The 69,312-nt window shown below is 54.3% G+C and overlaps 2 protein-coding genes across 2 annotated transcripts in view; both read left to right on the forward strand.

Annotated features, from left to right (window-relative positions):
• Positions 1-17,351: 17,351 nt before the first annotated feature.
• COL1A2 (collagen type I alpha 2 chain) lies at positions 17,352-49,553 on the forward strand. The gene is made up of 52 exons (XM_051963420.1): positions 17,352-17,551; positions 19,461-19,471; positions 19,978-19,995; positions 20,582-20,617; positions 21,688-21,771; positions 22,889-22,945; positions 24,094-24,138; positions 24,275-24,328; positions 24,421-24,474; positions 24,759-24,812; positions 25,024-25,077; positions 25,421-25,474; positions 28,015-28,059; positions 28,262-28,315; positions 28,396-28,440; positions 29,498-29,551; positions 29,848-29,946; positions 30,045-30,089; positions 30,187-30,285; positions 30,534-30,587; positions 30,690-30,797; positions 30,983-31,036; positions 31,131-31,229; positions 31,763-31,816; positions 31,988-32,086; positions 32,963-33,016; positions 33,226-33,279; positions 33,380-33,433; positions 33,523-33,576; positions 34,479-34,523; positions 35,033-35,131; positions 35,659-35,766; positions 38,718-38,771; positions 39,904-39,957; positions 40,436-40,489; positions 40,578-40,631; positions 40,724-40,831; positions 41,312-41,365; positions 41,788-41,841; positions 42,386-42,547; positions 42,639-42,746; positions 43,036-43,143; positions 43,902-43,955; positions 44,051-44,158; positions 44,290-44,343; positions 44,722-44,829; positions 45,092-45,145; positions 45,626-45,733; positions 46,187-46,445; positions 47,405-47,595; positions 47,884-48,126; positions 48,543-49,553. The coding sequence occupies exons 1-52, from the start codon at positions 17,482-17,484 to the stop codon at positions 48,687-48,689; spliced, it is 4,104 nt and encodes a 1,367-aa protein (XP_051819380.1). The 5' UTR covers positions 17,352-17,481; the 3' UTR covers positions 48,690-49,553.
• A 15,624-nt stretch (positions 49,554-65,177) lies between these two features.
• Positions 65,178-69,312, forward strand: part of CASD1 (CAS1 domain containing 1) — a 12,036-nt gene continuing 7,901 nt past the window's right edge. The window contains exons 1-9 of the mRNA XM_052000137.1: positions 65,178-65,491; positions 66,375-66,471; positions 67,443-67,563; positions 67,748-67,792; positions 67,950-68,012; positions 68,247-68,291; positions 68,492-68,615; positions 68,735-68,949; positions 69,024-69,312. The exon at positions 69,024-69,312 is cut by the window's right edge and continues 134 nt beyond it. Coding sequence (XP_051856097.1) covers positions 65,359-65,491; positions 66,375-66,471; positions 67,443-67,563; positions 67,748-67,792; positions 67,950-68,012; positions 68,247-68,291; positions 68,492-68,615; positions 68,735-68,949; positions 69,024-69,312 — 1,132 coding nt within the window. The 5' untranslated portion in view covers positions 65,178-65,358. The remainder of the gene's footprint in view (positions 65,492-66,374; positions 66,472-67,442; positions 67,564-67,747; positions 67,793-67,949; positions 68,013-68,246; positions 68,292-68,491; positions 68,616-68,734; positions 68,950-69,023) is intronic.

Below are 69,312 nucleotides of genomic sequence, written 5' to 3' on the forward strand. Positions count from 1 at the left end.
CAGCAGAGAGAGCATCCCAAACTTCCCTTTAGGCCACTGAGAGAGCATCCCAAACTTCCCTTTATGCCACTGAGAGAGCATCCCAAACTTCCCTTTATGCCACTGAGAGAGCATCCCAAACTTCCCTTTAGGCCACTGAGAGAGCATCCCAAACTTCCCTTTAGGCCACTGAGAGAGCATCCTAAACTTCCCTTTAGGCCACTGAGAGAGCATCCCAAACTTCCCTTTAGGCCACTGAGAGAGCATCCCAAACTTCCCTTTAGGCCACTGAGAGAGCATCCCAAACTTCCCTTTAGGCCACTGAGAGAGCATCCCAAACTTCCCTTTAGGCCACTGAGAGAGCATCCCAAACTTCCCTTTATGCCACTGAGAGAGCATCCTAAACTTCCCTTTAGGCCACTGAGAGAGCATCCTAAACTTCCCTTTAGGCCACTGAGAGAACACCCTAAATTTCCCCTCAGTCAGCTGAGAGAGCATCCTAAACTTCCCTTCAGTCAGCAGAGAGAGCATCCCAAACTTCCCTTTAGGCCACTGAGAGAGCATCCCAAACTTCCCTTTAGGCCACTGAGAGAGCATCCCAAACTTCCCTTTAGGCCACTGAGAGAGCATCCCAAACTTCCTTTAGGCCACTGAGAGAGCATCCCAAACTTCCCTTTAGCCACTGAGAGAGCATCCCAAACTTCCCTTTAGGCCACTGAGAGAGCATCCTAAACTTCCCTTTAGGCCACTGAGAGAGCATCCTAAACTTCCCTTCCGTCAGCAGAGAGAGCATCCCAAACTTCCCTTTAGGCCACTGAGAGAGCATCCCAAACTTCCCTTTATGCCACTGAGAGAGCATCCTAAACTTCCCTTTAGGCCACTGAGAGAGCATCCCAAACTTCCCTTTATGCCACTGAGAGAGCATCCCAAACTTCCCTTTATGCCACTGAGAGAGCATCCTAAACTTCCCTTTAGGCCACTGAGAGAGCATCCTAAACTTCCCTTCCGTCAGCAGAGAGAGCATCCCAAACTTCCCTTTAGGCCACTGAGAGAGCATCCCAAACTTCCCTTTATGCCACTGAGAGAGCATCCTAAACTTCCCTTTAGGCCACTGAGAGAGCATCCCAAACTTCCCTTTATGCCACTGAGAGAGCATCCCAAACTTCCCTTTATGCCACTGAGAGAGCATCCTAAACTTCCCTTCAGTCAGCAGAGAGAGCATCCCAAACTTCCCTTTAGGCCACTGAGAGAGCATCCCAAACTTCCCTTTATGCCACTGAGAGAGCATCCTAAACTTCCCTTTAGGCCACTGAGAGAGCATCCCAAACTTCCCTTTAGGCCACTGAGAGAGCATCCCAAACTTCCCTTTAGGCCACTGAGAGAGCATCCCAAACTTCCCTTTAGGCCACTGAGAGAGCATCCTAAACTTCCCTTTAGGCCACTGAGAGAGCATCCTAAACTTCCTTTAGTCAGCCGAGAGAGCATCCTGAGGATCCGCAAATGGTCCAGACTGGCCCAGGCATGTTGCCCCCCTCCTTCCCTCCCCTCTCGTCCCCTCCAAGAAAGGAAAGATTGCGGGACCTGTGATTGGTGGGAGGGCCGGGGCGGGGCTTCTCCAAGGGAGTCCGCATTCGAGCCGCGCCCCCCCCTCCCTCCAGTGGGTGGATCCCGCCCTCCCCCGCCCGACATCTGTTTCTGCTTTATTTCTCCGACCAGGCCCCTGATGAGGGAAACAGGCTTCGGGCTCTGGCAGATATTTTCCCTCTCCCTGAGCCCCTTCCCTGCAATGTAATCTTTCCATTTGCTCATTTTTTAAATTGTAGCTGCAATGGTTGCTGTTAAGGGCGTTCTCGTTCATTGATTCTCTGCGCTCCCTTAAAAGCTCCGCTGCGAGGGGAATCTTCCTGAGAGCCGGGACTCTGTTGTTACCTTGACACGCGCCGGCATATAGCTGGTGCTTAATAAGGAAAGGTTCGTTGGAGTGAACTGAACTAAACTGAGACCTGAATGTTCAGAAGTCACTTCCCAGAAGCTGCTCCCGTTTCTCGGAGACGGGGCTTCACCCCTAGTGATGCTTGGGGTTCCAAGGCAGCCCTTTCCAGAAAGGGTTATCACATTCCCCAGGCCAAAGCGAGGCCCGTAGCTTTGGCCAGAGCTCGGCCAGGCTGTGGAAGCCCCTGAGCTGATCTGAGAGCTGCCGCGGAGGATCGTGCTCTTGAGCACTGAGCCAGGCCCACAGGGCTCCACAGACCTAACAAAGAGAGGTCCAAGAAGGCTGGCTCGAGGTAAGACCGGCATTCAAAATGCTCTAGGATCCATCCTGACCTTATCTGAGGTAGCCGGCAGCACCCGATGGCCATGTGATATCACTGGAGGCTGAGTTGTGTGGGCTCTGGTCCTCTTCCCACTGCTCTAGCACCAAGGACCCAGCCACCATCCTAGCCAAAGATCCTCTTGAAAAGCAGCAGTGGCCTTCTGCCCTTAACCTAGGAAAAGGTTCCTCCGAGAAGACATAGTAGTCTCTTCATTGCCAGCAAGTCCCCTTCAGAGTCTCCTCCACTTCTGGGGCATAAAGTTCATGCCCCTCAGACCTCCTGCCTTGAAGTCAAGGCAAATAGAGAGCCAAGACCTCAGAAACTGGGGGGAATCTTGGTAAGGCAGCAGGATCAACAATACAAGGTTTTCTTCTCGGTGTCTCGCTGAATCACCATACATGACATTAAGGGAAGGGTCACAGAGAAGAGCTTCGCTGCAGAAAACATGTCCTCCATCCCCTCCCCCCCAACCACATCCTGCCCTCCCTTGCCTTAACTCCTTCATCATTAGACAGAACTGCTCCCAATTTAACTGTAGGTACCTCAGTGGGAGAAATGCCCCCAAACTGCCCTATGCCCTCTCTTCTAAAAACCACTATTACTAAATATAAAAGTTAGCAGTAAGATCTTCATCATCCAGTTGAGCAATTGCAGGCCAGCAGAGGTCTAGGGTCACACAGCTAATAAAGATCTGGGGCAGCATTTGAACTCATCATCACTCTGCTGCCTCAGTTTTTCATTCTCTATAACATCTCTCATGGGAAATTCATCAACTCCCATGGACTTAATTGTTATCTCCACACAGATTTAAAAACTCAATCCCAAACCTCTCCCAGGTTCTAGTCCTACATTTCCAACTGCCTTTTGGACATTTCACCTAGATTCCTGTAGGCATTACTATCGAATAGCATTCATCAGATTTCCCCCACACTCTCCCTCTTCCTAAATTCTGTTTCTGTTGGGGACCCCACCATCACCCCAATCTCCCAGATTTATAAGTTCAATTTCATCCCTGACTTTTCCCTTTCCCCACAGTGTCCAATCAATGGCCAACTCTTCTCATTTCTTCCTCCCTAATACTTCTCATCCATCTCCTCTCCGCTCTCAAGCATAAACCCAGCTCATTTCTCCCTATCTCCTCCATGGACCGTTATTCTGTCCCCATTATCCAGCCCCCTGATCCATCCAGTCTCCCCTCCTCCAACCCAGTTTTCACATTACTGCTAGGGATTTTCCTAACTATATTACCATCTTCCTCAAGAAGCTCCAAAGGCTCTCTCTTGTCCTCTGGGTCAAAAAGCAACTCATCTGTTAATATCTATAGCCTTTAAGAAATAGATTATTTGATCAGTGGAATAGGTTAGGTTCAAAGGACAAAACAGTCAATAACTTTTAATACTCTAGTGTTTAATAAACCCAAAGACCCCAAGAATGGGATTATGGGAGGTGTGAATTCGTGAATCTCATACTGAATGTTGACTTGTGAATTTCCCAAAAGTGTGAACTAATGTGTGTGAGCTAATGTGTGAACTGTCAAAGGTGTAAACCCAAGCACATAAGCATTGCTTCCATCAATTCCGGTCAGTTATCACCTTGTTTCAAGTTCTGGCTCATAACAGAAAAGGAAGGAATTTATGACCAAAGAAGAACTAGAGATCATTACTGATCACAAAATAGAAAATTTTGATTATATCAAATTGAAAAGTTTTTTATACAAACAAAACTAATGCAGATAAGATTAGAAGGGAAGCAATAAACTGGGAAAACATTTTTACAATCAAAGGTTCTGATAAAGGCCTCATTTACAAAATATATAGAGAACTGACTCTAATTTATAAGAAATCAAGCCATCCTCCAATTGATAAATGGTCAAAGGATATGAACAGACAATTCTCAGACAAAGAAATTGAAACTATTTCTAGCCATATGAAAAGATGCTCCAAGACATTATTAATCAGTGAAATGCAAATTAAGACAACTCTGAGATACTACTACATACCTATCAGATTGGCTAGAATGACAGGGAAAGATAATGCGGAATGTTGGAGGGGATGTGGGAAAACTGGGACACTGATGCATTGTTGGTGGAATTGTGAACACATCCAACTATTCTGGAGAACAATTTGGAACTATGCTCAAAAACTTATCAAACTGTGCATACCTTTTGATCCAGCAGTGTTACTACTGGGCTTATATCCCAAAGAGATCTTAAAGGAGGGAAAGGGACCTGTATGTGCCAGAATGTTTGTGGCTGCCCTTTTTGTATTGGCCAGAAACTGGAAACTGAGGGGACGCCCATCAGTTGGAGAATGGCTGAATAAATTGTGGTATATGAATATTGTGGAATATTATTGTTCTGTAAGAAATGACCAACAGGATGAATACAGAATGGCCTGGAGAGAACTGATGAACTGATGCTGAGTGAAATGAGCAGGACCAGGAGATCATTATATACTTTGTCAATGGTGATATATGATGATCAATTCTGATGGACGTGGCCCTCTTCAACAAAGAGATGAACCAAATCATTTCCAATGGAGCAGTAATGAACTGAACCAGCTACACTCAGTGAAAGAACTCTGGGAGATGACTATAAACCACTACATGAATTCCTAATCCCTCTATTTTTGCCCACCTGCTTTTTTGATTTCCTTCACAGGCTAATTGTACATTATTTTAAAGTCCAATTCTTTTTGTACAGCAAAATAACTATTTGGACATGTATACTTATTTTGTATTTAACTTATACTTTAACATATTTAACATGTATTGGTCAATCTGCCAAATTACCCATGTATATATCTCGTAAATAAAAAGGTATAATAAAAAAGTATTTAATTAATTAAAATAAAATAAAATATATTCCGTTTCAATCAGCCAAAATCTGTTTTCTTTCCCTCCCATCAAGTTGAGAATTTAAAAATAAAAATAGTTCCAAAGATAAACAGTTAATTAATTCTATTGTCAGCAGTCAATTAAATTCCTGAATTGGCCATGTCCAAAAATATTATCGCTGCACTCCAAATTTTTCTCCTTAATGTCTAAGGATGGATACTACATCTCATCGTTAGTCCCCCTAATCTCCTGATTGATTATTACACTGATCAGAATTCTTAATTCTTTCCAAGCTAATTGTGTTCACAATATTTTTGTTATATAAATCTCCTGATTTTTTTTTATTTAACTCTGTATCAGCTCCTCCAGTTTTCTACTCTTGGGAAAAATGAGTTCTCCCAGGTTTCTCTAGAATCATTCCCTTCATCATTTCTTAACAGCACAATAGCATCCCATCACCCTTATATGCCATAACTTGTTCATGCAATCTTCAATTTATGAGCACGCCCTTTGATTCCAATTTTTGGCTACCTCAACAAAGGCTAAAAATAGTTTTGCACATCCTTAAAGTTTGTTTTGTCAAAGAAGTGAGCAGGGTACCCTGAAGAAAGGCCATAGGAAGCATATACCAAGCAAGTCAGACCATTGCCATCACTTTGATTCTCATCTGCCCTCAGACCCTGATGGAGGGAGCTCAGGACCTCTTAGTATATGGTAAGAACTTGACAAAATTCATTGATCCATTCAATCTACCTATCCATGTATATAAATTCATAGCACATATTTATCTAAAGCTTTAAGGATTGCAAAATGCTTTATAAATACTATCTCATGATCAATTCTGATAGACCTGGCCATCTTCAGCAAATGAGATGAACCAAATCAGTTCCAGTGGAGCAGTAATGAACTGAATCAACTACACCCAGCAAAAGAACTCTGGGAGATGACTAAGAACCATTACATTGAATTCCCAATCCCTATATTTTTGCCCGCCTGCATTTTTGATTTCCTTCACAGGCTAATTGTACAATATCACAGAGTCCTATTCTTTTTATACAGCAAAATAACTGGACATTTATACTTATTTTGTATTTAATTTATACTTTAACATATTTAACATGTATTGGTCATCCTGCCATTTAGGGGAAGGGGTGGGAGGAAGGAGGGGAAAAATTGGAACAAAAGGTTTGGCAATTGTCAGTGCTGTAAAATTACCCATATATATAACTTGTAAATAAAAAGCTATTAACATTTTTTTAAAAGAAGAAAAAACTATCTCATTATATCCTAACAGCAACCATAGGAAATAGATAGTATTATTATCCCATTTTCCAAATGCAGAAACTATATCAGAGAGAAATTTAGCATCTTGCCCAGGATCACTCAGCTGTAAAATTTGAGTCTTCTCAACTCCAGTCAAGTGATCCAGATAAATTATATCCAAGTCTATGTCTTGATTAGTTCATCCATCCATCAATCTATCCTTTCATCTATCTACCCTTCTACCCATCCACCCATCACTCATCTATCCATTTCTTCATCCACCCATCTAGCCATCCATCCATTTATTCATCTACCCATCCATTCATCTATCTATCCACCTACCCACTCATCCATCTATCCATCCATTCATCCACTCATCTAACCATCTGACCACCCACCTATCCATCCATCCATCTATCAATCTATGAATTAAAACATTTATCCATCTACCCATCCACCCATCCACTCATTCATCTATCCATCTGTCTAACCAGGCTGGCTGCTTAGTCGCCACTTCCCTTTCTAGAGGTTTATGAACTGGTCTAGAATTTCCTGGAAGTAGCAGTCCAGTTCACTGCCCTATGGCTCCCAGACTCTGCTCCCTGGCCTTCTTGCTACCCTTCATCCACAACACGTCAGTTTCTCTGTTGGCCTTTGCAGTGCCCGTTCCTTGCATCAGGGATGCCCGCCCTTCTCACTACTTTTATCCCAAGCTTAGCTCGAATGCCACCGTCTACCGGAGGCCTTTCCTGAGGCCCCACAAAGCTACTGCAATTACCCCCAAGAGATCACTGATATTTATTTTACATATAATTATATGTGGGGCATTAGAACCACAGCAGAACACATGCTCTTTGGCTGTGGGGACTGTTAGGGCTGGAGACGTGTCTCAGGACCCTTCCCCAGGAGCCAGTGTCGGTCGATGTCCTGTGGTCGGTGTGGCCCCGGTCACTTCCCTCTCTATTGGGCAAGGAGCTCCTAATTGTGTACAGTGCCCATCATCATCCTTCCCTGAGAGGGGATGACTGGGGCATTTGTCTAAGGACCTATGTGGAGATTGTTTCAAGGTCTTCGGAGGACTTTATTACCTCTTAATCCTCTTTGAAGCTTCACTTTCCCTAAGAAGGGTCACTTTGCCCTTCACAAGCACCACAGTCTCTCCGTGAAATGATATTCCTTATCACCTTTCAACAGACAACAAGACCCACTCGCATCCCCTTTCTTTGTGCCAAGGGCTCCATCCTCCCCTCACCCAGGCTTCCAATCCCATGAGGCTCTGTCTCATGCCCCATGTCCAATTAGTTACCAACAATCTCTTCAAGCTCACCTCACCTGTTCTCCATCCCTAAGGCCGCCAGCCCTTACCTAGAACGTGATTCTCTCCTCTGGTCTCTGTCCCCTCTGGTCCATCTTCCTCTCAGCTATCGGAATGATATTCTTGGAACCCCAGTGTAACCATGTCAGTTGTTCAATAAACTTCGAGTCCGTTCTTGCTGGAATAAAACACAACTCTGTTGGTACCCACAAACCCCCTCTTTGGTATTTAAAGCCCTTTACAAGCCTATTCCAACCTGGCTTCCCACCCTTATTCAATGTTACTCCCTTCCACACACCCTTTAATACGGCTTCTTCCGTGTTCTCATTCGGGACATTCAGTGCCCCGTCTTTGCACAGACAAGGAGTGCTCTGCTCCCTCCCCGCCAGCTCCTGGAATCACTAGCTTCCTGCCAAGTCCAGTGTGTGTACCACCTTCTTCAACAGATTTCATCTTATTTTCTCTCTCTCATCATAGCAGATGATATCTCTTGCATCAAGAAAATCATCTTGGCTTTTGTTCATGTTGTGAATTTACATATATATGTTGAATTTATATATATGTATATATATAAGTGCTTTATTCATTCATATGTATATATGTCATATATGAGTATATGCAAATATATCTATATATTATAAATATCCCTCCTGATAAAAATGTAAATTCAGTAAAGTCAGGGAGTATGTCCTTCGGGATTTATATCCCTAGCATTTAACCCCTTGCCTGGTATGTAGTAGGTTCTTAATAAATGCTTATTGTTTCTCTAGGAAGAATCCTTGAGCCATCCTTCCATTAAGTGACAGTTTTTGTCTTCTGGTTTCATGTTTAATCAGAATCACCATGGATCAGCTCTTCTGACAATGCATTGGCTTGTTGGTCAATGGACAAAGGTCCTGCATTCTGAGTTCTGAGGGTGAAGTTCACGTCTGTGAATGGTAGGCAGTTTTGAGCATCCTCTGCTTTCTTGGCACTCCCAGCACCACTTCCCCTTTGTTTTCCAGATTGGCACGGGCAGAGAATGCCTAAAATTCACTTTTCCTTTGGTTCATTCTGCCCTCACCCAGTGTACACCACGAAACAAAAGAAGATTTGATCTTGCCTACCCTTCTCTTCTCCAAAGAGATCAAATGGAAGAACATAAGAGAAAGACTCTGCAGACTTTCAAGAGTGGTACAGGAGACATTATCATCATTATGGGGAGTGTAGGTGCTGGGTGAACCCATTCATCTCAGGGGCCCTCCTTTCTTCCCATATCTCTTCCCCCTCCTCCCAGCTGGGAACTCCGGACATTTAAGTCCCTGAAACCTGATTTTTCTGCTAAGAAGAATTCCTTTGGCAGAGGTCAGCCCCAACCCGCTCGTTCCCCAACCAACCGTTGGGCTAGGAGGCCACCTTTTAGCACTTGAGAAGCTCAGTTTGGCCTCCAAGGACACGAGGCAGGCGAGCAATCCCAGTGGACTCTGCTGGTTTCCCTCAGAACAAAGAGAGGGGAGTCCCTGTTTGCAGGGAGCTCATCCTAGTCTCCCTGCAAAGGATAAATTCCATTTCTGCAGCTGCCGCCCAGCTCCCAACTCTCTCTGCAGAGGCACATTCCAGAGGCAGCCCAGCTGTCCCGTGCTTGCCAAGCCCCAGCAAGCATTGCTCTCTTCCTGGGCAACTTCCGAGCTGTCCGAGCAAATGGTGTTAACCACGTCTGCCCCTGATCCTAACAGAAAATGCTGACGTCCTCCAAGGAAAGCAAGAGTTTGAGCAAGAGTTTGCTGTTAGCACTAAGTGAATATTAGCAACACACCCTCATACGCTTTATATACCGAAGAAAACTCTGACAGGTAAAGAAACAGAGGCACAGAAGGAGACTAGGCCATATCAAGGCAACAGAGGGAGGTCATGAACCATCCTAAAGATGGGGGGAGGGTGCTTTGCTGGACCAGCATCTTCTATGGAGCCAGAGTCACATAAGGTTTGGACAGCATTAAATCCTAGAAGGAATTTTCCAGGTGAGTGGGGTTGTCCTGATGTGTCTACACCAGGCTCAGACCCGAGAGAACGGAAAGGAAAGCAATCAGCCCAATTTGAGGTGAACCGAATTAAAACAGGAGGAGCCCCTGAGGGACGTCAAAAGGGACACAGGACTGGGAGATAGACTGCTAAGTTTGGACAGGAGGGCAACTTCTGAGCCTCCTCTTCTTCACCTGTGAAATGGGGATGATATTTGAACAGCCAGAAATCTCTGGGGGAAAACAGCAGGTTAGCTCCTAAGTAAATACCTGGTAATCTGAGGGTGAGACAAAGTAGCCATTCTAGCAGGTGGGGGAGTCAGGAAGGAAAGTCTTCCAGGAACCAGGAAGGAAAGTCTTCTAGGAACAGAGTTTGGTCAGCCAAAGCTTTGCAGGAGGAAGGACGAGATCAGGGAGTTTGTATTAATGTAAAATGGGAGAAGGGCAGGAAGCTGACCAAAGAGAAGGCCTTTAACTACCCAGCTGAGGGATTGGATTGGAGCTTATCCTTAAAGCAGCAGTAGCCCCTGGAGCTTCTGGATCAGGAGAGGAACAAGATCAGGTGATTTGGGAATATTCTGGGGGAGGGGGAAGGGGTTGGGGGAGCTTGATCAGAGAGAAGAGACACTGACCGCAAGAGGGCCAATCAGGCTCATGCAACCTGCCAAGAGAGAAGTGATATGACCTATAGGAGGGAAGAGCTAAGAGCAAAGGTGAGGAGGCAGAAATGATAATCATTAGAAATATATATGCATGTAATGTTCTTGTTTGGTTTTCTGGGCCTCTGGAGCAGCCTTCCTTTCAACAGAGTAATCACCACAAGAACAGCCAGGTGTTAAAGTCCAAATCCTTTACTATCTCCTTGCCTGGTGCCCAGTTAGCTTTCTCGGGGCCTTCAGAGGGGACTTGGTTTCAGTGGAGAAAATGCAGGCGGGGCCACCACGGTGGCATGAGATGGAGTGAGTCTGCGTCCAAGGGTTTGTGCTTCAGCCTCCAGCCACCACAAAGGTGGACGAGGGAGTCCTGCCTCCAGTCTGCTTGGCCTCTGGGCTCTCAGTCCCTGCTTATAAGCTCCACACTGAGTATAAGCCAATCATTCTATCACTAGGGAACCATTATTTGTTGTAAGATTAAATCAATCAAACTGAACAGTTAATCACCGTGCTAAACTAGAGAACCATTGTCTTATCAGTTCCACTGACTCATAAGAATCCTGGTTTCAGAATTGTGGCCCTCAAAATGTTTGTAGCACCCCTGTTTGTAGTGGCTAGAAACTGGAAAATGAATGGATGCCCATCCATTGGAGAATGGCTGGGTAAATTGTGGTATATGAATGTTATGGAATATTATTGCTCTGTAAGGAATGACCAGCAGGATGAATACAGAGAGGACTGGCGAGACTTACATGGACTGATGCTAAGTGAGATGAGCAGAACCAGGAGATCATTATACACTTCGACAACGATATTGTATGAGGATGTATTCTGATAGAAGATGATTTCTATGACAAAGAGATCTAACTCAGTTTCAATGGATAAATGATGGACAGAAACAGCTACACCCAAAGAAGGAACACTGGGAAACGAATGTGAACTATTTGCAGTTTTGATTTTCTTCCCGGGTTATTTACACCTTCTGAATCCAATTCTCCCTGTGCAACAGGAGAACTGTTCAGTTCTGCAAATATGTATTGTATCTATATTTAACATTTTTAGGACTGCTTGCCATCTTGGGGGGTGGGGTGGAGGGAGAGAGGGGAAAAAAATCGAAACATAAGCGAGTGCAAGGGATAATGTTGTAAAAAATTACCCTGGCATGGATTCTGTCAACACAAAGTTATTATTAAATAAAAAAAATTTTAAAAAACCAGAATTGTGGCCCATAACATTCGTGTGTGTGTGTGTGTGTGTGTGTGTGTGTGTGTGTGTGTGTGTGTGTGTGTAATCATTAGAAATCAATGCAATGTGGTGCCCGAGGGAAAGAAACCATTGGAGGATTACTCCAGGCTGGAGAGGCGGCCTGACTAGGTGGATGGTGATGTTCTGAATAGAAAGAGAAAAATCTGGAGGAAAGCTGGGAGACAAAGACAGAGGGATGGAGAGAGACAGGGAGAGCAGAGAGAAAGAATTAAGACCCAGAATGAGGGAGAGAGAAAGAAACACAAAGATAGAGAGACAGAAAAGGAGAGAGTTCCATTTTAGGCATGTTGAGTTTGAGATTGCGGATAGCTCATCAGGGAATTGACCAACAGGCACAAGAGGAGCTCAAGCAAGAGACTGAAGACTTGGGATAGCAAGATCTCGCTTAGGCTTAGGGTCCAGGAGAAAAGGCTGATAAGGATGGAGACTAGAAAAAGGTCAATACAGAGCACTGAAGAGACCACGGGTGAATGGGAATCATTCAAATGAGTATTGAGAATGAATGTGTCTGTACTGGACTACCTGCCATCGAGGGGAGGGGGTGGGAAGAAGGAGGGGAAATTTGGAATAAAAGGTTGTGCAAGGGGCAATGTTGGAAAAATTACCCATGCGTATGCTTTGTAAATAAAAAGCTTTAATTAAAAAAAAAAAGAAAAGAAAAAAGAATGGATGTGTCCCATTGTGGGGGGGGGGGGGGAGGGGAGGAGAATGAAGTGAGTACCCTGGCAATGAGCTTCTTGTATTCCACCTCTCCCTCTGCCAATGTCTCCTCACTTACCATTATGTTTCTGCTACAAATCCAGCAGAATTTTATTTAGTACCAACTGTGGGCCGGGCACCATGCTTGGTGCTGGGGGGAGCTAAGACAGAAGGAAATCAGCCCCTAATTAACAACCCACCTAGGGCCACACAACAACCAAAGTCTGGGGAGTGGGAAATGTGTGATTGGGAGTGGGGGTTAAGAATGCGGGTTCTGAGGAGAGCCTTGAAGGGACCTGGCCTTCCAGAGGACCTGGCCTTCCAGAGGACCTGGCCTTCCAGAGGACCTGGCCTTCCTGAGGACCTGGGTTCTAGTTCCTCAGTTTCCCACCTCTGCTGCCCCGGAACAGCTCCCTCTGTGGAAGAGTCAGCAGGAGCATTTCTCGTCCCGCCCACCTGTCATGGAGGAGTCAGCAGATCCCGTGAAGGCTGGCGAAGACTCTCTGGGACCCTCTACCTCAGCATGCCTCGGGGCATCAGGCCTCCCTCTGCCCGCTGAAGGGCCAGTGTCCCGGCAGAAAGAAGAAGGGAGCACACACCCAGACGAGCACCTGTGAATGAAAGCGCCCAACCAGGGAAGGAAGGGCAGTGAGAAAGATGTAAGGAGCCCGGGCTCGGGCCTGACGTCCAGGCAAGCCTCCGAAGAGCCGGGGACAACGTGCATCGGGACAAAGGAAATCCCGAGGATAAGCAGTGTGGAAAGAGCCCTGGGCGAGGAGCTGGGTTTCCATCCCGTAATCTCCCCAGGCTCAGTTTCCCCCACTGTACAGCTTCCTGGTCCTTCCTCTCCACATCGTGGACTCCCCTCGCTTCCCCAGATGGACAGCGGGGGCCGAGCTTGGCGGCGAAGAGCCCACAGCGGGGCAGGACTGTCTGGGGTCCAGGAACCAATGAGCGAGAGGGGGAAGGCTCCGCGTCCGCCTCGCTGCCCATCCCCCCGCCCCCGCCCAGGCCCAGATGCTGTCTGACTGAGTGCGCTGGGGCCGCCACATCAGCAGCGAGGGGGGAGGGCCGACTGCTGGTCCTCGGGCCCCAGCCGCTTGGCGCCGAGAGCCGAGCTGCGCTTCCCCTGACGCTCCTCGAGCTTTGCCCCGGCGCTTTGGGTCCCTCCAAAGGCCCCGATCGCTGAGCTCTCGGGAGCCCCCGCGCTGCTGGGTGATCCCGCACGACTAGCGCGCATCTGTCGGCGCCGATTGTGGGCCCGGGCTGGGCTCCCCGCACATATCGTCTCCTCCGGGGCTCACATCGCCCCTGAGAGGCGGCTTATCTCTTGCCCCCATTTTCGCAGAGAGGACAACGAGGCGGCGTGAGCCCCCTGAAGTCAGGGACCCCTGAGTTCGAATCGGGCTTCAGACGTTCTGTGTGATCCTGGACAAATCACTTCCTCCACGTTGCCTCAGTTTCCCCATCTGTAAAATGAGCTGGAGAAGGAAACGGCAACCGCTCAGTATCTTCACACACACACGAAAATCCCAAGTGCAGTCCCAGAGAATCAAGACTCAACTAATTGATATAACAACAATTTTCACAAATGAGGAAACTGAGGCAAACAGAGGTGACTTGCCCCGGGTTCAAATGCTGGGAAGGGTCTGAGGCCAAATATTCTACTGGCTGCAGCATCTCAATGCCTTCAGCAAGGAAGGCGGTTCTTTCAGGAGCCTCTGGAAGGGTTTGTTCATTAGGGAATCTGTCCCTACAAATCCATGTTGAAAGCTTTTGAGACTGAGAGCTAGAAGGGACGTCACTGGCCCTCTGGCAGTCAGCAGAAATCCACTTCCTACCAATACCGACTCAATGGTAATGGCAGTGGCTGCAACCGAGGCAAACAGAAGGCATGTGACTAGCTCAGGGTCACACAGTTAGGAAGTACTGAGGGTTAGAAGGTTCATATGACCGATGAAGATCCAGCAAAGGAAACTGGGAAGGGTTTAAGCAGTTAAGAAGAAAAGAGAGAGCCGTGTTCCCCACACCTGCAGAAAAGAGTGTCTAGAAGGGGAGAGGGGCCAGCAGCATCAAAGGCTGCAGGGAGAGCAGGGAGAATGCCCACTGGATTTGCCCCTAAGAGATCATTGTTAACTTGGGAGAGGGCAGTTTCTGCGGGATAAAGAGGTTGGAAGCCACTTTGCTCCAGAGTGGGAAGAAGGAAGGTGGAGCCCTGATTGTGGATGCCTTTTCAGAGGGCTCCGCCACAAAGGCAGAAGAAAAATAGGGCCCAGTTAGAGGTGAGGAAGGATCAAGTGAGGGTCGGGGTTTGTTTTATTGTTGAGGATGAAGATGTTTCTGGTAGAGAAGAAGCAGTAGGCAAGGGGAGTGAGAGCAGGATCAAAGGGCACATTTGAACAGGTGAGGGCATTGTTATAAGGCCACCTCCTCAGGAACACAGAGGTGAAGTCCCCAAGTCTACTGGCTCTCCACCTCTCCCTCTGCCCTCCCTCACATAACCCTGCTCTTTCTCACATCAAGAGCTCCAGTCCCATGACCCCTGGATTCTCTCCCAAGCCATCTCCCCAGAAGGAGATCCTTTCTCCTCTTTGTCCCATCTTGACCTTCTGGCAAACGAATCCAGCTCCGCACTGTTCTCTTCTCTCGAGTCCCTGGCTTTATCATGTCTCTCACTGCTCTGCCCATTTCCAGCCTTGGATCACTCCTAGCACTCCCACTCTATTTCTTCTCACATGCTGCTGCACAAAGGTGGAGCAAATCCACCTAACTGTTCGGACCGGGTCCACTACAAACGGATATCATTCTCAATCGGGCCCTCACTGCCGCCAGGCAATCCTGCTTTACCTCCTTCCCTTCTCCGCTCACTGTCCCACTCTCCACAGCATCTCCTACCAACTTTCTCATCCCTCCTAAAACCTTCCGTGGTGTCTTCCTCCTACCTCAGCTGATAACTTTGTTTCAGAGTTCACAGAAAAAATTGAGGCTATTCTCTGTGAGCTCCCTTTTCCCATTTCCTATCGCGCAAGTGGGTTATGTGAGGGAGGGCAGAGGTGGGAAGCCAGTGGGGACTTCTGAGTTGCTGCCCACAGAGATAGCGCACTTGTGGGTATTGACAAGGTGGAGGGCATGACCACATAGCTGAGGCAGAGTGGAGGTCGTGGGAAATGAGCAGATTTAGAAAGTGAAGCAGTCAGAGTATCTCAAGTGCTGAAGTGCCAGGTACAGAGGCAAGGGTTGGGGAAGAGAGAAAATTGTAAACAAACACTGAACTCATTCAGGAAGGAAGGAGAGAGTCCTGGAGCTTCTATACACAGCAGGTACTGAGTGAAAGAGGCAGTAGCATTATGAATCGGCTCTAACAGGGTCCAGGGAGCTGATTGTTAAATTTTCAATATGAACATTTATACCTCAGCAGAGACTAAAAGTCAGGGCTTGATTTGTTGATTTCTGGACATAAGAAAGTGATGGAGAAAATGCTGGTGCAGATGAAATGGAAAAAGTAGGTCTGGCGCCAATTGTTTTTCAGAGCCCATCCCACTCCGGGGCACCGGGCAGAAGTGGAGGGGGTCTCCCTCTGTGAATCTGTCCTCTTTATTTGGGGTCTTTCATAGTGTGGGGAATGGAGTCTGGGACACCTCATTTCCTTGGTCTGGATGTCCAGAGAAAGAGCAAAGGGAATCGGAAAGGGGGGGCAAGAGGGAGCAGAGAGAACAGGGGGAACTAAGGAGCCCAGGACAAGTGAGGGAGGACAGGCAGGGAGGAGTGAGCAGAGCTGGGCTAGCTGTTGCTCCCTTACTTGGGGCTGTTTTCATGGGAAAGGGAGACTGGCTGGGCCTCAGGTTGCCCTAGACTACTGGCTTTGGGGATTAGCTCAGTGTCTTCTGGCCCTGGCTCTCCCCAGCTTCCCTTGGCTGTGAGGGGTGGGGGCTGTCGGCAGACGGGGCCAGGCCAGCTCATACTGCAGGAGGAAGGGGGAGCAGGGGGATTTTTTTTCCCTCCTCCACAGAGCTGCAAGATCTACTTTTCTTGGGCCCTGCCCCCAAACTAAGGGAAAGTGGGTATGGAATGAGGGAGGGGGAGCCTCCCAGGAGCTGGATCCTCAGCAATCTGCTTCTCGAGTCTGGAAGACAAAGGTTCAAAGCCTGCCTCAGTCTCTTCAGTAGTAAAACTCTCCAAAGAGCCTTCTCCAACTTCTGAGGTCACTTGAGTCTTGATCCTCAAGGGCCCGGCAACAGAGCCCCTAGGTCAGAAAGCCTGAGCCCCCTGTGAGCCTCGAAAGGCAAACAGACCAGAAGCAGGCTCCCAGTGAGGTCACCGCTCTAAAGAAGGAAGCCCATTTTCCATCCCTTTCTGGTGGGGCAGAGATTTCAGTGAGTGAGAGCGACGGGGACTCCCTCAGAGCTCAGCTTGGACCACTCCCCGGGGACAGTCCCGAGCCAGGGTGTGGTTAGGGTTGGGTGCTTTGTGGCTGGGTAAGCGGGGTGGGGAGAGTGCTGGAGGGGAGGGGGGTTCCCTGCCCCCGTGCCACGCTGTACTAACCCCCCCTCCCACCTCCTCCAGTCTCCCCATCCTCACTCCTCCCCTTCTCGGCCTTTCCCTACCCCCCAAAACCGCGACTGGCACAGGTAAAGTAGAACCTGGACAGTTCCTGCCCCGTGTCCCTCCCTCCGGCCCACCCCCTTCCTCAGTGCCCCGAGCGGGGACCTCGGGGCCACTCAGATGGGCCCAATCTGTGAGTGTCTGGGCAGGGAAGTATGGGGGGGGGGGGGAGAGCCAAGTCATAATTTCCTTCTTAAGCTTCAAAATTGTCCACGTCCTCACAAAGAATGGAACCAATTTGAGCGCCCCGCCCCGCCCCGAAGCCCCCCCTCGAGTCTCCGCCCAGCTCCCCCCTCTCGGCCCCGGGCCCCCGCCAGCCGCCTCCGATTGGCTGTTGCGCGCTTGGGGCCACCCCAGGCCCCCCGAGCCGTGGGCCGGATAAATACAGGCGGCCGGCCGACCTTATTTTAGCATCCAGCCGGCGGCCGGTGGTCTTCCTGTCGGCCGGACCCACGACTCAGCGTCCTCCGCTCCTCCGACAGCCCCCGGCCCGGCCCGCGCCCCAAGGAGTCTGCATGTCCGTCTGAGGTCCGTCCGTCCCTCGGACCGCAGACATGCTCAGCTTTGCGGACGCGCGCCTCTGGCTGCTGCTCGCGGCCACTTGGTGCCTGGCCGCAGCTCAGGGTAAGCGGGCCTCGGGCCGGGGGCTGGAGCCACGGGGCGTCCCAGGAGTGGAAAACTTAGGGGGCAGCCGGCGCGGCCCCGGGACAGCCAGGGACGGCCAGGCTGCTCTGGCTAGCAGCTGTGCAAGTAGCTCGGGGCTGGAGTTCAAATTGCGGCGTCTCTAGAGCAGCTGCCGGGTGTCGCCTCTCCCAGCCCCATCCCGCTTCCCCCCAACTTCTACCTCAGTCTCCTCGGCTGTAAACCGAGGGAGGTGCCTTCCCAAGGTGTCCCCTCCGTCCCTCCGGTTCCTCATCCTCGCATGTTCTCGGAGAGCATCCCCAACAAGCTTGTTTGCGTGCCCAGGCTGGCCGCCCGGGGGTCCTCCTGACCCTGGAGGCGTCGGTGTGCACTGGGCGCCCTCTTCTGGGCAGTCTGAGAAGGGCCCCGGGACGGCGTGGGCCGGGCTTTCCCCAATACCCCAGTTCCACTTTGGGGACGCTGAGGTTCCTCGAAGGCCGGTCGCGCTAAAGCCGCCGTTATCTTAGGAAGCCGCCCCGTCTGGGCACGCCTGTGGGCAATCCGAGACTCCCTGCCCGCCGCAGCCCAACGAGGGGAGCGAGAGCCCTCTGGAGGCGGGAGAGGGGGGCTTTCTTAGGGGCGTCTCAAGAACCAGGAAACTAGAGGAAGCTCGCCTACCTCTGTGCTTTAGAGAGATCACCCCCCCCCCAGCCGTCGAGGCCCCCGTATTGCTGGGAATGGGCAGGGAGGGGGGCTAGGGACTGACTCGAACCGAACGGACAACCCGGGCGGGGCGGGGCACAAGGCTGTGGAGGGGAGGGGGGATAAAGAAAGGGGCTGAGGGCGGGTCCGCTGCATTACGTACTCCACATCGGACCCTATTCCTCGATATCTGCACGCCCAAGTCCAAAACTCAGTTAAATCCTGCCTCTCTGCTCTGATGGAAGGAAGCAAAAAAAGAAATAAGCAAATCGCTCATTCGGGTTGCCCAGTTGCGGAAGAGGCGAGCTCGCATTATTTGCACCCCACCCCACCTCCAGTTGGTGGAGACAGCGAAAGGACGAGCCCAATTTCCTTTCTGTGGCACCCAACAGAAGGGGGGATATCTGTCACCCCAGAAATAGTTCCGGGAGCATTTTTCTAAGGATCAATTACCTACCCCAAATTGGAGCAGGACCCTTGCTTAAAGTCAGGATATGGCTCATTATACCCCACCCAGTGGGGTGAGCTACAGTTTTGGCCAGTTTTGAAACTTAGGAAGGAAATCCAACAATATTGACTTGTTTCTCTTTTTAGTCTTTGAGACATTTAAGAGTAATTGAAGCTCAGGGCCAGAGCCAGGAGTCTTGGAGAATCTGCTCTGTCCTGCCCCAGCTCCCCGCTCCTTCCTCCTAGCCACCTTAGAGGGGCTGGTACAAGGGTTCAGTTTTCTAGTTCAGTATGGCATCTGCCAGGGCCTGGAGCAAAGCCCAGGATGCCCTTTTTGCCCAAGAGAGGGCATTGGAAACCAGTTACTGTGGAGAAGTTTTAAGCTGTGGTTGTAAATCACTTGCTAATGAATATCCCCACCTGGAGAATTTCACTTATCTGCCAATGCTCTTAATTAGCAATTAATTCTCAGCTGATTCCCCTTCATGGACTGGGACTCAGTGTGCTATAAACCCCTGTCCAATTATGTGAGGGCCAGATGCTGGCCCAGACCACCTCTGATGGGATCTGATCTCCCTCCACCCACCTCCCACTTCCAGTGCTTCTCTTCAAAGCTATAGGACACGATGGGGCTTTTCCAATGATTCCGACCATTCCTCTTTTGGTTTTCATCATCTGCCTTGTGGCTGCTATTCCATGTCAGTGACTCAATGATGTCTTAATCCAAAATAATGATGTCTCTCTTTTCTCCTTTCCCCTACAGCTGTACAGGAGGTCAGTATCACTTTTCCCTATTCTTGCTTATAGTTTGGGAGCCAGGCTCAAGTTACTTGGGGGAAAGGGGTGTGCACACTGTCACTGATAGGCAGCAATCCCAAGAACTGTAGGAAGGCTCTTGGTGGCAGGTGGTAGGGACTGGCTGCCCACGCAAGGGCCCACCCTTGTGGGCTGGGCCATGGCAAGGAGAGCCTGCATAAGGAAGAGGGGGAGGCTGGGGCTTCTGAGCAGTCCCATGGGCAAGAGGACCGTGGAAAGCCAGGGACACTTTTCCCTCCTAACAATCTGGGAAGGATGAAGCCTTTATACCTGTCTGCAGGCAAGATCCTTAACTCGCCCCAAGCAGCCAGGTGTGCACAGAGCCAGTTTGTCACCAGTAAATAAATGAATGGTCTTGCTAACATCGAAATGTCCATTTCCAAATGCTAACCTGAAGTCCATCAGCTAGACATGCCTCTCTGGCTTGTTCTTCCCAATGACTTTCGATTCTTTCTTCCCACCAGCCACCCAGAGGAAGAAAGGTAAGCATGAATTCATTCTTTTAAAATTTGAAGATGCACAAACTTTTCACAGTTGAAGTTCATATGATATGTGGTAGATTTAAAAAAATATGTGGGGGGGGTTCAACTTTTTGACTGGGTCAACTGGGAGTTAATTAGGTAAATGACAAAATCCATGAAATTAGAAGAAAACAAAGGAGAATCTGGCTCTCCTCCCAAATGAGTCAGCCTTGATTGCATGCTAAAGACATGTCTGAAAGTGCCCGATGGTGTGGCTGTAATGGGTTAAGGTTAATGAGTCTAATCTGAGGAATGTTTACAAGGTTTTCATGTCTACATATGCTGTCCAATCTGTAGCAAAGATCTTTTCATACCCTACAATTTGCCCTCGATAGGAATACCAGCACAGGTATTGCCAGAAGGGCTGGCAGTTGTTGTTGGGTGCTCTTCCCTCCCCCATTTTAAAAAAGGCTATATTCAAATTCACTTTGACCACAGTGGCTTAGTTAGTCTAGTCCCAACAATGAACCAGACTTGAGAATAATTTAATTGTTCACCAGAAGTCACCTTGAGCTTTATAGCTGAGTTGTGTTTCTCTCTCTTGAAGGGACCACAAGGAGATAGAGGTCCACGAGGTCAAAGGGTAAGAAATCTTGATTTATAAAATCCAATTATATTAGAACAACTTGCAATAAAAATCCCTAGAAACTGGCAAAGTAATTTACAATAAGCAACGATTTGAACAGAGCATGTTGTAAATGGTCCAACTGGGTAGCCAATGGAGCAAATATATTCATGTTCATTGATCCATTTTTCACCACTACCACCTTGCCCCCCGCCCCCAAATCTGCATTATTGTGATGGGCTTTTTTATTGGCTGATTTATCTCTTCCTCTCAATCCCAAGGATATATTTTTGTTTGTTTCTGCTTGATTAATTCATCCTCACATAGTTTTTAATGGCATGAGAAATCTGTGCTCTGGGGTATAGGGTTGTTTGACAGCCAGTGGGAGCTCTTCCACTCCCTATTTTGTGTCCAGTATTCTTCTGTAAGGAATTACTGTGTGTGCAATATTTATTGGGTTAAAAAGAATATTTGTGGCATTCCTCTGCTGACATTTTCTATTTGATGATTCTAACTGTGTGATCATGAATTTTGACTAGATAGAAATCCCCTCTGCATGCATGCATCTTTGCTGGATTCTTTGGGCCAAGAAGTATGATCCCAATTCCACCTCTATCAAAGATAATTTGCCAAGAGGAATACAGTGATAGTATTTTAAAATATTCTAGTTTCCCAGAGTAATGATTACATTAAATTTGTTCTACCAGGGAAATATGCAATTCCAAATAACAAATGGGGAGGGAGGGATCTCAGTTTCGCTTTACGAGTTTCAGAAAATGCTGAAAGACTAGCAAAGAGCAAGCCCTCTGGGAAGAGATTCTGAGCATTAATTCTAGGAAGTTCATAGAATGAAGAATTTTAACTCGCTCTGATTTTTCTGGGCATCACAGAGGCAATATAGCCCTCCCTTTGATATATTCCCAAATGACCGTGTCTGATGTTGAATCTGCTTGATTGCAAATGGCAACCATTTCTCACAAGAAATCTATGAAAAGAGATGACTTACCCCTCTTGCCTGAGAATCCTCATCCCAGGCACTGATTTCAAGACCTGCCGGGTGCTCAACTAACTCATCTTTTGCACAACAGGGTCCCCCAGGCCCTCCAGGCAGAGATGGTGAAGATGGTCCCCCAGGTCCTCCCGGACCCCCTGGTCCTCCTGGTCTTGGTGGGGTAAGATCCTTTTCACTTTTGCATTTAGCCTTTATTTTAGCACAGGACTGTTAGATTTTAAAGACCAGGAGAGGGCATGGAAGGGCTGAGGGCTTCAGAGGGATTGGTTTTCCTCCATAGTTTTGGTAGAAATCTGCTTTGTGTGGAGGGCTGCATTTCACATATTGACTTGATTCTTTCATGGAAAGACCTCTTCAGTAATTCTAATCCCTGTGTAAACAGTTGACTCTGAGAAAGGGCTGAAGTCAATGCCGATAGAGACTAATTTATTTGCTACTTTCAGACATCTTTGAGATGAAAATTAAACAAGTGGATTCCATTTTTAAAATTTCGCCAACAGGTCTCTTTTTCCCTCCTGCCCCTCTCTTCTTCTTTCCCTCCTTCCTTGTTTCTTGCTTTCCTTTCCTCCTTTCTTTTTCCCTCTTTCCTTTTTTCTTCCCCCCTTCCTTTTTTCCTTCTTTGTCTCTTTTTCTCCTTCTCTATTTTATTCCTTCCTTTCTTCCTTCTGTTCCTCTTTTCTTTTCTGGCTCAATTGCCTTAGAATTCACAGAATTTAGCAAGCCAAATGAATCCAGGCTTAATTTAGTCGAAGGTAATTAGAACAGGAGCACCTTTCCTTGGATGCCTCAAATGACCCTGACTAGTTCTTGACTTCTGTCCCTCGGGTCTCAGAAGGGCGGCTTTGACCCCCAGTTCACTTTCAGCTTAAGGGGCCCCTGAAGTATAACTCCCTATACTTCTGCCCAGGACTGGAAAGGACCCAGCCCCACCAGAGCCACCTCAGGCACAGGGTGGGCCTTTAGCTGGCCACTCATTATGGCCAGCAGTGGGGAAGGGGGGCAGAGTCGACACTTTGGATGCTTTGGAGAACAGAAAGATGCCTTGGACTCTGCCAAAAGGATGGACTTTCCCACTCTCTCCCCCTCCAGCCCGGCCAGGGCTGTTCTCTTTCACCCTGACCCGATGGCGGCTCCCACATGTTGGACAATCCCTCTGTTCTCCCAAGAGAAGCAGAGGGGTCTGAGACAGGAAACCGTGCTCCCAGAGCCAGCTGGCCTGACCCTGAGATGGTCAGGAAGGCCCACTCACCTGCGTTCTTCTCTCTTTCCCTCCTTAGAACTTTGCCGCCCAATACGATGCTAGCAAAGGATTGGACATGGGCCCAGGACCAATGGTACGGACTTCCAGCCAAATCATGGTTTGGGTTTGTTGCAGTCGCCCCGTTCTTTATTGTGCCATGGTATGGCACAAAATGAAGGCGCTCTCCTGTGAACATTGAACCAGGGTGGCCAGCGTGGTGCTGGTGCATGTGGCACCGTGGGCCAGCCTGGCTTCCGGGCAAGGTATGGCTCAGCCTGCCTGAGAGAGTCCAGTCTCAGCTAAGAGGGCAAGATGGCGCAACTCCTAGGACAGGGGGCCGTCTAGCGGGCTGTTACGCATTGTGATTGCTGGGGCTCTGGGCTAAAGGGGAACTACGTCTTGCCGTGTGCCAGCCAGAGAGCTGGGCTTGGGCACCTGCTGGCATTCAGCTTCATAAACAGTGATTCCGGATCCAGCTCTCAGAGCGAGTGCTCGGCCCACTGGGCTGGCTCGCAGGCCCAGGACGTGAGGGTTAGAAATGTCCACCACTCTCTGTCACGATGCAACAACTCGTAGGGGCAGGTCCCATGGCCTCCCAAAGCCTGGAGTGGCAGGAGCTGCCTGGGCATGGTGGCCTTGGGCTCTGGAGTCAGGAGAAATTTACTGGCCAGCCTCAGGGCAAAGCTGTGCCCAATGGGGCTTTTCTCTGCACCCTCTCTCCAACACCCCCCAAGCTCTCTTGAGCTGGTCAGAAAGAAGCCCCTTTGGGGGGAGGGGAGGCAAGGGGCCTCCCCCATTCCCTGCCACCCCTCTGCAAAGCAAACCCCCTGTCCTGCTTCCCTGGCTGTCCTAGCATGGCGAAGGGCAGCAGGGCTTTAGGAAGATCACCTCTTTCATTCCTCTGTCCCGGAGGGAGGCGGCCCCCATCACAGCTGAGGAAAACGCAGCAGGCCGAGGCCGGCGACCCGGCCGGCTACTGTCCGAGCTCAGCCCTTCCCCGGCCCAGCTTGGGGCTGCCTCCACCTAACGGCCTCCACAAAGAGGTTCCCAAATCCCAGGGCCTCTGTCTGGAGCGGAGGGCAGAAGCAGGAGCATCCGATAATCCAGTCTTGTCTGAGGAGGGAGGGAGGGCCAAGGCAGCGGTCCTCTCCAGGCCTGGTCATTCTCCTGGGCCGGGTCCCGGGGCTGGGTCATCTCCCCTTATCTTTTCTCCTTTGGTCATCATCTGTATTCCCTTGACAGGGTTTGATGGGACCCAGAGGCCCCCCTGGTGCAAGTGGACCTCCTGTAAGTAAATGCAAAGGAGATTTTTACTCATTTGAGCAAATTGAAGTAAATTAAGTAAATTCGAATGAGTCTCTTTTTAAGAGGAGACCAAGTTAAGGATGCTGATGTGCTATTCTGTGACGTTCCCATTTCCCAGGGTGCCCAAGGCTTCCAAGGACCCGCCGGTGAGCCGGGAGAGCCTGGTCAGACTGTAAGTAGAGATACCCCGACATGGGTCCGGGTGACTTCTATGGCGTTACAGGGGTCGGGGCTAACAGCAGTGTGTTCTCTCCATTCCCCTAGGGCCCCGCAGGTGCCCGAGGACCCCCTGGACCCCCCGGAAAGGCTGGTGAAGATGTAAGTGGGGGGCTCGGGCCCCCTACTGGGGCACAAGTGGGGCCGAGGGGCTCAGCAGATTGGGCTAAAGCGCACACTTCGGTCGAGCTTCCTCAGGGAAACAGCTTCCCTTCGGAGGACCCGTGTCGCCATGTGGGGGACGTGGTCATGTGGGACCAAAGGGCCATCTTCTGTCACGAGGGACTCTCCCCGAAACACTGGGGTTCCTCTGAAAAGCTTCCCTTCCTTCGAGCGCCGCCCTAGCATTCACCAATGGAAGGATTCTCCTGTCTCTTTCCTTACAGGGTCACCCTGGGAAGCCAGGAAGGCCTGGTGAGAGAGGAATTGTTGGACCACAGGTGAGACTCCTCCCAGAGCAGGGTCACCGTCCCGGGCCTGCCGGGCGACCGTTCCCACGGCCATCCCCAGACGTCTGACAGAACGGGCTCAGGGAGCGCGGGAGGTCGCCCCAGCTCCCGGGCGTGGGAAGGCCTGCCTGAGCTGAGAGCTCGCACTGGGGCCGGGGTCTGAGGGTGGGGGCCACGACTGACTCCCCCCATTTCTCTGCAGGGCGCTCGAGGCTTCCCCGGGACTCCCGGTCTGCCTGGATTCAAGGGAATCCGGGTACGTGTCCTCTCTCTCCAGTTCATCGTCTAGGACACTGGACTTGTCTGGGGAGCAAGAGAGCTGGGAGGGGTGCCGGGGTTGGGGGGCAGACAGGATGGGCCAAGGCCTGATGCTCTCACATGACCCGGGTGGGGATTCTGCTGCACCCTCGGGGCCTACCCAGCCCCCAGCAGCCTCCCAAGTCCAGCCCGAGGGTCTGGGGATTAGGGCCCCACACTCAGTGCCGCAGGGAGGGCTTCGGGCCTCCTGGCTCTCTTCAGGGCCCCCAGGCCCGCTGCCAGGAGAAGTCCTGCTCAGGGGGCATCTCCCGTAGAATTTTACCAGCCATTTCTCTCTCTAGGGGCACAATGGTCTTGATGGACTGAAAGGACAAGCCGGGGCTCCTGGAGTCAAGGTAAAGTTTGATTTGGAACCGACTTTAGATGGGACGCTCTCAGTGGGAGGGGGGGAGATGCACACAAGGGCACACACATATACCCTGTGCATACATGTGCATAAACATGCACTCACAGGTGCTTACATGCACACAAACACCCATGTAGTTGGTGCTCAGACACATACTCCACATGCATGCACACACGCACACACATCATGTGTGCAAAAATGCCCACACCCACACATGCAAACATGCACAGACCCCCATGTGTGCAAAATGCCCACAAACACCCACACATGCAGACACGCACAGACCCCCATGTGTGCAAAATGCCCACAAACACCCACACATGCAAACACGCACAGACCCCCATGTGTGCAAAATGCCCACAAACACCCACACATGCAAACACACACAGACCCCCATGTGTGCAAAATGCCCACAAACACCCACACATGCAAACACGCACACACACCATGTGTGCAAAAATGCCCACAAACACCCACACATGCAAACACACACAGACCCCCATGTGTGCAAAATGCCCACAAACACCCACACATGCAAACACACACACCACGTGTGCAAAAATGCCCACAAACACCCACACATGCAAACATGCACAGACCCCCATGTGTGCAAAATGCCCACAAACACCCACACATGCAGACACGCACAGACCCCCATGTGTGCAAAATGCCCACAAACACCCACACATGCAAACACGCACAGACCCCCATGTGTGCAAAATGCCCACAAACACCCACACATGCAAACACGCACACACACCATGTGTGCAAAAATGCCACAAACACCCACACATGCAAACACACACAGACCCCCATGTGTGCAAAATGCCCACAAACACCCACACATGCAAACACACACACCACGTGTGCAAAAATGCCACAAACACCCACACATGCAAACACGCACAGACCCCCATGTGTGCAAAATGCCACAAACACCCACACATGCAAACATGCACAGACCCCCATGTGTGCAAAATGCCCACAAACACCCACACATGCAAACACACACACACCACGTGTGCAAAAATGCCACAAACACCCACACATGCAAACATGCACAGACCCCCATGTGTGCAAAATGCCCACAAACACCCACACATGCAGACACGCACAGACCCCCATGTGTGCAAAATGCCCACAAACACCCACACATGCAAACACGCACAGACCCCCATGTGTGCAAAATGCCCACAAACACCCACACATGCAAACACGCACACACACCATGTGTGCAAAAATGCCCACAAACACCCACACATGCAAACACACACAGACCCCCATGTGTGCAAAATGCCCACAAACACCCACACATGCAAACACACACACCACGTGTGCAAAAATGCCACAAACACCCACACATGCAAACACGCACAGACCCCATGTGTGCAAAATGCCCACAAACACCCACACATGCAAACATGCACAGACCCCCATGTGTGCAAAATGCCCACAAACACCCACACATGCAAACACACACACACCACGTGTGCAAAAATGCCACAAACACCCACACATGCAGACACGCACAGACCCCCATGTGTGCAAAATGCCCACAAACACCCACACATGCAGACACGCACAGACCCCCATGTGTGCAAAATGCCCACAAACACCCACACATGCAAACACGCACAGACCCCCATGTGTGCAAAATGCCCACAAACACCCACACATGCAAACACGCACAGACCCCCATGTGTGCAAAATGCCCACAAACACCTACACATGCAGACACGCACAGACCCCCATGTGTGCAAAATGCCCACAAACACCCACACATGCAGACACGCACAGACCCCCACGTATATGTGTGCACACACGCGTATACGCAGGTGCACAATGCACAGGAACACCTACATATGCATGTGTGCCCACGCATGCACAATGCACAAATATGCACACAGGTGCTTACATGCCCACAAATGACCACATACATATTGTGCACACACAGGTGCACACACATACATGTGTGCACTCACAGGTGCTTACGCAAACACCCCCAGGCACGTGTGCACACACCTGCACAAAACCTGCATACAGCTGCACACACAATATACATGTATGCTCATACGTACAACATGCACATGGCACACACAGACACCACAGGACATGCACGCACCCCCCCACATATACCTGAGCAAACACAGGCCTGAGCATGTGCATTTACACCATGGTGCACGCTAGCGGGTGCAGCCCGAGGCATGACGTGGAGCCCCCTGGCTCACAGTACAATGTGAAGAAGCCTGCGTGGGGCAGGAGACGCGGGTGGGGGGTGGGGGTCCTCCCTGCGGGCTGTAGCAGGCGCGAAGCTCGTTGTCAGACACCAGAGACAAAGTGCCTCCGAATAGTCTCTCTGAGTTCCGGGGCTTTTCATTCTGCCCTGCTCCTGGCTCTCCTGCTCAGGAGGGAGGGGGGCAATCGGGGCCCCCTCGCGGGTCAGGGGGACTGGAAGTCCGGAAATGCCCGCCGGCTCTCGTGGGCCGAACAAGAACGTTTCCCTCACAGCGTCTGTCCGTCTTTCCCTAGGGTGAACCCGGCGCCCCCGGAGAAAATGGGACCCCTGGTCAAGCGGTAAGTGTGCCGAGGGCTCCTTCTGGGGAGGGAGACGCCCCAGGCCGGTCTCCAGGCGCCGCGAACCTGCGGCTAGACTGGAAGAGCTCAGGGGCCCGTCCCTCTCCCGCCTTCAGTGACCCGGGAAAACCCCCGCCCCTGCCCCAGCAGCGGGAGAGCAGAAAGCCCAAAGTCTCCTCCTTGTCTCTTTTTCTGCCCCCAGGGAGCCCGAGGCCTCCCAGGAGAGAGGGGACGCATCGGAGGGCCCGGCCCTGCGGTAAGAGCTACTGTCCCCTTGGGGGGGTGGGGCTTCTGCGCAATCTCGGGTCCTCACGGGACTGTCCGTGTTCCACACAGGGAGCTCGCGGAAGCGATGGCAGCGTCGGCCCCGTCGGTCCCGCCGTAAGTTTCTCGAGTTCAAGGTTCCCGGGGGGAAATGGGGCGGGGGAGGGATCCGCACGAAATTCCCCGAGCGCCCATCCCTTCGGACGCCACGGACTCCCCGCGGTCCTCGAAAGGGTCCCAGCCTCAGGCACCCGCTGAGAGGAGAGCCTGCCCGAGTCCCCGAGAGCCCCTGGGCCGTCCCCGCCTTTCCCCTCAAAGCTATCGCCCCTACAAGCGCGCCCATTAAGTGCCCCCCTCCACCCCCACCCCCAGCTCCATCACACGGCTCTCTTGGTGAGGGGCTAGTCCGGGCCAGGACTGCGGCCGTAACGTCAAGGCCCCCCCAGGGAACTGGGAGGAGCCTGGTGTGGGACCTCCCCCAGCCTTCACAGACCTTGAGCGTCTGCGGGGCCACCTGCAGCACTCTTCTGCACCCCAAACTTCCCGTTAGCCCTGTCCTGGTCCCCTTGGCCTGCGCCCTGACCTGTACAAGGAGCTTCTCTGGACCTGCTGTCCAGAAATTAAGATGGGGCTTTGACCCGTGTCCAGATGAGGGCCCCTCCTCCCCATCGTTTTGTCCCAGGAACAAGGGCAGCCTCTTAAGGTGGGCAAAGTCCCATAGAGGCGACCCCAGGGGGCTCTAAGGAGGAGTGTGTGGTGTGTGTATGTGTGCGCGTGCGTGTGTGTGTCTGTGTGTGTGTCTGTCTGTCTGTCTGGGTGCGTGTGGTGCTTTCAAACTCTTCGAGGGCTGAGGAACCTGTTCCCCGGGCCCCGGGACCCAGTTGGCTGTTTGGCCCCCACTGGCTGTGTGAGCCACACTGGCGTCGGGGTGTGGGCTTTGCCGCCAGGACAGAGCGCTCTGGAGGACCCCGCCTTTGCTCTTGGTGTGGCTAGCCCCCTCCGGGAGCCCAGGGTTTCTTCCCATCATCCTCTGAGGTCGGACCCTCCCTCTGGGTAATGGCGTTACCGCTGCTCACTGTTGTTGGCAAATTGAAAAGCCGGCTGCCCAGCGGCTCGGGAGCTGCCTTCTGGCCCCAGGGAGACAATATCTGAACTGCTTCCTTTGTCTCCCCAGGGTCCCCTTGGCTCGGCGGGTCCCCCTGGCTTCCCAGGCGCCCCCGGCCCTAAGGTGAGTGAGGATCTCCTTGCCCCAGCACCATCTTGGGTTGGATAGTTCCCTTTATCAAGGGGAGGTCCCTAGAATGGGCCGGTCTGTGGTGATGGATGGTTGCTGAAAACTAGGGCCCGGTAGGACAGGCCGGGGGGATCTCAGAGCTGGCAGGGAGGGCAGAGGGCCCTGCGGAGCCCAGAGCAGGGGAAGGCTTTGTCCTGGTCTCCCACCTGACAGGGGGCCGCCAGGGCTGGAGGCCGGCTCACTGACTTTACCCCTGGTGGTCACCGTGCTCTCTGCGTTGGCTCTTCCAGGGAGAACTCGGCCCCGTAGGCAACCCTGGCCCTGCCGGCCCTGCCGGTCCTCGTGGAGAGCTGGGTCTTCCCGGCATGACTGGTCCTGTCGGTCCTGCGGTAAGGGATCCTGGGCTGGCAGGTGGGGGAGGGAGAGGAGGCTGTGATGGGGGAGAATGGTCTGGAGGCCCGTTTCACCTTCCCCCCTTCTTCCCTAGGGGAATCCCGGTGCCAATGGTCTGACGGGAGCCAAGGGGGCAGCGGTAAGTATCCACAAACGGGTCCCCGGGCTGGTTCTTGTGTGGGCCCCGCAGCGGCCCCCAGAGAGTGACGGGGGGCTGCTCCGGGCTGTGTCCGCAGGGTCTCCCTGGCGTGGCTGGTGCCCCCGGTCTGCCCGGGCCCCGTGGCATCCCTGGTCCTGCTGGTGCTGCTGGAGCTTCCGGTCCAAGAGGACTTGCGGTGAGTCGTTTTGGCTTCTTCCCCCCCTGCACCTCCGCCTTCTTGGGGGCTCCCCACCCTTGGTTTAACTGGCTTTGAGAGCCTGAGGATGACCAGACCTTCCCGATCTCTCATTCCCGGTGCAGCCTGTGCCCACAGGCCCCTCCCAGCCTCCGTGCCCCCCCCCAGCCCCAGATTGCTCCTCTAAGAGCATCTGGCCAGAGGCCTTGCCAGGAGCTTTGGCCCGTGACCCCGTGTCTTGGTTCTAGGGTGAGCCTGGTCCTGCTGGTTCCAAAGGAGAGAGTGGAAACAAGGGGGAGCCGGTGAGTAACTGCTCCGCCACCGAGTTTGGGAGGGCCCCTTCCCCTGCCTGACCGAGCAGAGCCGTAACTGCTCCTTTCGCATCTTGCTTTTGTGGGGTGCAGGGCTCCGCCGGGCCCCAAGGCCCTCCCGGCCCCAACGGTGAAGAAGGCAAGAGAGGACCCAACGGAGAGCCAGGATCCACGGGCCCCATGGGACCCCCCGGCCTCAGAGTAGGTGGAAGCCGGTCGCGCGGTGGGTTCCTGGGCTAGGCTACAGAAACGTGTGTTTGCGAGCTACCTCCGGCCGGTGGCTCCCTGCCCCCGACCACACCCAGGGCGGCTCTCTGACTTGGGGGGCCCTGCCCAGGGGGCTCTCGGGGCTGGGGGATCTGACTGTTTTCTGTCCTACTTGGCAGGGCGTCCCTGGATCCCGGGGTCTTCCTGGAGCCGACGGCCGAGCTGGAGGCATGGTAGGTGGACTCAGAGACCCCCCGCTCGCCCCATGGAGACTAGGCCAGATGGTCTGCCTAGTGCTCACCTCCCATCTCCCTCTTTCCTAAACAGGGTCCCCCCGGTAACCGCGGCCCCTCCGGACCTGCTGGAGCCCGAGGCCCCAATGGAGATGCCGGCCGGCCTGGCGAGCCCGGGCTCATGGGCCCCCGCGTAAGTGGCCGCTTCGTGCAGGGCAGTTTTCCAAGCCCGGGGTGGGGGGGCATCCCTGTCAGAGGACCCTGGAAAGTCCCTGGAAGGGCCAACCCCTTTATCTCATTCTGAAGATGGTTGATGTGGGTGGGAGAGGCTGGGGGGGTTTCCTCATTGCATCCCAAGTCATAGTTCATGGGTTGGTGAGCTGGGGGCTGCGAGCGCTCTGCCGGAGCCCAGTGATGGGGGCCTGACCGTCCCACGACTGTGGCACATGGGAGGGGAATCCCTGAGCCACCCCCAGTCACTGGTAAAGGGAAGAGCTGGGGCTGACAAGGGCAGCGGGTCTGGGAAGTTGTGGGGAAAGTAAGTCTGCTGGGGGCGAGGGTGGCCACATCTCTGGCGCCTCCGGGCACTTGTCGGTTACTGACCGGGAGTTTGAGAGACCCAGAGCCAGAGAGAGGCTGGGGACCCCCCCACCCCCCACTGAATCCTGCCCTTTCCCCCACCCTCTCAAAGCCAAGGCACTAAACGCTGCCTTCTCCCGCCCCCAGGGTCTCCCCGGCTCCCCTGGAAACGTCGGCCCCACTGGGAAGGAAGGCCCTGCTGTAAGTATAGCCACATCCACCCTCCGCTCCCCCCCCCCGCCAGGCTCGGGACCAGTCGGGCACACACAGCGGGGCCCCGTGCCCGCCTGGAGGCGGAGTCCGGGAAGCAGCCCTGCTGCGGCCCACAAGCCTGCGTGGGGTTCTCAGTCTAAGCGCCCCGGTCTCTTGTAGGGTCTCCCCGGGATCGATGGCCGACCCGGCCCCACAGGTCCTGCTGGGAACAGAGGCGAGCCCGGGAACATCGGCTTTCCAGGACCCAAAGGCCCTAACGTAAGTGTGGCGGCGCCCCACCTTCCTGCGCGGTCATTCCTTCGGCCACATGGGTCAAGTGCCCACGGAGGACCAGGGAGGGGGTCGGAGCGGGTGGAGCAGGGAGAAACAGCAGAACAGGCCTGTGCCCCGTCTTCTCCCTGGTCCTCCATCGGATCTCACCAGTGCCCTCCGGAGAAGGTGCCCTCTGCCTCCTGGCACAGACCCAGCCCAGACACCTCCCCCCAGCTTGGGACCCAGCTCTTCTGGCCTGGCCTGGGCTGCCTGCCTCCTCCCTCAGGCGCGCTTGGTGACAGCCAAGGCCTCCTGCGCTGAAGTCCACAGCTGCATGGGCACTGGCCTCGCCTGGCACTCTGCCCCTTGGGGCTCCCGGGCATCCTCTGTGTAATCTTCCTGTCCCTTGTCCTTCTATAAGTAATGGGGGCACCTCACGTCCTCAAAATCCACCATGGTAAAGTCTGCACTTCTCAATATATTTGTACCAGGAAGCCCGCTGGGCCTGGGTCTGCCCACTGACCACTTGCCGCTGGGCCTGGGTCTGACCTCCAACCACTTGGTCCGCTGGGCCTTTGTGTGCCCTCCGACCACTCGGCCCGCTGGGCCTTTGTGTGCCCTCTGACATTCAGCTCAATGGGCCTGGGTCTGCCCTCCGACCACTCGGCCCGCTGGGCCCGGGTCTGCCCTCTGACACTCGGCCCGATGGGCCTGTGCCAGGCCTGTGTCCGCCCACTGACCGCTGCCAGAGCCCAGTGTAATATGTGAATGAGGCTCTATGAGATAGGAGCAGAAGCAGGCCCAGCCGCGGTGTCCCGTGCGCCCGCGCTGTGACTGTTGCCTCCAGGTCAACCTCTGTTCCTTTTCATGCTTCCTTTTCAGGGCGATCCTGGCAAAGCCGGAGAGAAAGGTCACGCTGGTCTCGCTGGTGCTCGGGTGAGTGGAGGGGCCCGGAGACGTCAGGGAGCAGGGGACACGTGGGGGAGGCCGCCCGGGACTGACCCAGGCCCGACCAGCCTCAGGCCCAGGGCTTTCCCCCCTCTCTAAGAAGGCTCCAGAGAGACCAGCCTCAGGCCGGCCTGGCCCGGGGACTCTGAGCCTTCCGCCGCCGGCCCCGAGTGACCCCTGCCTCTGCTCTTCCACAGGGCGCCCCCGGCCCCGATGGGAACAACGGTGCTCAGGGACCCCCCGGCCCCACGGTGAGTACTGCCCTGGCCCACGCGGCCGGCCCGGGCTCGGCAGGGTACCGCACCTCTGTTCCGGCTCAGAAAAAATGACGTTTCCCTTTATGGCTTTTAGGGTGTCCAAGGTGGGAAAGGTGAACAGGGCCCCGCTGGTCCTCCAGGCTTCCAGGTAAGGCAGGTCACAACCCGGCCCCTCCCCAGGCCCCGGCCCCGGGTCCAACCAGAATTAACCCATGCTCCACCTCTCTCTTGGTGTAGGGTCTACCTGGCCCCTCGGGCCCCGCAGGTGAAGGTGGCAAAGTAGGAGAAAGGGTGAGTGTGGGGTTCTGCTCTCGGGGGTTCTGTGGCATCCCTGCTCTGCCTCTGGCATAGTTCTGTGGCATCCTGCCCTCTCTCTCTCAGGGGTTCTGTGGCATCCTGCCCTCTCTCTCTCAGGGGTTCTGTGGCATCCCTGCCCTCTCTCTCTCAGGGGCTCTGTGGCACCCCTGCCCTGCCTCTGGCATAGTTCTGTGGCATCCTGCCCTCTCTCTCTCAGGGGTTCTGTGGCATCCCTGCCCTCTCTCTCTCGGGGGCTCTGTGGCACCCCTGCCCTTTCTCTCTCAGGGGTTCTGTGGCATCCCTGCCCTCTCTCTCTCAAGGATTCTGTGGCACCCCTGCCCTGCCTCTGGCACAGTTCTGTGGCACCCTGCCCTACCTCTCAGGGGTTCTGTAGCATCCCTGCCCTGCCTCTCGGGGGTTCTGTGGCATCCCTGCCCTCTCTCTCTCAGGGGTTCCGTGGCGCCCCTGCCCTGCCTCTGGCACAGTTCTGTGGCACCCTGCCCTGCCTCTCAGGGGTTCTGTAGCATCCCTGCCCTGCCTCTCAGGGGTTCTGTGGCGCCCCTGCCCTCTCTCTCTCAGGGGTTCCGTGGCGCCCCTGCCCTGCCTCTGGCACAGTTCTGTGGCACCCTGCCCTCTCTTTCTCAGGGGTTCCGTGGTGCTTCTGCCCTGTCTCTCAGGGGTTCCGTGGCATCCCTGCCCTATCTCTCAGGGGTTCCGTGGTACTCCTGCCCTGTCTCCCATACACAGACACCCCAGCACCTCCAGCCCCCTGCCCAACCCCACCCACTTGGTCTCAGTGGGCTCTCTGTTTCCGGCTTGTCCCCACAGCCTTTGAGAGGCCTGGGTGCTCATGGGGGCACGGCGGACAGGCTGACTTGTCCTTGTCTTTTCTCTAGGGTCTCCCTGGTGAATTTGGCCTCCCTGGCCCTGCTGGCCCAAGAGTGAGTATCCCTGGGGACCATCCCTCAGAAGGGACTAGGGGTCACTACCAGGCGGAAGGCCCCAGCGGTCAGCCCCCCGTCCGAGGGGGATGCCGACAGGCTGAGCCCCCTGGGCCTGTGCAGGCTGCTGTTGTCCCCAGAGCTGGCCCAGCCCCTTTAAAGCCTCCCAGCTGTGAAATGGGGAAAGGTGTAGCTTTGGGCCAGGTTCTTCAGAACTGTAAAGAAAGTCCAAACCGCAGACCCGTGTCCTGTTGCAGATGAAAGGCTTAGAAATACAACTAGGGTCTGTGGGAGGATTTTTCCAGGAGCCTGCTGCACCCCAGGGACCCCACCTTAAGGGGGGGCCCGAGGAGCCCAGGATGCTCGGCCCTTGGCTGCTCGGGGACTGGGAGGCTCACCTTCCTTCCCATTGGGCAGGGGAGAGCCCACTCTCCCTGACTGGGCCCCAAATGCCGGCGCACCCCCCTTCCCACCCAGACTTATTTTTTCTGATGCCCTCTCTCCTACAGGGTGAACGCGGTCCCCCCGGAGAAAGTGGAGCTGTTGGTCCTACAGGTTCCATTGGAAGCCGCGGTCCATCTGGTCCCCCGGGCCCCGATGGCAACAAGGTAGGGGGCGGTGGAAGCCTTCGGCCACTGAGCGGGCAAGGTCACCGAAGGGGTCAGTAGTTTAGTCAACTGACTGTGCCCGACTGTTTGGGTTTTCGTGGCAGTCTCCAGCTCATTTTACAGATGAGGAAATTGAGGCAAAGGGGCTTATGTGATTTTCCCAGGGCCCCCCAGCTAGGAAGCATCTGGGCTTGGGTTTGCACTCAGGACCAGCATTCTGTGCCCTGGATCACCCAGTGCCTTAGAAGGGGCACTCCTCTTAAATGTGCTCTTTGGGGAGGGAAAGACTGGCTGCCCGGGGGCTGGAGTGAGGAAGCCTGGGAATGGGCAGGGGGGACTCTGGGGGGATCTCCTCCCCATCAGGAGGGGCACGAATCCTCAGCGAATATTGGGGAGGACAGGGAGCCCCTCTCCCCAGGAATGACACGGGGTGACAGGAGAGCCTCCCCTCTTAATGGTTCAGGCTGAGACGGGATCGGCCTGTGCCCATCACTCCCCCAACCAGGTGGTTTTTCATTTGGGGGCAGGGAGAGCCTGGTGTGGTTGGTGCCCCTGGAAACGCGGGTCCCGCTGGCTCTGGTGGAGTGCCAGGAGAGCGTGGTGCAGCTGGTGTCCCTGGAGGCAAAGGAGACAAGGTGAGCAGGACAGCAGCATGGGCAGGGGCGGAGGACAGGTGAGCACCAAGGGGGTGCGCATCCCCAGAGGAGAGGGAAGGAGGACTTCTCCTTGGGGGAGCCACTGTGCCAGGACTGGGCCAGAAGGGTTCCAGGGCCCCTGGGACTGTGCCCAGTGGGATGGAGGCACTGCCCGCCCCTGGAAATGCAGCACCCCTTTGGGGCAGTTCTGAGCCCCAAACTGTAATGATCGCGTATTTAAAGTCAGCCGGAGTCAGGAATTCAGGTTAAGGGGAAAATCTTCAATATTTATTGAAGTGATGAGGTGAATAAAGATTGCTATAGCAAATATAGGCAAGAAAGATTGCGATAGCAAATATAGGCAGTTGCGACAGGAAGCCAGCTAAGAGCCGAGCCAACAGTGGAGCCAACAGTGGAGTCAGCCGTGGCAATGGCCGTCCCAAAAGTCTCTCCTCCCCTTCCTATTCCACTCCCCTGCCTCCACCCACCAAAATCGTCATTTCCTATACAACACATCAGGACTTGCACAAAGAGTGGGTGGGGGCCATTCTCTCTCCAAGCTTATCTATTAATAGAGTATGGTCCAATTACTATTTAGCCTCATGTGCTTGGGACCTCAGTGCATCAACTCAAGCCTCAGCCCATTACATCTCCCGCTTTCTTTTGTTTTAGAACACAGGTGATCATGCCATCCCTGACTCTTCAGGGAGGTCAGAGCCCCCAAGGGGAGGTGATCACACCCTCCCTGATTTCTCAGGAAAGGAGGTGAAAGCACCGAAAAGGAAGTGATCACGACCCCCCTGACTTCTCAGGAAGGGAGGTGAAAGCACTAAAAAGGAGATAATCACGCCCTCCCTGACATCTCAGGAAGGGAGATGAAAAGCACCAAAGGGAAGTGGGGGTTGCTAGCAGGTTTCTGGGCTCAAGGGTCTTATTATGCACAAACCCATCAGCATGGGAACACATAGCACATAGCACATAGCAACAACGCAGAGGCTATTAGTGATGACTCTCCCCACAGTCAGTGCAGGCTTGGTGTGTTGTAACAAACATGAATTATGCACCCAAGTAACGGTATAACAAACAATATAAATCAACAGTATGATGTAAAAGATTGCCAGAAGTCCTAGAAGGAGAGTATGTAAACAGCAGTCACACATACACCTCTTCAGCAGCCAAGAGATAGTCCAAAACCAGTCTATTGTCCATTGCTTCACATATCAGGGAATCCAATGATCCCCCCAAGTTTTTGAAGTCCAGCAAAAGTCTTTTTATGTCTTAGGGAATCCAATGATTCCAGCAGATTTTGAAGTCCTGTAACAGTCTTATCATTTCTCAGAAAATAGAGCTGTATGCAGCTGGGACAACTGAGATACCCCCTGGAGAGGTGAAATCTGTTCCTCTCCAGCCTATGGATCCCTTACCTCCAGGCACAGTAGGCTTGACCATCTCACCTCCTTTTTGTACGTACAAAACAGTGTCCATCCACACACTGATGTGGGAAACTGGGGAATGTGTAGATAATATCCCAGTCACTAATACAGGTAGACAATGTGTGACTTATCACCCAGGAGACGTAGTAGCATCAGGTTTACTCATACAGAATCCTAATAAGCAACCTGGTGATAGTCACCCAGGTTCTGACTCCAGACCACAAAATCCAGGAATTTACTGGACAGCAGCTGTAACGGCTGACCGACCTATGCTCACGATCTATATAAATGGCCTACCATTGGAAGGATTGGTAGACACAGGTGCAGATCGTACAGTTATTAGAGGTGCCAATTGGCCCAGTCACTGGCCAAAGATTAAAGCAGACACCTATATGTCTGGAGTAGGAGGATCAATAGCAGCTGAAGTTAGTGCTGCCCCTATGAGATGGACTTTTGAAGGCAAAACAGGAGTTTTTACTCCTTTTATAGTTGAAAAACTCCCCATCAATCTGTGGGGAAGAGATGTTTTACAACAATTAGGGTTAAAAATGAGTACTTCGGTTTTTTAAGCAGGGCTGCTGTTGAAGGCCTGCCAACACTTTCACCTGTTCCTATCCAATGGAAAACTGATACACCAGTGTGGATAGAACAGTGGCCCTTGGGTAGCGATAAAATTCAGGCCTTATTAGATATAGTACAGGAACAGCTTGAACAAGGACATTTACAACCTTCTCTAAGTCCTTGGAATTCCCCAGTGTTCGTTGTAAAAAAGAAATCAGGAAAATGGAGGATGCTCACTGATTTAAGAAAAGTAAATGAACAGATGGAAACTATGGGAACTCTTCAGCCTGGACTTCCATCTCCTACTCAATTGCCTAGAGAGTGGCCTCTTTGGGTCATCGATATTAAGGATTGTTTCTATTCTATCCCTCTGGATAAGGAGGATATGAAAAGATTTGCCTTTTCAGTGCCCAGTGTTAACTTAGCTGAGCCTTATAAAAGATATGAATGGACAGTTTTGCCACAGGGAATGAAAAACAGCCCCACGTTGGGCGCCAAATGTAATGATCGCGTATTTAAAGTCAGCCGGAGTCAGGAATTCAGGTTAAGGGGAAAATCTTCAATATTTATTGAAGTGATGAGGTGAATAAAGATTGCTATAGCAAATATAGGCAAGAAAGATTGCGATAGCAAATATAGGCAGTTGCGACAGGAAGCCAGCTAAGAGCCGAGCCAACAGTGGAGCCAACAGTGGAGTCAGCCGTGGCAATGGCCGTCCCAAAAGTCTCTCCTCCCCTTCCTATTCCACTCCCCTGCCTCCACCCACCAAAATCGTCATTTCCTATACAACACATCAGGACTTGCACAAAGAGTGGGTGGGGGCCATTCTCTCTCCAAGCTTATCTATTAATAGAGTATGGTCCAATTACTATTTAGCCTCATGTGCTTGGGACCTCAGTGCATCAACTCAAGCCTCAGCCCATTACACCAAACCATGCAATCCTCTTCTGCTTCCAGGGTGAAACTGGTCCCAGAGGAGAATTTGGAAACCCAGGCAGAGATGGCGCTCGGGTGAGTCCAGCTTCCACGGAGCCGGGGGGAGAAGGAGCCAGGACCCGTCCGATGTCGCTGGCCTCTGGCCCCCGATGGATACGGCTTCCTGCCCTTCTTCCTCTGCTCCTCAAGCTCTTACCAAGCAGTGCTGAGCACAGGCAGCAGTTACCGGCCTTTAGAAGTCAGGGTGGCTGAGATCGGGGGCTCCCCCGGGAAATCTGACCCTGAGGGGCAACTCAAACGGGAAAGCTGCCTACTGTGGGTTAGGGTGCCCACCATGGGCTGCGGCCTCAGAGGCCCTAGAGTCACCGTTCTCCAGGATTGGGCCATCAGCACCCCCCAAGTGGGCACCGAAGGGCACTGCCCAGCGCTGGGCACTAGTCTGGCCTCCCTGAAGAACGGACGCTGCAGGGTGATGGATGTTGGCCCTGGGGGAGCCCGCAAGGGCCCAGCAAAACCTTTTAAGCAGCTCAATCCCCCCGTTGCCCCAAAAGTCGTATCCACCAAATAGGAACAAAAACTGCAGCCTCAGTTGCCATCCAAAGGACACCCCGTGACTTTTTCTAGGTTTTTCCATTAGCTTTGCTGGGGCCGGGGAGAGCCGCGATGGGAGCTGGCGCCTGAGGCCCCCCTTTTGCAGCTTGCACATTGAGGGGACCCCAGGGAAGGTCCTGGAGGCACAAGGGCCACTTCCCTGAGCCCTTTTAAACATGTCTTTCTTTTTGCTGAGGCAGTTGGGGTTAAGTGTCACACAGCCAGGAAATGTTAAGTGTCTAAGGCGGGATCTGAACTCAGGTCCTCCTGACTCCAGGGCTGATGCTCTGTCCACTGTGCCCCCTAGCTGCCCCCCAGCCCATTTTAGCTCTCCTTGGACCATGTTTCCCCCGCTGCCCTGGACTTTGAGTGCGTCCTGAGCACGGACCCTCCCGCACAGGGGGAAGAAGGGCTCCCGGAGTCCCTGAGGGTTTTCATGGCCTGATTCTTGGGGCCCACTCCTGGTAGATCCCCTAGACCTTGTGCCTTGGGGTGGACGTGTGCCAACAAGACAGAGACAGAGAAGAGGGGAGGAGGAAGGGGGTGAAAAGGGGGAGGAGTGGGAGAGTGCTCCCTGGTGAGCAATGACAAGAGCCCTTTCTCCTTCCGCCCTTAGGGAGCTCCTGGTGCCATGGGCGCCCCAGGTCCCGCCGGAGCCACCGGGGAGAGGGTAAGCGCGCCCTGCCTGCGACCTGCTCGGCCTTTCCCCACAGCTCCCTGCGGCTCTAAGCCAGCCCCGTCCCCCAGGCGGTGACGCCCCACTTTGAAGCCCCTGCTCTGCCTCCTAGGAGGCCTGGCAGCCATGGCAGCCTTGACCCCAGACCCCCAGACTGTCCCCAGCCGGGGCTGCTCCATCTGGGCAGAAGGATCCTTCCCGAAGCACCCCAGACTTCCTTCTCTATTAGACACGGCCCGCAGCAGGCCCCCTCCCCAAGGCCCAGCCCCCGGGGGAAGGAGCCCAGGGGGAGGGGGCCCAGGGGGAGGAAGCCCAGGGGAAGGGAACCCAGGGGGAGGGAACCCAGGGGGAAGGAGCCCAGGGGGAGGGATCCCAGGGGGAGGAAGCCCAGGGCCCCCCTCCATTCACCTCTGACCACCCTGAGCCCACCCTGCTGCCGAGCTGGTCCCTCACTAACCTTTGGCTCCTCCAGGGTGAAGCTGGTCCTGCAGGTCCTGTTGGTCCCACCGGGAACCGAGGAGCTCCTGTAAGTAGCCCCAGCCCTGGTTCTGTCAGCCCTGGAGATGGGGAGTCAGAGCCAGGGTGTGAGACCTTCTTGTTCCTCTTCCACCCAGGGTGACCGCGGAGAGGCCGGGCCCGCAGGCCCCAATGGATTTGCTGGCCCTCCCGTGAGTATGGGGCTGTTCTCCCTGAGGAGGCCGGGCGAGGGGGGCGGGAGGCGGGGCAGAACGGAGCCTTCACCCGTCCGCTGTCTCCCTAGGGCGCTGCTGGCCAAGCTGGAGCAAAGGGAGAACGCGGAACCAAGGGGCCCAAGGGAGAGAACGGCGTCGTGGGCCCCACCGGCCCTGTGGGCGCAGCTGGCCCCTCTGTAAGTGCTGCTCCTGGCTGGCCCGGCCAATTTCCTGGGGAGACCCCACAGACCAAACGTGTCATTAGCCGGGTGTCCCGAGTCCTGAGCCCAAGTGGGGTGAATGTCAATAGAATGGCCCCGGGGTCGGACTTCCGGCCCTGTCCCTCCCCTCAGTGATGTCCGTGTACCTGCCTGCTAACTGGCTCCCCCCGTGCCCACTGGGAGATGGGGGCAAAGTCCCGCCCTTCCCCTTTCCCAGATCGGGGGACTGAGGCACAGACTGGGTGACTGGGGGGGTCTCAGAGTATCGGAGCTGAGCCCTCCCGGGACCCCCAGCTGCCTCTGATGGCTACAGCCCGACCCCACCTTGGCTTCCTGAGCCGACCAGGGGGTGGCCCCCAAAACAGGGAGGGTCTCACCTATGCCAGGAGGAGAGCTCGAGGCTGAGCCACGGGAGCACCACCGACTCTTGTTCCTCTTCTTCCTTTTCTGCGCTAGGGTCCCAATGGCCCCCCTGGTCCTGTTGGAGGTCGTGGCGATGGCGGTCCCCCTGTAAGTGCCTGCAAAAGCCTTCCTAGGGCCGGGTGGATGGCAGGTGCCCTCTAGGGCCCAGCCAGGGCTGGGAGGACACACGCCTGTGTGGGGGAGGCTGGCTCTGGAGCCTCCGGGGGGGGGAACGGCCGGGCTGGGGCGGGCAGCTCGGGCTCCCCTTCCCCAGTTTCCAGCCTCTGGGGGAGTGACACCCTAGGCCCCGCCTCTGTCCCGGGGTGGGCTACTTACATCCACCCCACGGAAGGGCAGCCCCTAAGGTGCTTCTTAGTGAGAAGGGGGGTGGAGGTGGGGAAGGTCTGGGGCCTCTGGTCGGACCTTGTGGCCTTGGTCACCACGTGGGGGACTTCCAAGCACCCGGGCCCTTGCCCCTCAGCCTCGCCCCACCCGGACTTTGCCCTAACTCCGATGGTCTTGCCTCCCAGGGGATGACCGGCTTCCCTGGCGCTGCTGGAAGAACTGGAGCCCCTGGGCCTGCTGTGAGTAAACCCTCCGAACTCCTGACCAGCCGAGGGACAACGTGGCCCGAGCCGCCCCTGGGACCCCACGCACCCCAACGTGGGCCCGTTCCAGAGTTCGGAGGGAGGGGCCGGTTTAATCCCCAGCCAAAGTGCCTTTTGCTCCTCCTCAGGGGGCACTTGGCTCAAAGGCACGTCCAGGCCCACTCGGGATCACTGTCCAGGCCTAGCAGCCGCCTCCCCCCCTCCCTGTGGCCAGCTTTGGCCAGGCCGGCCCCGAGCTCCTGGGAGCCAAGCATCTAGTCCAGGCATCGAAGAGAAAAGAGATCCCATTGAGGGCTCCCCAAAAAGGGGGAGCACTGTTCTCAGCCCCCAAAGTTGGCCCCGAGGACTCCCTTGGCCAGGCCCTGCCCTGACTTGAGACATGGGCTAGCTCCTGAGGCCAGGGGAATTTCTCCCTCCCCTCCCACAATTTCTCGGGGACATGCCCCCATCTCCCCAGCCTCCCTTGTACCCACGGCCCGGGCTGCTTGGGGTGGGCTGTAACCATCTCCACCTGCTGCAGGGTATCACTGGCCCTCCCGGCCCCCCCGGTGCTGCTGGAAAAGAAGGGCCTCGAGGTCCCCGTGGTGACCAGGGTCCCCTCGGCCGTGCTGGAGAGACAGGCGCCGTCGGCCCCCCTGGTTTCGCTGGAGAGAAGGGTCCCCCCGGAGAGTCCGGTGCCAGTGTAAGTGCCATCCCACAGCCCCCCGACAAAGCGTGCGGGCCGCACAGGCCGGGGATGGCGCCCAGCACTCGGCACCCTTTCTCTTCCACAGGGTCCCCCCGGCTCCTCGGGCCCTCAAGGTCTTCTCGGTGCTCCTGGCATTCTGGGTCTGCCCGGCTCAAGAGGCGAGCGTGGTCTTCCCGGGGTCTCGGGCTCTGTGGTGAGTGGCGGCTGGCCGCTGAGGGCGAGTGGGGGGAGATCTGTCCCTTCTCTTCCCGTGGCCCTCAGGCCCTTCCCTCCTCCTGCCGCGGGCTCTGAACGGACCCCAGTCCATCCCGCCCCACAGGGGCGTGGGAGGCCCCCAGAAGCTGAAGCGCTGCCCCGGCTCCGATGGCCCCAGAATGAAGTGGAGCCCCGGCCCCTGGCTCCCAGCTGGTCCCTAGCCCCTCTCCCCCCAAGGGCCATGGTGTTTGCTCCAGGGTTCCCAGAAGGCTCTTCTGCCTTTACAGGGTGAACCCGGTCCTCTTGGCATTTCTGGTCCTCCCGGAGCTCGAGGGCCCCCCGGGGCCGTGGGTAGCCCTGGCGTCAACGGCGCTCCTGGCGAAGCTGGGCGTGATGTAAGTCAGGGGCTCGGGTGGCTCGGGAGGGGCGACAGCGGGGGCTGCCGTCCTGGGGGGGCCCTCGCCTCGAGAGCACAGCCGGGAGTTCTGGGGGGGCAGGCTAGGCTGGGACTCCTCCCCAGAATGTCCCCAAAGGGAAATGAGCCCCATCCTCTGCACCGTGACCCCCTCGCCGAGGGGAAGGACGAGTGACAAAGGAGGAGGGGACCCTTCCTTGGACACGGGAGGCGGGAAGCCCAGGGTCAGAGGGCCAGGCCTTGGGGCCCCAGGCCTTGTTGGCTGGGTCCCGTACGTAGAAATGGGCTCGGACTGGGCCTTTGAGGGAGCGGTCTGGACCTGAATGAAGACCAGGCCCTGGCCTGAACACCAGAGCAGAGGCTCTCTTACCTTCTGCTGGAGCAGCGGAGGGGCCGGGGGCTTCTTGGCCCAGAAACTCCCAGGGGCCATTGGGGGCGGGCTGGCCTATCCCAGCAGGGCGGAGGGCTGGGGTGGGGACAGGGACCCAGAATTTCCGTGATTCCATGGCCCAGCAGAAGCTGGAAGGCCCGAGGTTGCCTGGGCTGCAGACGGGCTCAGGGAGAGGGCTCAAGCAGTCACTGAGCCTCATCACCCCAGCCTAGCCCAGCACCCAGGAGCCCGTGCCCAGGAGAGCCCCCCGCCAGCTTTGGGCCCTCCCCCACAGCAGGGGCACTGGCCCAGACCAAGTGGTCCTGGCTGACCCACTAACGCTCTCCGCTCTCTCCTGTACTTCACAGGGGAACCCTGGCAACGATGGTCCCCCCGGCCGAGACGGTCTCGCTGGTCACAAGGTATAGCCGTCTTTTGAGTGTCATCTCTGACTGGCTGGGACATCTCCAGACCCTGCTAAGTGGCCAGGCTGAGTGTCCCTTTTCCTCCCCCGCAGGGAGAGCGAGGCTACCCCGGCAATCCTGGTGCTGTTGGCAATGCTGGAGCTCCTGGGCCTCATGGGACTGTGGGTCCTGCTGGCAAACCTGGAAACCGCGGTGAGCCGGTGAGTGATCTGTCATCCTGCGGGCTGCCCCTCGGGCCCTTCCCACTGGGTCTGACCTGGGTCCTCAGTGGGGGGATCTGAGCGTCCTGGCCAAGGCCACAAGTAACCCCCTCTTTTGTCCTTCCTGTTAGGGTCCTGTTGGCTCGGTGGGTCCTGTTGGTCCCTTCGGTGCAAGAGGTCCCAGCGTAAGTATATTGGGGAGATTTTGCTGTTTCTCCAGCTCTGGGCCTTTTAAAACTCCCCGTGGCTTTTTCAGCTTCCCCCTGGGGTCCGGGTGGTGCTGCATGGGGGCTCACCCAGTCCCTCCCCCCGGGCCCTGAGCCCTCCTCTCCTGATTATAGAGAGCATGTCCTGGAGTGCTTGACCTGCGTCCAGAAGCCCTGCCCGCTGCACCACGCTGCCTCTGGCATTAGACTCCAGGGCCATCCCCTCAGTGGGTCCTCATTTCTTACCGAGTTCTCCACCCTGTGGCCCCAGAACTAGAGAGAGAGAGATGAGAGTGGCCCTGGGGGAGCTGGAATCCTCCTCACCTCCATCCTCCCCCTTCTTTCTCTGTTGACCAGGGTCCCCAAGGTCCCCGAGGTGACAAGGGAGAAGTTGGTGACAAGGGACCAAGAGGCATGAATGGTTTCAAAGGACACAATGGATTCCAAGGCCTCCCTGGCATTTCTGTAAGTGGGCACCCCTGCCCAGCCTGGCACTTCGGGGGCCCCAAGGCTTGCCCGCCCCAGCCCGCAGCCACCAAAGCGAAGGCCAGGAGGCCCCCGAAGGCATCGGGACCCCGGTCCTCCCATCCACCCAGGCGGCTCCCGGGTGGAACATTTGGCTGTGGGGAGGAAGGGGCCGCCCGCCCCAGGGCCCCCCTCAGAAAATCGGCCCGGGCCCTCGGCGCTACTTTATAGAACTCCTGAACCTGCTTTTCTTCCCACACAGGGCCAACATGGCGATCAAGGTGCTCCCGGATCAACTGGCCCTGCAGGCCCCAGGGTGAGTGGGCGCCAGCTCAGCACTCCCTCCTCTGGGCCCAAGGCCATGGGCATCAGGTGGCCCTTGTCCTGTCTCTGCTGAGGAAGAAGGGGGGAGATGGGGAAGAGGGAGAAGGAGGAGGGGGAGAAGGGGAGGAAGAAGAGGAGATGGACAGAAGGAGGAGGAGGAAGAGAAAGAAGAGAGAGGAGGGAAAAAAAGAGGAGGAGATGGAAAGGAGGAAGGGGGAGGAGGAGATGGACAGGATAGAAGAAGAGAAAGAAAGAAAAAGGAGAAAGGAAGAAGGAGGAGGAGGAAAAGGAGGAGAAAGAAGAGGAGAGAGGAGGAAGAAGATGAAATGAACAAGAGAAGGAAGAAGAGGAGAAAAGAGGAGGAGGGAGAGGAGGAGGTGGAGAGTCCCTGTCTCTGTCTCCCTCTCTGCCCTTGCTTCTGGCCTGGAAGTGCCCCGAGCTCCCTCTGACCCACGTTCTCTTCCTGTCCCAGGGCCCTGCTGGTCCTTCTGGTCCTCCCGGTAAAGATGGTCGCCCTGGACATGCAGGTGCCGTTGGGCCTGCTGGTCTGCGTGGTTCTCAGGGCAGCCAAGGCCCCGCGGTAAGTGACCTTTGGGACACGGTGCCCTGGGTCCCAGCCAGTCACAGGACGAGAGGGGAGGGAGAGGGCTCTGGGTCATGACGCATTGCTCCCACCAGAGAAATCCCAGGCCCATGGGTACAGAGCTCTGCACCCTCAGGCAACTCGGGATACTCTCTCCCGGCGAAAAGCCCCCGAGGCCCCCAGGAGGTGCCTTCATGTCCCCACTGGCCATTTAGCCCAGCTCTTGGGCGCCCCGGGGACTCTGATACTAACCCTGAGATCGCACCTTCTGAGGGGCTTCCCCTTCGCATCCCGAGCTCCCTGGGCTCTGGGGAGGAAGGCTCTCGCAGGACAGAAGCGCTCGGGATCCTGGAGCCGCCGGTGGTCAGGGAATGGGCAGATGCGGCTCGGGTTGTCCTGGAACGTGTCGCATCCTTCCCTCCGTGCTGACTCTCCCCTCCCTCTCCACAGGGTCCTCCCGGCCCCCCCGGCCTGCCCGGTCCCCCCGGCCCAAGCGGCGGCGGCTACGACTTCGGTTACGAGGGCGATTTCTACAGGGCTGACCAGCCTCGCACTCAGGCCTCCCTCAGACCCAAGGACTACGAAGTGGACGCTACTCTGAAATCCCTCAACAACCAGATCGAGACCATCCTCAGCCCCGAAGGCTCCAAGAAGAACCCTGCCCGCACCTGCCGAGACCTGAGGCTCAGCCACCCAGACTGGAACAGCGGTGAGTGATCCTGCAAACCAGAGCCCTGGCCCGGCTCGTGGGGTCCGTCCCTGCTCGTGGGGCCCGTCCCTGCTCGTGGGCCCCGTCCCTGCTCGTGGGGCCCGTCCCTGCTCGTGGGGCCCGTCCCTGCTCGTGGGGTCCGTCCCTGCTCGTGGGCCCCGAACCTGCTCGTGGGCCCCGAACCTGCTCGTGGGCCCCGAACCTGCTCGTGGGGCCCGGCCCAGCTCGTGGGCCCCGAACCTGCTCGTGGGCCCAGCCCGGCTCGTGGGGCCCGTCCCGGCTCGTGGGGCCCGTCCCGGCTCGTGGGGCCCGTCCCTGCTCGTGGGCCCGTCCCTGCTCGTGGGGCCCGTCCCTGCTCGTGGGGCCCGTCCCTGCTCGTGGGCCCCGAACCTGCTCGTGGGCCCCGATCCTGCTCGTGGGCCCCGAACCTGCTCGTGGGCCCGGCCCGGCTCGTGGGGCCCGTCCCTGCTCGTGGGGCCCGTCCCTGCTCGTGGGCCCCAAACCTGCTCGTGGGGTCCGTCCCGGCTCGTGGGACCCGGCCCGGCTCGTGGGGCCCGGCCCGGCTCGTGGGGCCCGGCCCGGCTCGTGGGCCCGGCCCGGCTCGTGGGCCCGGCCCGGCTCGTGGGCCCGGCCCGGCTCGTGGGGCCCGTCCCTGCTCGTGGGGCCCGTCCCTGCTCGTGGGGCCCGTCCCTGCTCGTGGGCCCCGAACCTGCTCGTGGGCCCCGAACCTGCTCGTGGGGTCCGTCCCTGCTCGTGGGGTCCGTCCCAGCTCGTGGGCCCCGTCCCTGCTCGTGGGCCTGGCCCGGCTCGTGGGGCCCGGCCCGGTTCATGGGCCCCGAACCTGCTCGTGGGCCCGGCCCGGCTCGTGGGGTCCGTCCCTGCTCGTGGGCCCCGTTCCTGTCCGGAGGCTGCTTTCACAGGTGGGTGACTGCAGCTTGTCCTGCTTTGTCCTCTGGCAGGTTTCTACTGGGTCGACCCCAACCAGGGCTGCACCATGGACGCCATCAAAGTGTACTGTGACTTCTCCACCGGGGAGACCTGCATCCAAGCCCAGCCTGAGAACATCCCCGCCAAGGCCTGGCACAATCCCAGGAGCCCCCAGGGCAAGAAGCACGTGTGGTTTGGGGAGACGCTCAATGGCGGCACCCAGGTGAGACGCTAGTCCTCTCCAGGGGCTCCACAGGGCACTCCCAAGCTGGGTCCTTCCGGGGGCCGGGCCCCAGCACCCACAAACCCAGCCCCCGGGCTGGTTAAAGATGGTCGCCCTGGACCCCTGAAAATATAGGGGTCACCCTTTGGAGACCCCCGCTCCCCAGGCAGACCTCTGGGTCCCCCAGAGCCCCAGCTGGTTCCCTTCCTTCTCGGGGCCTTCAGCCCCTGGCCCGAGGCTCCTGCCCACGACCCAGCCCCTGACTGCCTTCCTGGCTCTGCCCCTCAGTTTGAATACAACACGGAAGGGGTCACCTCCAAGGACATGGCCACCCAGCTGGCCTTCATGCGCCTGCTGGCCAACCACGCCTCCCAGAACATCACCTACCACTGCAAGAACAGCGTGGCTTACATGGACGCCGAGAGCGGCTCTCTGAAGAAGGCCGTCATCCTGCAGGGCTCCAACGACGTGGAGCTCACCGCCGAGGGCAACAGCCGCTTCACCTACACCGTCCTGGAGGACGGCTGCTCCGTGAGTCCCCGCGACTTGGGGGGGGGCGCCCAGAGGGCCGGGGGGGCAGTCTGGAGAAGCGGGGAAAGTTAGAAGTAAAGGAATCGAAAGAAACGCCCTTTCCTAGTGAGAGGGCATTGCAAAGAAAGATGCCAGGTGCCCTCACCTGGGGCCCTAAAAGCCAGACCCTGCCTCCAGGATTGGATCAGGGTCCCCCTGCCTCCCCGACCTCCGGAGACCCTCGCTGTCGCAAAGCATTCAGGGCACTGACCCAGAAAAAGCCCCCCGGGCCACAATGGGCTCTGAGCCCCAAAGTTCCCAGGGAGCCACAAGCCTCGTTTCCGGTCCCAGGGCTCTCTTTGGGGCTGGGGCAGTTCCCGGGCACTGGTCCCTCGCAGCCTCCCTGTGCTGACCTCCTCCTCCTCTTCTCCACACAGAGAAAGAACAATGAGTGGGGAAAGACCGTCATCGAATACAAGACCAACAAGCCCTCCCGCTTGCCCTTCCTGGACATCGCGCCTTTGGACATTGGGGGCACAGACCAAGAACTCCGTTTGCACATTGGCCCAGTCTGTTTCAAATAACGAACTCACAGTAAATTTACCAAAAGGAAAAGGAAAAAAAAAGACTCCCCCCAATGTCCTCTCTTTGCCACTTCTCCTTCCTTTTTTGTCCTGAAATCTGATTCCTTCTGTTTCTTCTGCTCATCTTCTGCTTAACTCCGGGCAAAAGAGAAGGGTCAGGATCATTGGAGCACCGTGCAATGCAGTTTCCTACAGGGCCCCGACCCCCCCCTCCCCAAAGGACTGGAAGTGTCTCGACACCCTAACATCTTGTGGTGGGAAGGTCCGCCTTTGTAAAGAACGAATCCGAAACCGAAAATAAAAAATAAAAACCCAAACCGTTTGCACCACTTGTGGCCTCTGAGTATCTTCCACAGAGGGCAGTCTAAAAGCCCGACTTCCAAAGGTGTAACCTACCTCAGGCACCCCCGTGAAGGTGCTCCCCACGCGTGAAGGTGCTCCCCACCCAGGTGCTGGATAGAGGGCCACTCCTCCCTCTCCCCCCAAGGTGCTAGTTCTGCGGACGTCAGAGCGTCACGTCGATACTGGAAGCCTGGCGCTGGTGCTAACGGACCCTGGAAGCCGCTGCTCTCTGCACTGTCTCTGTCCTGCTCCGGCCACTTGGGGGGAGGGCGGTCTCCACCCACGCCCTGGCCCCCCGCAAAGCAGGCAGCTCTTTTGCCCACCCTTGACGCCCCAGCATTCATCCTGTCCCCCCTCACTCTCGTCCTCTCCCCACCTCGCTCTCATCCTCGTCAGGGGGTCCCGAGGAGCCTCCTCCTCAAGCAAGCCGAGAAAAGGAAATTGTGCCTATTTTGTATATGTGAGATGTTTAAATAAATTGTGAGAAAACGAAATAAAGCATGTCCAGTGTTCCAAAGGAAAGTCCGGACTCAGTGAACTTCCTTGCTCCGACGCCCTGTACGTGACTGCAGCTGCTGCCTGTCTGCGTGCCCGGACTCAGACGCTGCGGGATGGGGGGGAGGTTGTCATCCCGGGCCATAGCCTCCAGTGGGCAGCGCTGATGGGCACAGATGTGGCTCCCAGCATCCGCAGTGGGACAAAGAAGCTGGGCTTCCTCCCGTGAATGGTGCTCCCTGAGCAAAGGCTGACACGTGGGGGGGGGGGGAAGGGGAAAGGAACAGCAGAGGAAAGGGGGCAGATCCCCCAAATGGGGGGGTGTCTTAGAACACATGGCAGAGCTGGGCACCTGGCCCCTCTCCTGTGACCCCTTTCTCATTTCACTGTCCTCAGCCCTGGGCACCAGATGGGGCACATCATGTACTCCCCCTGGCCCAAGTCATGCCTGCCCCTGTATCTCTGAGGACAGTGAAATGAGAAAGGACTGGCCGGCTGCCTGAGAGATAAGAGAGCTGGGGCAAGGGCAGAGAAGCTGGTCGACAACAGCAGCCCTCGGGGGTGGGGTGGGGCCGCTGGCCACTTTCTTGGAGCCCCAAAGCCCCAGGATCCCCTAAAGGTGTGAGAAGGATGGAGATGGACATCTTCAGTCCTTCAGCTCGGGTTTGTCCTGAGGGGCAGGGGCAGGGAGAGGGGCAGAAGCAATAACAGAACAAACTTCTTGCCCACTTCCTTCCACCTGCACGGAAAAACAGCCCCGAACTGAGCTGTGAAGAAAGCCCCCATAATTTGGGAGGAGTCGGGCTCACAGAACCTACCCTCATCTCCAGGCCCAGAGAAGAGTCCTTCTCTCATGCAAGCTCTGGCATCCAGCGGCATAAAGTTGGACAAATTAAGGTTGCAGTGAGAGCCCCGGAGGCTGAGGGTCCCCCCAGCCCACCCACTTGGTAGGTTCCTCAATCCTTCTCTGACCACTAGCACTCCACGAGCTAGGAGATCACTCACGGAAAACGTAGCCCAGAAGCCGTCCTGTAGAAACACAGAAGATGCTGGGCAGTGCTCACTCTGGGGCAGAGCTGGCCCTGGGACGGATGCCATCCACCCTGCCCTTGGCCAGCCAGGAGCTCTCTCTCCCCACAGTTCAGGAACTGTTGGAAGGCACGGGAGAAGATTGTTGAGACAAAAGGGGGAAGTAGAGAAAATATGGGGAGCAAGAAGCTTGGCAGGGTCTCCAGCAGAAAACAATTCACCCCAAGATGGCACCAAGTGATGGAAATTTCAGAATCCCTGGGAAGCCCAACGAGGGCTGGAGGAAGGTGGTTCCGCCCAAAGCAGCCCAGACAGATACTCTTCCAGGCCCCCTCCAAAGGCACCTTACAACCTCAGATCTGGAGTAAGACTCACTGAGTGGCTGAAGAAAGCCAGGTCCAGAGAGGGCCGAGTCCATGGGAGACCACGTGGCACCCAGCCCGCTTAAGCCTCTCTAAAGGAACCTTTGCGGCGGATGCGCCGCCTTTGACTTCAGGGACCAAGAAAGGGGGCCAACTGAGCGTTTTCACTCTCCCTGTTCCCCAAATAATCCTGCCTAGACAGTGGGGGACTCCCCGAGTTTGGTGAGGTGGCTGAGGGGACACCAAAGGTTTTTCATCCCTAAAAGAACCTCCCCCCCCAGCAGATTCCCTGTACTCACACCTCATTCCAAATCCAAGCCAGAATCTGAGAGTAGAGAGCTCTGCCTGAAGGCCTTGGAGGCCATTGGCCCCAGGGGGGTTTATTTTGCACTTGAGGCCCCTCAGAGAGCCCATTTAGGATTAGGGTTAGAGATGGGTTTTGGGGTAGAGATGGGTTTAGGATTAGAGTAGGGGTTGGAGTTAAGGTTAGAGTCAGTTAGCTTCTGGGTGTTACCTCATGCTCCGAGCTTACTGATTGCCGGGGGTCATACACACCCATCTTCCGCAATAGACCTGGGAGGAGCCGCTGTTAATGGGCCAAACAGCCTTTCTTTATTGGCGTTCTTAACAGGGGTCAGCAGGAAGCAGGAGCAGGTATATGTATGTTTCTGTGTCTCTACCTCATCTCCTCCTCTCGCTACTTCTCTTGGCATCCTTCTCCTGCCTAGGGCAAATCTGGCCATTTATATTCACTCTCCTCTGGGATGGCCCCGAGCCCAGCCCACTGAGCCCTGGGTAGGAGGATCAGCAGAAGGGAGACACCTGGAGTCAGTGCTGCGGCCTGAGAAAAGATCCAGCACCTGTGGGACACGGCCTCCTACCTCACATGCCACGCCTCTTCTACCTCCTGGGCCCACCCCACCAGCTGACATGGCAATTCTCCGAAGGAAAGTCCCGTACATCGGGGTTTGAATCCTCTGCACCACCTAGAGAAGATTTTAGTCAGGACCACGGACAGGGGATGGCCCTCTCCCATCCCTGCTCTCCTAACCCTGACCAGCTCCTGCCTCTAACCGCCAGACACTCCTTTTCTTTGTAGAATGAATCCCCTCCCAGTCCTTTGCAGAGGCGCCCACCAGCTCGCTACACCTGAATGAGCAGCTCAATCATATCCGATAAAAAAGGATGCCAGAAGCAGACATGCATTCACACCCACCCACCACTGCCCCTTCCAGGGCCCATCTCATCCTCTCTGGGTCCTATGGCCTGCCTGATTCTGTTGAAAACAGTATCGGTGCGACACCGAGTGTGGACATTCTGGTGCATTTGGAGTCATCACCGGAAATGACCCATGGGCTGCATGGGACCGTGTCAAGTCTGGCTTGGCTTTCTGGAGCAATTGAGGCAGAAGGTTTGGGAGGCCCACAAGAACAGAAAACAGAAGAAGAGAGGAGTCAGCAGAATAAAAACCCAGGAGAGAAGAAAAGAGGGAGCTTCCAAATAGCCTCCAATTTTTTTTTCAGGGCAATATGAGGCAAGGTTCTTTGCAGAGAGTGGGGGAAGATCAACCAAAATTTTTCAGAAGAGTGTAGAAGGGGAAGGGAATATGCATTTATAAAGCACCTACTATATGCTACCCACTGTGCTAAACACTTTACAAATATTAATTTATTCAACCCTCACGACAACCCTGCGAAAGAGGTTCTTTTACTACCCTCATTTTACAATTAAAACAATGGACAAGTTTTGATCAGGGAAACATAGCTAGTAAGCATCTGCTGTTAGATTTGAACTCAGGTCTCCCCAATTCCAGGACCACCATGAAAAGATTTGGAAAAGCTGCCATGTTGAGTGGAGCAGTGAGTCAATTAAGGAGACAAAAAAAAAGATTGCCTTGCTGCAGTGAGGGCCCAGTGGATATTAGAGATCAGCGCTCTACCTACTTTGCTACCGAGCTGCCCTCTCTCCCAGTCCCCCTCCACGCTTAATTCCTTTTTTTAAAATAACTTTTTGTTGATAGAACGCATGCCAGGGTAATTTTTTACAGCATTATCCCTTGCATTCACTTCTGTTCCGATTTTTCCCCTCCCTCCTTCCACCCTTCTCCCAGATGGCAAGCAGTCCTTTACATGTTGAATGGGTTGCAGTATATCCTAGATACAATATATGTGTGCATCCACCCTTAATTCCAATGCCCCCTTCCAGCCCCCTCTCTCCCAGCTACCCGGGGGCCAGCTCCAATGACACCTGATCAACAAAGCATCCTCAGACGACTCCCCCCCTGGGGATCTTCTCAGCTCCATGCTCCAATTACCTTCTTTCTGTTAATGATTCTCACATCAATCTATCTAGCTGTAGCTTTCTCCCCCACATTTACTTGGAACTTTCGACCATTTTTTGAGTATCTCAAGAGTAGCTGTCCCATCATCAACCTGTCCAAAAATGTCCTTATCTTTTCCCCCAGCCCTTCCTTCCTACCTTCCCTATTGCCACCGAGGCTCCCCAAGTGTCATTTTCAGCCGCTGTCTTGATGTCACCCCCACGTCCCTTCTGTTGTTCCCCAAGGCATTGCTTTCCTGGGACCTCTGGGAGGATGGATGCACCATCATCCCATTCTTTGTAATATGGCTTTATAGGGAGGTCAGCCTGGGGTCTCTGCCGCCCTCTGTAATCTTGAATAAAGACCCATGATCCTCTGTCTGTCTCCACCTGGTGGACACCATAACTTTAGAGGCACCAAAACTAACACGATGGTAAAACCTGCTTCGCTCCCTCTGAAGAAGGGTTTTCCCCCCAATCTTCTTGTACAAAATGACTAATATGGAAAGGTTTGAGATGATCGCTATCATCTAACAGATCTGATTGCTTCATGTTCAGGGAAGAGGGAAGGGGAGAAAGGGAGGGAGAGAATTTAGAACTCAAAACTTTTTTAAATGATAAAAAAAATTGAAAGAAAAAAGGGGAGCAGCTATGAGACTGCCCAGGGAGGCAACTGGCAGGGATGAGGGAGGGGAGGGGGCTGTCATTAACTGGCTTTGTGCTGACTCCGTTCAAAGGTCTGTGTCAGACTTCCAGATGACAGCCCAGTTCCACTCCTGTACTGGGGATAAAGAGGCATATAACCTTGGAAGGTAACAACAGTGGTGGGCAAGCAAGCACTCTGCAGTGGGCAGGGACACTAGCACCTTGCCTTTCCCAAACACAGTCCAGTCTGTCTGGATGGTTTCCCCATGCTTCTTGCCTCCCCCCCACCCTCAAGCAAGGCCATCAGGGTGCGGAGGTGTAGGACCACAACATGCCCTTCCCTTCCTGCCTTCCACACATCCCCAGAGGTCGGACCCTACAGAAGGTACAATCCATCTATAGGTCAAAGAAAAGGACCCTTCTAAGTTTGAAAAGCCTTAAGACTTCTCCCAGCCATGGTCAGTCACAGCTCTAGAGAAGAGGTGTCCTTCCCTTGTGGCCCTTCCCAGGCCCTCTGCACCCACCTGCAGCACCACCCTGCCTCCACAGTCCCCCAAGAGCTGGCAGTCCCTTCTCAGCATCATGCTTATTTTTGAACAGCTGAAGGAAATGCTCCATTCTAGGTAAGAGATTAGTGAAAACACAGAAGCCATTTCTTTTCCCAACCAAGTTCATGGGCTCCCCAAATCTCCACATACTTTTTTTTTTTTTTGTGGACTTCAGGTTCAGAATTATTGATCTAGAGGCTGCAGGGACCTGACAGGCTTTCTAACCCAACCCTCCTGCTACCAAGGGGAAAACCAGAGCCTCAGGGGAGGAGAGTGACTGGCCCCATTTATCACAGATCTGAGCCAGTGGTATGATGGAGCTTTGCTGAAAACATTTCTTACTGTCATACTGTGATATGTGCCATCCCCACAAATGCTCTCTTTACAGCACTATCTGTCAGTGTTAGCAACATCTTGTATCCAAAAAATAGGAAGGTAAAGTGGGTAGAACCTTGGATTTGGGGTCAGGAAGATCTGAAATCAAATCCATCCTGAGAGGTTTATTGTGTGATCCTGGCCCAGTCACTTCATTTCTTTCTGCCTCAATTTCCTTATTTGTAAAACAGGGAGAATAATAGTACCCATGTCCCAAGGTTGTTATAAGAACCAAGTGAGAGAAAATACTGTAGTGTTTTGTGCCCTGTGAATGCCAATCACTTAAAAAACCCAACTCCTCCATGCATATACTCCACATACACATTGTACGGAAATGGAAGGAGAGAGGATCTGTTCTATGGATTATGCTAACTGGACATTATTTTCATATCCACCATCATGATCATGGGTTCATTAAGCAATATACATCGATAATGATTTAGCAATTACTATATTTCTAGTAGCTTATTCTGCAAATAAGGCAGCCCTTTCCCTCAGGGAGCTCATGTGGCTATGTGTAATGGGAGCAGGGGAGGAAAAGGGAGAATGTAGTGAAGTTTTCTAGGTGGAGAGAGTTTTTGTAGTGAGCTAGAAAACAGCTCCACCTTCTACGTTTAAGGAAGAATTGGAGATAAGGGGAAAGGGGGATGGTTGGGAGGGCAATCTGTTAGAAGAAACTGGACAGGAGAGAATCTAGCCACCCTATAGGGGGAGGCAGGGGTTGGTCTTGGTCAAGAGAGCCAGCTCTTCCCCAGAGATTATGATCAAGGAAGAAAGAAAGGATAATGTCATTGGATTGAGAGATGATGATAGATGATAAAAGGGGAAGACAGAAGTACACAATTTCTTTAGTGAAGTCTAGGGAAAGGTCTTTCAGTGGGGGGAAGAGGGAAGTGCCCTGGGGACGCTGGAGAGGAGAAGATTTGGTACCATTGCTGTAGTCAGCGGGTCATTATCTACTATACTTTCGGCTCTGGCTCGGCTCACATGAGAACCTCTCTGTTTCTCAAAATTACTTTGTCCTCAATATTATATAATTGGAAAGGCAGTAATTATAACCATTTCCTAAAGCTAAGCCAATATTAGTCAATCACAATCCTTCTCCAGCAGCCTCATGTTCTCTATCCATGTTATCCCTGATTTCTCTGTCAACAAAGATGTTTTAGGGTCTTTTGGCTTCTTTACTGTGGCAATTATGGAAGTATTTTCACTGTTCTTTTGTCTTTTTTTCTATCCACAATTCATGTTTCTGGCATCAAATCCAGTTTTAATCACTTAGATAATTCCTTAAGCATGATTCTCATGTTGTTCAAACACAGCTTGATTCCTAATAGTTAAAATTAAATAAATGTTATTCTTTGTGATGTTTCTCAGTATGAAGTTCAGCGATCTTGTCTGCTCTGCAAGGGCTTTTCTTGAACCTCGGAATCAGATGTCAGCATATAAACTACAATTATTTTCATGATAACCCTTTTAAAAAAAAGTTATGAGCATAGAAATGCATGATTTCCAACTGTCTTGGGAATCGTTGGTTGCCTTATGCACACAATAAAACAAATTCCACTAAAGACTTTTGCTTCTCAGACACAAATACCTTGCACTGGACAAGGCAAAAAGTAGGTCCTTTATAAATGATTGTGCAGTGATTCTTACCGAGGCAGCTAAATATGCTGATGAAGTCCAACAAAACATGATGAGGTACAAGTCGAGGAAGGGGGCGTTGTCTGGGATGAATTCAGAGGCTCAAGCTAGGTCAAAAGGCAAAATTTTATGGTAATACTTTGCAAGCTGGCAAAGTTCCTAATGAACTCACCATTTACAAGAAGGGAAGTGGGGCCTTTTATGAGAAATGCTCCAGAGCAAGGTGTGTCAACTATTGTTAACAGTGGGCATCAGCAAGTTAACTGGTGCTCCTGTTTATATAAGATAGTCTTGGAAGTTGACATCTATAGCTTGCCCATATAAGTTAACAGTGGGCATCAGTACAGGGGGGCTGTTGTACAAGATAACTACACAGGATCAGCTGGCTCCTCAGTAGGGTCCACTTAGATACTGGATTGCTATCTAGGACATGATCTTTGGCTAGAGTCCATTCAATCTTCTAGCGACCACTAACCCAAAATAATTCAAACAGATGTTTCTAGGAGCCAGAGCAGAAGGCAGGTTATTCAATTTCTGCACAAAAAGGGTATCGCCTCCATTAGCATAGTCTAATGGAGTGAGGCAAAGGACAGGTAACAGAGCACGATTTTATACCCCAAAACAATTTTTACCCTATCTTGGGTGCCAGTTTTCCCTGACTTAGTTTCAAGGCTCACAATCTGTTATCTACTCCCAGGGAACCAGAGCAGGAGAACTATAGATTATAAATTGGTTTGTGTGAGATTAAGCAAGGCTACAAGCAAATAGGGTTTTCCTGGAATTGTAGCCCCAAACTTTGGCTGGGATCAATTTTCTGAAAAGGCCTCACATCCTCTCCATCCCACCTAAAGCCTTGTTGCAATGGCTGCAGCATTAGGTCTGAGATCAGAAAGCTTCAAAATCAAATAGAGCCATAGATATTTACTGAGCAAATCATTTAACCTGTTTGCCTCAGTTTCCTCAAGTGTAAACTGGGGATGATAATAGTACCTCCCAGGGCTTTTATGAGGAAGAAATTAATTATGGGCAAATGCTTAGCAACATGCCTGGCATATAGTTAGTTGGTTTTTAATAAATCCTTGTTTCCTTCCTTTTTAAATATATTTTTCCATGTAACCTAAGGCAATTAGTTCTCTTGACTCTGTGGTCATACTGATGATTCCTACTGGGCTTGCAATCCAATAAAGCCCCCAGATATTTTTCAGACAAACTTTTGTTACTGTACTTCCCTGATCTTGTATTGTGAAGTTGATTTTTTTTAACTCCAAATATAAGATTTGTATCTCTATTGACTTTCTTGTTTCATGCAGGGCAGTGCTAAATCCTGGAAAGGCCATTACAATTCTTTTACACCAAAGTTTCAGATTTGACAAGTGTTGTATGAATTTCTCAGTCAAACCTAGGAAGTGCCACCACTTTGATGAGGAAATCTGTTATCCCCTGAAAGGATCACCTTTCCCTTGTATTTTGGATTTGCAATTTTCCTCATCCAGGGGATATTCATTGCATGACCCTCTTAGCCAATTGTTTCCCGTACTCTGCTTTTTCATGTTTTTTGCTATATGTTCATCCCTTGAATGACGGGAACCCAGATGTGGTCTCCTTGGCCACCTAGGGTGACTGGACTTGGTGAGCAGAGGCAAAAAGTGGACACAACTTTGAGCTTAAAACTCCTTTCACTCAATGGAAATTAATGGCTTTAAGACACACCTCCCTTCTAGAATACATGTCACCTTCTGGTCTACTGCTCTGCTCCCAGGTCTCAGACCCCAGGTAAGATACTGTGTTGGCTAGTCCAGTAAGGGACTTTGCCTGGAGGAAGGCAGGGACATCTCAGTTTTTTCACTGGAAAGTTAGATTCTTGGTGTTCAAAGAACAGGAAGTACAGAAAGGTCTTTGTCTAGGAAATAAGAGTGAGAGAACTGGCTCTGCTAGCATCTAAGAAAAAACCCTAAGGGCTGAACCCAATCTTGAATGGAGACCAGCCCAGACATCATCCTAGTGTCAAAGAAAAGGCACAGAGAGCCTGCGTCCCCACAGGCCAAACCAAAAAGAGGAAAGTTTGGGGACAACACAAAGATTGAAAAACAGCCAAATATGGAACATTCCTCTATTTGTATCAAAATATTTATAGCAACTGTCCTTGTGGTGGCAAAGAGCTAGAAACCTGAAGGAAGGCCCACCCGTCGGGCAATAGCTGAATAAGAAATGAGGAGCAAGATGGTTTTAGAAAAACCTGGGCTAACATCCTATACCAAGATAAGGTCAAAATGGGTTCATGATTTAGACAGTGATATTATAAGCAAATTAGAAGAACAAAGGATAGCTTACCTCTCAGATCTGTGAGGAGGAAGGAATTTGTGGCCAAAGAAAAATTATAGAATGCAAAAGAGATAATTTTGACTACATTAATTTTAAAATATTTTATACAAACAAAACTAATGCAGACAAGATTAGAAGGGAAGCTATAAATTAAGAAAACATCTTTGCATTCAAGGGTTCTGATAAAGGCCTCATTTCTAAAATATATAAAGAGAATTGACTCAAATGTATTAGAGTTCAAGCCATTCCCCAACTGATAAATGGTCAAAGCATATGAACACACAATTTTCAGATAAAGAAATTGAAACCATTTCTAGTCATATGAAAGACTAGAAGAGCACCATATGAAAAGGTGCTCTAAATCACTATTGATCAAAGAAATGAAAATTAAGACAATTCTGAGGTTTCACTATACACCTCTCAGATTGATGAAGATGACAGGAAAAGAAAATGACAAACATTGGAGGGGATATGAGAAAACTCTGACATTAATATATTGTTGGTGGAGTTGTGAACTAATTCAACCATTGGAACTATACCCAAAGGGCTATCAAACTGTGCACACCCTTTGATCCAGCAGCATTTTTACGGGATTTATATCCCAAAGAGATCTTAAATGCAAAAATGTTTATGGAAACCCTTTTTGTAGAGACAAGAAACTGGAAATTGAGTGGATGCCCATCAGTTGGAGAATGCCTGAATATCATAATAGAACTCTGTTTGCCTCATCTTTATAGAGAGTGGGTCACCTGGCCTGGGAAAATTCCTTAAAATGATCCCCATCTGAATCTCAATCCCTCCTGGTTCCAGGAAAATTACCTGGTTCCCATGGGAAACTCCCATCTCCAATTGATCTGGGAACCACTTTGGTCTGGGAAGCAATCACCATCTTTATTGATTTGGAAATTAGCCCCTAATCACTCCCTAGCCCCAATCACAGAAGGTTAAATAAAAAAGACTCTGTACTCCAAACTTGGTTATCTTCCTAATCAGGAAGCGGCCCACTGAGTTTCTCAGTGAAAATAAACCAATTTTGCCAAAAATTTCACTTGCAGATTGGGACAGCAAAATCTTTTGTAAAACCTGCAACACAGGCCTGGGGACCCCCGTTGCTGTCAGGGTATCCTCACCCTTCAACATTATGTTAAATGAATCTTATGGAATATTATTGTTCTATAAGAAACAATCAACAGGATACTTTCAGAGAAGCCTGGGGAGACTTACATGAACTGATGCTGAGTGAAATGAGCAGAACCAGGAGATCACTGTACATGGCAACAACAAGATTTTATGAAGACCAATTCTGATGGACATGGTTCTCTTCAACAATGAGATGATTTAAGTCAGTTCCAAGGGTTTTATGATGAAGATGATGAGGTTTGACTCTCTTTGATTCCTGGTCAGGGAGCCAAAAATGATGAGATTCGGCATAGGGCAAGGAACTATGGGAAACCCCTTCTGGTCAGTGCAGGTCCTTTGTAAATGCATTTACGAACCCCAAAAAGTTAGACTGGCAAAAGTTTATTGGCACTGGAAGCTGACTTCCTTATTGGCAAGGTCCTGACAGAGAAGTAACAATCTAGCAGAGAAAACCCAACAGAGAGGTAAATAAGGTCTTGTTAGGGAAATAGGTGAGAGAGAGATAAAGAGGGAGTAATGCTGAAAAGAGAATATTTTTTCCAGCGGGCAGAAGTCGCAACTATGCCAAGGAGAGAGAGAGGTTCCTTGGCATGATTCCTGCTTTTGGCCCTCTGCAAGGAATTGAGCTGAAGGAAGCTTGTTATATGGGTAGCTCTTGATGGGAGCTGGGAGCAGTTTGAGTTGAAATCAGAATAGAGAATCTTCAAATTGAATGTGTTCCTGGACTAATCTCCAACTCAATAAGGTTAGAAAGAGATGTTGATCTCCAGCTGGGGCTAAGTAAGAGTGGTCCTGGACAACTAGTCCCACCCAGGTCACAAAATGAAACCACTTTATCTTGATTCCCTGGAGCAGTCTTTCAGGGGAGAGCTTCTCTGAGGGAATTTCTCAAGCTTTCCCTCCAAAGTCAGAGAGAGAGTTTCAGGGTTCCCCTTGTCAAAGAGAACCAAATGCACCCAGAGAGGAGGCTGTGGGAACTGAGTCTGGATCACAGCATAGTATTTATTTTTTTTCTTTTCTCCTTGTTTTCCTTTTTGATCTGATTTTTCTTGTGCAGCATGATGTTTGTGGAAATGTGGATAGAATTGCACATGCTTAACATATAGTGGTGTGGGGAATGGAGGAAAAATAATTTGGAACACAAGATTTTGTAAGGATGTTGAAAATTATTCATGTATATATTTTGAAAATAAAAAATTTAGTCAAAACAAATAAATACACACATAAATAGATATTAAAAAAAGAAAAACTCAAGAAAACATATGAACTGATTACAAAGTGAAATGTGCAAAGCCTGGAACACATTGTATACGTAACAGCAATAGAAAACATTGTATATAGTAACAGCAATAATGTATCAACTATGAATATCTTAGCTCTCCTCAACAATACAATAATCCCAGATAAATCTGAAAGACTCATGTTGAAAAACGTTAGAGAAAGAACGTATGGAATCTGAAGGCAGATCTACAAATACTATTTTTCACTTGCTGCATTTTTTCAGTGCTTGGGCTTCATTTTGGTCTGTTTTCTTTTACAACACGACTAATAAATATTTGGCATGATTGTACATGTGAAACACCAAATTCCTGTCTCAGAGAAGGGCCAGAAGACAGAGGGAAAAGATTCGGAATTCAAAACTTTAAAAAGTGAATGTTTAAAATTGTTTTTACATGCAATTGGGAAAATATTATTTAAAAGAAGAAAAAGGCTCAGTCCTCCCTTGCCCGTCCCTATCCCTTTGGCTTCCCATTGCCTTGGCATCTTTCCTCCTTCTCCAAAATGCCTGGTTTTGGAGTAGGGAAAGAATCTTCTCCCTTAGTTGAATCAGTATCCTTCCAACATGTCATTTTAGGCTTTAATAAAGCTGGAGGTTGCCTGCAGAGAGCTCTGGAACAAGTATAAAGGGCCTGGACACTAAGAAAAGGGAAGTCCATAAGCAGTAGGAGTAGTCTCCCCATTTATTCTCTCCAGTTTGTCATGTTAAAGTGACCTGACTCCATATATTCATCTCAAAAATTCTAAACACTCGCCCTTTTTAGTACCCAAGTCAAGAATCCTTGCAATTACAGCCTGGCTCGTCCCAGAGGCTCTCATCTCATCATTTCATAGCTTATTGACTGAGAAGGAATTTTGTACCCAGAGACTGGAATCAAGGCCCTGTTTTTACTTCATCTTTAAACCAGAGTGAGTGGTGTTTGGGTTCTTGAGGTGCCCTAGGACCTCCAATAGGCCATGTCAGGCTATCCTCCACAGAGATGAGAAAGTGATTTCCCTTAGGTGAAGACCTGACCCCGTCATTTCCTTTCCCAATAAATTCCGGTGGACCCTCTGGGATGAAACAACTCTGGGCGAATTTTTAAATCCTTTCACTGTAACCTCCCACTCTGAGGCTACCGATTGTCAGGGCCATACATACCAATCTTCCCAGGACAGACATGGAGACAAGCCAGTGTCAAGGGGCCAAACATCCTTTTTTTCTTGGCGTTCTCAGTAGGAAGCAGGAGCAAGTGTATGTTTCTGCTTCTCTGAATCCTACATCTCTGCCTCTCTCTCTGCATCCTTCTCCTGCCTAGGGCAAATCTGGCCGTTTATATTTACTCTCCTCTGGGATTACCCCGTGCCCAGCCCACTGAGCCCTGTGTGGGAGGACCCGGAGAAGGGAGACACCTGGAGTTAGTGCTGCGGGCAAAGATCCAGCACCTGTAGGACAGGCCTCCTGCCTCAGAGGCCACGCCCCTACCAGCTGACATGGCACACATGGCCATTCTCTGAAGGAAAGTCTCTAACACAGCCCCAGTTTACCTTTCCAGCCTCTTGGCAGTCTCGTGTGCTGAGATTCAGCCAAATTAGCCTTTTCTCTAGCCCACATGCAGGGTACTTGCACCCTTCATCACCATCCCTATACAACCTCTTATCAGCAAGGTTGCTAGTGAAAAAAGTACTTTTCCCAGTAGAATAGAGTCGAAGGATCCTGGGCTCATGAGACAACCTCATGGTGGGGAGCCAGACTTACACAGTACTCAGGCTGCAATGTTCTCTGTAAATATACGGCCCTGCCACGTCTTCTTTCTGCTCTATTCTTTCCTAATCTCAGAAGGCGTACTGGAGATGAAACAATGGATTCTGAACGTTTCTAAGAGCCACCAGTGGCTTTGTAAGGGGTCTAGTGCTGGGAGTCCATGTCAGGGACTTCAGTAGCCACTGCAGCCAAATCGGAATCCAGGCTAGCCCAATGAGCAACCTCATGATCTGGCAGCTGTGGTTTGGTGAGAGAGCTTTTGGCAAATGCCTGACATTCAATTTGCTTTCCCCAGGTTGTGGGCAGAGCCCACAGTCCTGGTAGGTGTTGGTGGCATTCTAGCTATGTCTACCTTTGCAAAAAGTAATGGATGTTAAAGACTAATGGAGACATCGGCTTATTAGTGATACCGGGAGACACTGACTAGCATGGGACAATATTAGGGTGTCAATCATGTGATTCCTACTAGTGAAATACTAAATGGCAGCTCAAGGAGTCTTGGGGGGGGCATTCCTTGAAGCTGGAAGAAATAAGCAATGGAGCTTGGGGGACCTTATCTGTTAATGAGTCGGAGGTGAGAAACACCCACTCCCTACAGCACATACATCATATAAATATATATATATAAAAATAAAAGCATTTAATATACATATAGGCTACTTGGTTACCCAGAAGGGAGTTAATATGGCTGCAGTAGCACCTGTGTTGAGAACCTCCCCCAAGTGAAGATCCACAAATACAGTCCCAAGACTTGGTTCTGGTCCAGCTGCCAATCAGAAAACTGGCAGAATGCCTGCACAGGTTCTGCACCAGGGGCGAGGCACCTGCACGACATCCTGCAGATTTCCGGCCCTTAGCTGCCGAGCTTTTACCCAGAAGTGGCAGCAGGCAGGAGCTCTGAGAACGCTGCTCCCCAGTGTTACACGCTGGGACCCATGGGGTCATTGTGGCTCACTTGGCACTTTCGCTTTCCACAGGATGTCATGGGATGAGGAAGCTTCTGGGCCAAGGAATAAAAGTGGAGAAGCCCTGCATCTGTGGAGAGCACAGGTCCAGTGGGACCCGGGTGAGGTACCCGAGCTAATTACTGGCACTTGTTCTTCTCAAAGCCCCAGCCAGCAAGTGCTTTACACGGGTATGCACTTACTGATCGTCCATTCAATGAAGTTCCTCTGCAAAACCAGGGCTTAGATGGCCTCCGAGGCTGGCATTTGATGGTTCTGGAAGCCGTCCATTATCAAGCATTCATTGAGCGCCACCCACACGGGCTCTGGGCTCTAAAGATTTCGAGGAACAAACAAATAAATGTGCACTAATGGGGTTAGGCAGGAGCCGAGGCAACTCAAGATCCCAAACGGGAGATGTGCGGGGAGGACCGTGAATAGGGGATGGAGGGAGGGAAGGAGCCGAGAGGCTGGCAGGGATGGCTCGGGTGGCAAGGGCGGGAGGTGCCACCCAGTGGCCGGAAGGCTGACTCTCCTTCCGGGGCTTGCCCCAAGCTGGGCTCGGACCTCGGGCCAAGGGGAGCCACCTACACCAGCCAAGGAGCCACCAAAAGCGCCGGGAAGAAAGCGGCCACAACCGCCGCCCCTTTCCCCCGAGCGCGAACTGGAGGCTCCCGGGGCGTAGGCGCCCCCCGAGGGCTGGGCTGGCTTGGGATGTGACCGAGACCCGCAGGGGCGCTTTAGTCCCAGACCTCTGGGCTTGGGAGCCACACTGCCCACAGCGCTGGCCGGCAGGGCTCTCCGACCTCGGACACCCGGACGAGCCGCGTTCCCCACCAGGTCCCCCCCTCCCCTTCGCGGCTCTGGCCTCGGATAACTGGGAGAGCTGTCTCCGTTGCACCGGCCTCGGATAACCCGCTGCTCAGACCTCAGATAAATGGACAAGCAGCCGGCCGCCCGGCTCCCTGATCTCGGATGACTGGACAAGCTGCGCCCTCCGACCCCACTCAGCTCCCCTGCCGTTCCCCGCTGCCGCTTGGACAACAGCCCGCTGCCGGGACAGCCTAGCACCGCCCCCGTAAGCCTCCGCCAGCCCAAGGCCCCGCCCCCCGGCTCCGCCCATGTTGCTTTTGCCTCTGGGACAGCCTAGGGAAAAGAGGCTCGGCAGCCGCAACTCGGGAGGGCAGAGGGGCGACTGGGCGCGGGCTCTGCTTCTGCGCAGTCGCAGACCGGTTCGCGGGGCGAGCGGGAGAGCGCAGGCGCGGAAGAGCGCGCGGGCACGGCGGGGCCGCGGCGGCGCGCGGCGGAGGCGAAGAACTCCGTGTGGCGGCGGCTGCTGCAGGCCGCTCTGCGGCCTTGGCGGCAGCCTCCGAGCGACAGACAAACCTCTGAGAGCCGGGTCCAGGCCCTGCTCCTGCCCCGGGCCCGGCTCGCGTTCCCGCCCGCGCTCCCGCCGCCGCGCGCTGTTGTCATGGAGGATCCAAGATGGCGGCGCTGGCGTACACGCGCGGGCGGCGCGAGATCAACCAGTACTTCAGTGTGAGCAGCGCCAAAGGGCTCGCGCTGGCAGCCGTGCTCCTGCTGGCCGCCGGCCACGCCGCGCTGCGCTACTATCCGGGTGAGCGGGGCCGGCGGGCGAGCGGGCGGGCCTGAGAGGGCGGGCGGGCCGAGATTCCCAGCGCGCGTGCGTGGCCGAGCGAGCTCGCCCTCCTGCCTCAGCGCGCGTGCGCGACCGCCGAGAAACCACTCCGCCCCCATCCTTTGAGGTACGCCGGGAGCTTAGTGCGCGTGCGCACAAGGCAAAGCTCGCCCTCCTGCTCCAATCCGCGTGTGCGACAGCGCGTGCTCCCGACCTCCTGTCTCGAGTGCGCGCACATCGCCGAGGCCCCGAGGTCGCACCCTGAGTGCCCAGCGCCCCCTTGTGGCCCTCCCCTGTCTTAGGCCCACTGTGGGCACGTGGCTGCCAGGCCCCGTCCAGCCCTGACATCCCTTGACCTCCTCCCCTCCCCGCTAGTCTCTAGGTCGGGCCGGGCTCTTCCCTCCCCGAGTGACCGCGCATTCCCGGGGGTCAAAGTCGGCCGCCTCTCCCGGCCCCTCCCCTGGGCTCCCGCCGGGGTCCATCAGGGCCGCTCCCCCGGCTCCCCGTCGCCTCCCGCCCTCAGGGTCGGGCCCGGCGCAGCTCTCTCCTCCCTAGACTGACCCTTGGGCCCTGGCAGTGACGTCCGGGGACCGCGGACCAGTCACCGAGCCGTCCCGCGCCCTCTTCTGGGGAGGGGCAGCAGTTAAAACAGCTCGGAGAGGCCCCCCCCACAGCCAAGGTGGTCTCTGCCCCCGCTTGGAGCCTCATTCCTCAGTCCCCTGTTGGTGTCTGGGGCGCAGCCCCCCTCGGCCCGGCCCGCGGCTCCCCCCGCCCGGATGCCGGGGTCAGGCTGGGAAGCCTCACCCTCTGGCTGGGCGGGGGCGGGAGCCGCGGTCACTGACCCCCGGGTTCTCCGTCCCAGGCCATGACTCCTGCGAACACCTGGTCTCCAGCGGGCGGTTCCTGGGAGAGAAGGTCTGGCAGCCGCACAGCTGCATGATGCACAAATACAAAGTCAGGTACCGCGCCTCGGCCGGAGGGAGATCCGTTTGGAGGGCAAAGGGCTGAAGGAACCAGCCCCAGGTCCGGGTCCTCCGAGAGGGGGTGTTGGCCCTGCGGGCCTGAGCTTCGCTGGCGGGCGTCGGCTTTAAGGCCAGCTTCAGGAAGGGGAGACCCTGGGGGGCGGGGCCTGGGAGAGGGAGAGACTCTGGGGGGGCGGGGCCTGGGAGAGGGGGAGACCCTGGGGGCGGGGCCTGGGAGAGGGGGAGACCCTGGGGGCGGGGCCTGGGAGAGGGGGAGACCCCGGGAGAGGGGGAGACCCTGGGGGGTGGGGCCTGGGAGAGGGGGAGACCCTGGGGGGAGGGGCCTGGGAGAGGGAGAGACTCTGGGGGGGGGGCCTGGGAGAGGGGGAGACCCTGGGGGGCGGGGCCTGGGAGAGGGGGAGACCCTGGGGGCGGGGCCTGGGAGAGGGGGAGACCCTGGGGGCGGGGCCTGGGAGAGGGGGAGACCCTGGGGGCGGGGCCTGGGAGAGGGGGAGACCCTGGGGGGCGGGGCCTGGGAGAGGGAGAGACTCTGGGGGCGGGGCCTGGGAGAGGGGGAGACCCTGGGGGCGGGGCCCGGGAGAGGGGGAGACCCTGGGGGCGGGGCCTGGGAGAGGGGGAGACCCTGGGGGCGGGGCCTGGGAGAGGGGGAGACCCTGGGGGGCGGGGCCTGGGAGAGGGGGAGACTCTGGAGGGGGCCTGGAGAGGGGGAGACCCTGGGGGGTGGGGCCTGGGAGAGGGAGAGACCCGGGGGGTGGGGCCTGGGAGAGGGGGAGACCCTGGGGGCGGGGCCTGGGAGAGGGGGAGACTGGGGGGGCAGGACCTCTCTGCCAGCACCCCGGCTGATTTGGGGGGGGCCAGAAGAAGCCGCAGAAAGGTCCCGATTCTGTCCGGAACCACCGAGGGGGTCCCGATGATGGCTCTGAAAGGAGCCGCTGGGTCTCTTGCAGCGAAGCCAAGGACTGCCTGGCGGACAAGCGCGTCGCCTTCGTGGGGGACTCCAGGATTCGCCAGCTGTTCTCTTCTTTCGTAAAAATTATCAACCCCCAATTCAGAGAAGAAGGAAACAAGGTGAGAGCGGCCGGAGGGAGGCGCCACTTGGGGGGTGGGGGCGGCTCCCGCTCTTAGGAAGGGGTCGCTCGCCCACAGGAGGCGCCGCGGTTTGCCAGGTTCCCCCCAAGAAGCAGAGGGGGAAGTGAGGTTTTCCGGAAAGCCTTTCCTGGCTAAGTGGCCGTTTTCTGTCTCCCTCTGGCAGCACGAGCACATCCCCTTTGAAGACAAGGCGGCGGCGCTCAGAGTGGTGAGTGCCGCGGAGCCTGCCCGCCTGGTGCCCGGGTCTGGGGAGGACGGGCGGAGGCGGAGGAGGGAGCACGTCCGGCCACCGCCCCCGCCCTGCGGGTCTCTGGTTGTGGGGGCCCGGGCGGGACTGAGAGGGCTCCGTGGGCTTGCGTTTCCAGGATTTCCTGTGGCACCCCGAAGTGAATGCTTCCATGAGACAATGTGTCAAGGTGTGGACCGAGGTCAGTCTGTAGGGGTTTGGTGAGACTCCGGGAACCCCCAGGGCTCGGGACCCCGCTTCCCTTCCCCTCTGTGCCAGGCGCAAGGCCCAGGCCTCCCAAAGCCAGCGTGGCTCCTGCAGTCACAGCTAGCCGCCCTCAGGGCCCCCCGAAATCCCCCCTCCGTCCCCCTGGGAAGTCACCCCACCCCTGGGGAGCTCCCTGGATGCTGGCGACATCGGAACTCTCCCTCTTTAGGAGCCTGCGGGGAAGCCCCACGTCGTCGTAGCGGGGGCCGCCACGGTGAGTAGTGGGCAGTGCGCCCCGCCGGCCCTGGGGCCTTTTCCCCAAGAACGGCTCCGTCCACCTGACGTCGGAGTCAGACCCCCCTCATCGGGCACCTGCTCTGGGGGCACGGGGCGGGCCGGAGGAGCCCCTCTGGGGTGCCAGTCGGGGGTCGCGCTTGGGCCTTGCCCCCCCTGATGGGCGCGCCCTCTTTGCAGTGGTCCATCAAGGCCCACAACGGCAGCGAGGAGGCCCTCGCCCAGTACCGGGCCAACCTCACGGCGCTGGCCCCGCTTTTGGAGAAACTGGCCAAGGGCAGTGACGTGTACTGGGTCCTGCAAGGTGAGGGGGCGAGGAGGGGAGGGGGAAGTGCCAGGAGGGGGAGGGAGAGCGGGGAGGGGGCAGGAGGATGGCCCCGGAAGCCAGCACCAGGTGCCCTGGGCCTCTCTGCTTGGGTGCAGATCCCGTCTACGAGGACCTGCTCAGCGAGAACCGGCGCATGATCACCAACGAGAAGATCAGCGCCTACAACGAGGCCGCCATCGGCGTCCTCAACGGCAGCGCCAAGAACGCCAAGTCCAGGGTCCGAGTGTTCAGCGTCTCCCAGCTCATCGCCCAGGAGACCATCATGGAGTCCGTGGACGGCCTCCACCTCCCCGAGTCCAGCCGGGAAACGGTGAGAGCGCAGCCGACCCCGGGGCGGGGCCCCTGCCGGAAGCCCCCGGCCGCTCACGCCCCCTCTCCCCGCAGAGCGCCATGATCCTCATGAACGTGTGCTGCAACAAGGTGGTGCGGCCCATCGACGGCTCCTGCTGCCAGCCGCCCGCGGCCCCCACGCTCACGCAGAAGCTGGCGGCCGGCTTCTTCGTCCTCGCGGTGGCCGGCTGCCTGGCCCTGCACCTGGCGCAGCGCCACGGCCCCCGGCGGGCCCGGCCCTGCGCCGACGCGGAGCTGGGCGAGGAGAAGAAGGCGGCGCCCGCGCCCCCCGCCTGCCCCTCGGAGGTGGTGCTGCAGTCCTGCTGCAAGCTGGGCCTGATCA

This window comes from Antechinus flavipes, chromosome 5 (genome assembly GCF_016432865.1).
Source record: "Antechinus flavipes isolate AdamAnt ecotype Samford, QLD, Australia chromosome 5, AdamAnt_v2, whole genome shotgun sequence".
Classification (NCBI taxonomy): domain Eukaryota; kingdom Metazoa; phylum Chordata; class Mammalia; order Dasyuromorphia; family Dasyuridae; genus Antechinus; species Antechinus flavipes.

What these genes read in the sequence shown, in the direction of transcription:
- COL1A2 (XM_051963420.1), top strand. Translation starts at nt 17,482, where the DNA reads ATGCTCAGCTTTGCGGACGCGCGCCTCTGGCTGCTGCTCGCGGCCACT. An exon ending in CGGGCCCCGATGGCAACAAG is followed by an intron (nt 35,132 to 35,658) that starts GTAGGGGGCGGT and finishes ATTTGGGGGCAG; the next exon opens with GGAGAGCCTGGTGTGGTTGG. An exon ending in CCGGAGAGTCCGGTGCCAGT is followed by an intron (nt 42,548 to 42,638) that starts GTAAGTGCCATC and finishes TCTCTTCCACAG; the next exon opens with GGTCCCCCCGGCTCCTCGGG.